Raw genomic sequence first — 65519 nt, 5'->3', positions numbered from 1 at the left:
TTGCAAAATGGGAAGCGGATTTATCAGTTAACTTAGACCTAAACTTCTGGTCTCAGATTTGCTTAAAAACCTTTCATCTAATTAGAAATCCCAGTCTTCAATTAATTCAATACAAAATATTACATAGAGTGCACTATACAGGTCATCGGATGTTCAAGATGGGCTTTACGTCTACCAACAACTGCTCACACTGCCAAACCAATTCACCGGACAATTATATCCACGCTCTTTGGTTCTGTCCACCAGTTCAGAAGTTTTGGCGCGAGATATGTGAAGACTTATCGAAGTGTCTGAAATGTAACATTCCAACTTCCCCCTTAGTGTGTTTGTTGGGCAGCTTAGATAATGTCACTTCAGAAAAGAATATCGCCCATATGGTTTTCACTGCCCTATGCATAGCCAAGAAAACAGTCCTCATGAACTGGAAAAATAAAAATAATCTTAATTCTAACCAATATAGAAATTATCTATTAGATTACATTAGTCTTGATACAGCCTCTGCCACCACATCAGATCAATTGCTCTGGGCTCCTTTGATCAGCTCCATCACCTAGTGGGGGTGGGGGGTCATAGTTTGGTCCCGCCTTCACTGTTGTGATTGGTGTGGGGGTAGGGACAGGCTTAGGGCGTCGGGGGGTTCCCCGGAGGCATCTTCCTTGGGGGCTCAACCCGGGGTAGCGGTCATGTCCGGTTAGGGGCTCTGTTGGCTCTCCGGTGACTGTTTCCTCGCGGCTGCGTGCAGCGGGGCTAGGGGAGGGTCTGTGCTGACGGACGTGGGTTACTGACCTGGTAGCCTGGCTGGCCCTGGGTGGGTCCGGGATGGGCGTGAGGTTCTGGGGGCGCTCCGTCTCTGGGCTGGGACCCGGACCGGGCCTCGGGGGCTTGGGTCCTGGTTGGTGTGTTGCCGGGGTTGTGGGCGGGTGGGTGCATGGGGGCCCAGCCCTGGAGCAGGGTGCCGCCGGTGCATCGAACCACGTGGGGGGCTCTTCAACTGGTGGGGGAGATTGTCACATCTTGCAGGAGCTTTCCTCTCCTCAGGAGCTCCCTCTGCAGGAGGGGGAGATACAGGAGAGGTGGAGGAAGATCTCAGCCTGGGTGTTTATTGTCTTATGTAGTCTGGAAGATGAGTGGATGGTGGGGTGGGTGCAGTTTTCTCTGTGGTGGGGTTGGGTGGACTGTCCCGGGCTCTGTGGGGCCGGGAGGCGCTGCTGCACTGGGCCCCGGTCTGGATGGGCCTGGGCCCCCTTTCCCTGGCGGGTCGCGGAGTATGGGGGTGCCTACTGGGGTCAGCGGGGGAGCTGGCCCCAGGGAGGGGTCACTTGCCCCTCCCTTCCTTCCCTCCCCATCTCCAGCTGCCTCCCTCTTCCCGCTCCACCACAACCACCCACACATGCAGGGCCTTGGAGTAGGGGTATGTCACCAGGGTGCAGAGGAGGCTACCCCCCCTCCCCTCCCTCTGTCCCCTTCTGGCTGCCTCTGCCTCAATTTTATCCCACAACTTAGACATTCACATTACTCACACTCTCATTACACATACATATAGGATCTTGGGGGTGGGCACGATACACGGAATCCAAAGTACCATCAGGGTGTACACCCCACCCCTGGCGTCGTTGCCCACCTCTCAATTTTAAATACACGTAGACATTGAGGGCTAGCAGGAGGGACCATGCGCTTACCTGCTGCTCTCTGGCAGGTAGCTCCAAGCCCTCCTGGGTTTTAAATGCACCTTAGAACACACATGCATCAACATTACAATGAGCGGGTGGAGGGAGGTTTGGAGTCTTCTCTCACCCCCATTCTCTGCGACCTGCTGGAGCGGGGGGGCTAGGAGGAGGAGTTGGCCGTCCGACTGCGGTCTGGGGTGTGGGGCCTTCCTGCTGCTGCGGAGTCGGGGCGGTCTGCCTCCCCCCACCACAGGGAAAAGGGTAACACCACCTGGGTCTGGGTGCAGTTTCCCCCTCCAGGGGCAAGGGTACCTAGACCCGGTTTGTAGAGTACGCTTGGGGAGTGTGATCGTGTGTACAGCGTCTCTTTATGTCTGTCTCCACGTTGGTTGAGTGTGGAGTGAGTGCATATGAGAGCATGAGGGTGGGAATGGATGTTTGTATCTGTGTGTGCCTGTATGTCTGTGTCTATATGTCAGGTTGGGTGTCAGGCGCCACCTCTCTGGGGACATCTCAGGCCCTCCAAGGTTTGGAGGCCTATCTCCCCCTACCACCACTTCCCCTGCCAGTGGCGGACTCCCTCAGACATCGGTGCGTTGGTGGTTCTTTGTGTCCGGGGATGGGCGTCCAGGTACACACCGGCTCACTCCTTGGCGGCCGCTTATCGGGGCCTGGAGCCTGGGGCTCGCTCGGGCCACTTCGGAGGTGGGGTGCCTCGGTCACTCAGGCGCAGCTGGCTGCCGGCGGAGCTCACGGGCGCGTCACTGCAACTCCCCCTGACTTCTGCTCCGCGGCTGCTGAGTGAGCCCTCATCTGGGACTCTCCTCAGCTCTTTCTGGGACAGTGGCGCGGCTGCCCCTCTGTTGGTCTTCCTTGGTCTCTTGTGTTCTGGGGGCCTCTGGATGTCTGGAGTTTTGATCTCCTCCATACCTGCTTCATGCCCTGGAGGACGGGGCTGTGGCCCCCCCACACCCTCTAGCAGATTATTACATGAAGGAACCTTTTAAAAAAAAAAAAAAAAAACAAGCGCGTCCATGTTCACAGGTGTACACACGGGTGATCACACCCACAAACTACACCCTTTTTGGCTCCTACCTCAAAGCACACTGTGTTCTGTTGATCTTATGTGCTGCACAATAATGCTTAATATTTAGTATTTACTGTCATATTCCCATATATCATTGTGATGTTGTTTATTCTATTACTCTTGTTCTCTTCTGCTTGTTTTCTTTTTTCTTTCTCAGCAGGTGATCCAGGTGATCGATATATGCATTTTTTATTTCTTTTTTTTTTTCTGCCCGTTCTGTTGGTTTTTGTCTTTTGCCCTTCTTCCCCGTCCCTCTTCTCAGCTGTTTCTCTTTCCCTCTTTCTTTCTCCCCTTCTTTTCCCCAGTCAAGTCTGTCCCGTATTCAGTAAGTGAAAATAAAATAAACAATAACAGGTGAATCAAATGGACCATTACGGCAAGGCTGGGATGGTCAATTTGGTAAAGTAAATCCGTTGGGCATCTTTGTTTGCCTTTAGACAACAATTCTGATGGCAAAAGAGCCAAACGGGACAGGCCAAAAAAAAAAAAAAAAAAAAGACATCATCTGGATGTGTTGCTCTAAAACCTGTATATATGTTTCAGCACTGATGGTGACTTTCCAGATGTGCAAGCTGCTAGTTCAATAGGTAATTCTGCCCCCCATACCATCAGTAAGCATTTTGAGTCCTGATAACAAGATGCAGATGACAAGTATCTCTTCAGTTCCACTTTGCTTCAGCCCAGGTGAGGACCTGGTGTCTCTGGATCACATGACTCCTTTGCATGCTAGAGACCTGCATTAGTGGATGGCATGGTGAATTGATTCAGGCTTCAGGAATCACGTCTTTAATGCACTGCCACCTGAGGGCCCAAAGATCATGGAAACTTTGTCCCAAATCCCTAAAATCTTTTGCCAGGTTATGGGCTATGGTTATGTACAGTAGATAAAAAGATATTCAAAGTCTTTATTCTGAAATTTATTCACATTTTATAGACAGTTTTTTGCAGATTGGGGAACCTCTGCCTATCTTTATAAGCGTGAGAAACCCTGCCTCTCTGAGATGCTCTTTTTAAACCCGATCATGTTACTGAATTCAAATTCAAATTTTATTTGTCACGTACACAGTCATACACAGTACGATATGTAGTGAAATGCTTTGACAACTGCTCGTGACCAAACAAAAAAGGAAAAGGCTATGAATAAGATAGGAAATAAATATGAAAAATTAAAAAGGGTAAATTTAACTAGGAAGGAATAAAATATAAATTAAGGTTAAAAATGAAATAACTGTACAACACAAATTAGAATGAAGGGTAAATTTAACTGGGAAAGAATAAGATAAAATATATAAATTAAAGTTGAAAATAAAATAACTGTACAACAAAATACACAATTTAGAACTATATAAGAATGTATGAAGAAATATAAATAAATATGTACACAATAACAGCAGCTGTACAAGTATTAACTGGAAATGAAGAATATAATGTCCAGTGTCCAGTAAAACGTGGCCAGTACCGCTCATTCTCTTCTTGCACCTGTCCCAACTTTTTCGAGACAAGTCTAAATACATCTGATACATTTTCTATGCTCTGTTGTGAATAAAATATGCATTTATGAACCATTGCATTCTGTATCATCGTTGCTATTTATTTATTGACATTTTAAATTGGCTCTGATTGAACTGGGGTCTGCGTAAACCAGTGATATACCAGTTGCATTTGGTAAAGTAATTCAAAAAACTAGTAGATCAGGCTAGTAAAAGTACTAGTCTTCCTAAAAGGTCGACAGCAAGTAATGTGTGCATTTAAGCAGCTCCTGCACATTTGCTAAGAGAAAAGAAGCAATTAAAGAATAAGTAAGATTTTGATCTGAAGGTTGGAAGTACATCGGAATGGAGCGAGAGCCTCATTCACTCTTTTATTCAAGTAGAAAGACACTAGTATTTATTTAAACTTTGCTAGTCTTAATGAAAACTGCTTTAAGCTATTATCCACAATAACATTCTAATACAGCATTTTTTTATTCTATGTATTTTAAGCACTTGTCTCACAGTAATGCACACATTATTATTGTGAAACCACTCTTTAGTATAGGACTTGGAAAAAAAACATTATGTAAATATCAAAGCTAAGACAGTGAAATGGAAAATAACAGCTAGTAGCTGAAAAAAATCCTGTCTTTAGACAAGTGCCTTAGAACATGTGACAGTAATATACCATAAAACATTAACTACCATTAGTTAACTGATTTGTCACTTATTACTGGGCAGAACTGAATTCCTGGCTGATTGTTCTGATAATATGTGGAAACAGACTCCAGTGTGAGCAAAGCTGTCATCCACAGCGCACACAGAACACTTAAAGTACAACTTATTTCAGAACATTTGACATTGGTCATATTTTATTTTGAAACAGTTATGAGATACAACACAACAGTGTGTAAATGTGTGTGTGAATGGGTGGATGACTGGATATGTAAAGCGCTTTGGGGTCCTTAGGGACTAGTAAAGCGCTATATAAATACAGGCCATTTACCATTTTTTACCATTTAACTCTAGTGGAATTTATTACATAACATTATGTGACACAGTCAAAATTTGATTTCCTGGCTTTGACCTTGCTGTTCCACTTCAAGGACATCATACTTAGTTGAGGTGGGAGCTAAAAGGCACATGTATGAATTCATTTCATTGTATCAGGCATGGCATAGCAAGCTTCGTTAGCCAGGCAGAAGTAAGAAAAGCAAAGCTACATTTTTCTGTAGCACATCTATCGCACAATGTGAATTTACAAAAAAACAACTCTTTGCTGAAAATTAGTTTTATTGGACCAAATAATAGCTTTATTTTGTCCAAATGCAAGAAATTCAGTGCATGCTATAAACAAGAATATAAAAATGCTGATCCATTATTTTGTTGGTTGATTTTTGTTTTGCAAGTAACTCAAGTAGTTCCTTTCAAAAATTCACCGACGTCTCAGTTATTCTATGGAGGTAAAGAAAAAAAAGTATGATTAGATTTAGGGGGAAGAGCAGATTCTCTTTTGTTCTCTTAGATGATTATTAATCACCAAATTATGTATCAGAGAACATCATTTCACACAACATGAAAAACAGTCAAACATTCAATGTCATGTACAAAGTGAACAGAAGAGCACGCACAAATAAAGCACTGCTATGACTTTCTAGCTAAACTTACAAATATAAATGTATATTTGATGTGGCAGAGAAAATACAGGATAAACATTTGACACCACTGATTAATCAACAGATAATTTCACAGGACTTTATTCTCTATTCTCCTCCCATTGCATACGTACCTGTATGTTTTCGTATATCCAGTCAATAAAGAATGGTACATTGGCATAGACTCCTGGCTTGTTCTTCAAAGCACATCCATAACCATAGCTCGTAGCTCCTGCCAGCCACCATCGATCTCCTTCTTTCACGACCAGGGGACCTCCACTGTCACCCTGCAGCACACAGAACCACAGACATATCTCAGGTTGTACACGTATTGCTACATCTCAGAGTGTGTGACAGGAGGATCAGACTGACCTGACAGGAGTCAACTCCTCCCTCCAGGCTACCTGCACAGAACATGGCCTTGGTGACTTCACCATTTAATACTTCAGGTGCATTACAAGTGGCCCTGCTGTAAATGGTCACCTTGGCTTGATTCATTATTTTGGGGGTTGGCCCTGGAAAAAGGATTATTCACACTGTTAACTCAGACAAACATGAAAGGCAGTGCTTGCTAAGTCCCATCTGAAATAATCGACAATGAAAAATGAAAAGGAGCGTTACAGGTTTCTCACTCAACGTAGTTTATATTAGACAGTGCTGTGAAAAAAGTATTCAACCCCTAAATTTGTCTTGTGTTCTTGTGTTTGTGTCAACGTGGACACAAACTACATTGACAGCTGCTGGAATAGACCCACTCAGGTCTGAATACTTTTTTTTCATTCTGAGAAGCCTGAAGCTGGCTCAAAGGTCCTGTCACTAGCAAGGTAATCCCAAATCCAAGGTCATAAACACACTGTATATTGTTAATAACAAGTAACAAAAATCCAAAACAGCGTTAGTAGTTTTTACTCTTCTGCTCTGGGTCACACACTGAACTTTGTATTTCTTTTCATTCTCAGTTGGAAAGAGTCTGTTCTGCTCACTGGCTTTATTTAATATCCATTTATGTTCCTATTAACTGAGGATATCACAGTCACTAGTTTAAGAGTCATTAAAAAGTGTTGTTTAACATGGACAGGACATGCATAACTGTTTTACTTTTTCATGGAAAAAGTGTAGTGGTAGCTATTAGTGAAGATACAATAATGAACTGGTGGTGGTTGCATTTATTGTAAAGAAGAAAAAAAAGGTGACAGTAAACATTAGATCAGTTTTGATGTCCTAATACTGACTCCATATTTCTGGTATTGCTAAAAACAGCTTGAATAAATTTAACTGAAGTTAATGAAACAGATGTTAATCAATCAATGAAATTCATTCACATATTGTAATAGTCTAAACAGTGTCTGCCTTTTTTGAAAATGCTGGTCAGTGTTACATGATTAAGAACTTACAATTAGAGATGCATTGAACAATTGGCCAGGACTGGAATCAACTAATTTCCGGTGACTTGGGTCATTTGAGCCAGCCTATTGGAATTAATGGTGTTTTGTGGTTTCTTTGTGTGTAGTATTTTGGTTTTCCTTTTCGGCTGCTATGTTTAGTTTCCATGTTGCTTTGTCGAGATGTCTCGTCTCCACTTCCTGTGTGTCATTCCATGTCTCCCCAGCCGTCATGTCTCTCTTACTTGTGCTCTCTCGTCCCCTCTCTCGTGTTCCCTCGCTCCCTCTCTCATCTGCCTTGCCTCCTGTCATGTTGATGCATGCTCACGTGTCAGTCTATGTCTCAGTGTTTCCTGTTTTACTTTGCTAGTCTCATGGTCCATGTTTTGTGTGTTTAGTTTTGCTTCCCCTGTGACGTCACTTTGTATCAGCTGTGTTCCCCGTGTGTTTCCACTTTCCTCATTGCCGTTCCGTGTATTTAAGTCCTCTGCTTGGTCTGGTCATAGCAGATGACCCCGCCCCTCCCTGAGCATGAGTCTGCTGGAGGTTTCTTCCTGTTAAAAGGGAGTCTTTCCCTCCCACTGTCACCAAAGTGCTTGCTTATGTGATTGTTCCATTGTTGCATTATTGTAGAGTATTTTCCTTACAATTTTAAACATTTGGTGCTATATAAATGGTGTAAATAAATAAATATAAATAAATAAATGGTATAAATAAATACCATTGAATTACATTTTGGGTGTTATGGTAAAGGCTGTTGCCAAAGGCTGAAGGTTTGACATATTCAGTTATGGTTTTGCCTCACCTGTTGACTGCAGTGCTCCCCATCCTGTGATCCATGCTTGACGATTAGCAGAAAGGTTCAGGTCAACATTGGGGAGACACACCGGGCGAACTTTATCTGAGGCATAAGCATGTATCACCTTAGAGTGCTGGATTTGCAATCACGTAATCACAGTATCATTGAAATTAACATGTGAAATTAACTTCCAAGTACTTACTGTTAAAAGTCAGAGGTGTATCAAGCTTTAGGAGAGCAATGTCATAATTATTCGTTCTTGTGTCAAAATCTTTATGTTTGATGATTTTCTGAACTCTGCTGTTAAACATGTTTTCCAAGTTCACGTCCCCATAGTATACCCTCCACAATGAAGGAGAAGAGGAACTGCCAAGGAAAAGACAAGGTGAAATGGGCATGGTGGATTTATTAAATATTAGCCAAAACACTGTAGATAAAAGATGAACACGAGGTCACTATTGATCCATTATGAATCCTCCACTTGAGTGGAGGACTCGACAACTGATAGTTGGAGACTCGACATAAAAAGTAAAGGTGGCTCTCACTGAGAAATTGATGACACTGTATGATACCGATTTGGCAGTTCCAGTCTTACACAGTTTTATCATCTAATTGAATGTATGGTGGTCAAAGCTGCATGGCCAAACCTTAGGCCTGCTTCAACTAAGATAGTTAATGTTAATGTCTTCTGTGGGATAAACACAGTAAGTGAACCTGTTGTCGAAAAAGAGACAAACCTACTGAACTTGCAAACACGTCGCGTGCTTCACTGCTATCAGTGACACAGTTACCTTTCTACCAACATGTGAATAAATATATTGCAATAAAGTAATATTCCCATATATCCTGTGTACTTTGTCTTTGAAGGCACACCTAAGTCATTAAGCTGTAAATATGACACACACACAGGTAGTTCTTTGAATCAGGATTACTTCCGTCAGAGGGATTATGTTTTTGCTATTGTTCAACAGCACAATGACATGTTCGGGTGAAAGAAAGCAGAGAATAGAAGCTCTCACTATTTAAAGCAGTGTGCAGCAGACAGGATCCAGTATCGGCTGATAACGGAGCCTCCGCAGCTGTGTCGACCTGAAACCTGGAGGCTGACCTGCCATGGCCAGGCTCCATTTACAGCCTCTGTGCCACCAACAATACGACTGCTCGGAGCTGCTGAACTCTTGCCACATTCTGAGGACCGAGGAGCTCAATGTTACTTTCGCTGACTTTCAAGCTTTTAAACCAATTCAGACACTGTAGCACCAGACAAATGGAAAGACTAAATGATTACATTGATGTATGATCAATCATCCAAGTAAGGAAATCCCCAAAACTTGATTCTGTCCATCACTCATCCAAGTGAGGAAACGCTTCTTCACTGAAACACGACGTCCAGATAAATAGAATCAAGTTTTGGGGATTTACATTATTATTTCACGTATGTCACAGAGAACACAGTAGCTTACCAATACACTGAAGTGTGACAGCTTTGGAGAAGCACAGTAAGCTGAAAGTGAAAGGATGAAAAAAACGGCACATTTTATAAATGCTGTGGTGTGTATGAAGTGAGCACTCAGTGATATGTGGTTGTGTATACCTGTGAGTGAGCTGTGACTGTATTAGTGAGCCACTATTACTTCCAGACTCCAGCCTCATATATCCATTGGAGGCCAAAGAACCTGCACTGGTTTGGCTGTAGGCAAAATAATCATCTCTGTGGGACAAAGAGGCACGTGTGACAGGGAGATGAGACCAGCAGACTGTACTCACACATACATGCATGTCACGCAAGGACATTCCCTCTGAGTTAGAACTTTGAAAAATATGTACTAATCAATACTGCACATTTGTCATTTCAGAAGAATATTAGTTGTTGTCTCAGTGGGTGGAAAAACTAAGTACATCCATTGTTTCCACAGGTAAGCAGTAGGTCTGTGCAGCTAAAAAAACAAACACTTTATCACCCACGTATCATACAGGCCACCAGGTGTAAAATTACAAGATGATTCTTATCATTTTTGTCAAAGGGCTGAGGAGTTACAGTAATGTGACGCACACATTATTATATCAAACGAATATCTATTATATCTAATCCAAGAAAATATTTTTGTATGTAATTTTAAAAAAATGCTTTAGTTTGGAAATTATTCAAGGTCCAGTAGCAATGCAAATCATGAGTCGTGTAATATGAGTGAGCTTTTTACACCACACATTGCAAAAGTGTGTCAGTGGGAAAGGACAATGAGCACCTGCTGTAACCAATCTGTCTGCACACAGTTCGTCCATAGTTATCATCCCAGTTGTCAGCACACACGGGCATCCAGGTCTGGCTGCTTGATGAATAACTCTCCAGCATGGAGTTGGCCCCTTGGAGGCGAACTGTGAAACATCAAGTCTATTAAAAAATAGATTCGTACACTAAATAACTGTGTGGAAGACTGAGACACTGATTTGAATGCCTTACAGCACTGAGATTCATCCTCTCCATCTGGACAGTCAATGGTTCCATCACACCACCAGGTATGGCTCAGACACATCCCACCTTTTCCACACGACTTCCCCAGTAGACACTGGTAGTATACTGTGAGCACATGCATTTACTACTGTGAATCTCATATATATACAAGAGCATGCAGAATCATGCCATATTACAATACTTAAATTATAAAAATAATTTTATGCAGCTGCACAGTCTCCAGATCAACTCACGGAAGTACCACAGCAAGAGTCCGAGCACTGCCAGGATAACAGTCACACACAGAAATGCACTCAGGATGTACTTCCAGTGACATTTCTTTCTTCCTGAAGGCCAAGATTTAAAAAAAAAAAAAAAAGACAATCCTGTATCAATTTGTAAAAATTCATGGAAAAACTGTTGATTTGGGAGACAGACACTATTTCTACTTTTAAGATTAGGCTTCAAACTTTCCTTTTTGCTAAAGCATATAGTTAGTGCTGGACCAGGTGACCCTGAATCCTCCCTTAGTTATGCTGCAATAGGCGTAGGGTGCTGGGGGATTCCCATGATGCATTGAATATTTCTTCTTCCGTCACCTTTCTCACTCACTATGTGTTAACAGACCTCTCTGCACTGAATAATACTTGATATTAATCTCTGTCGTTCTTCCACAGCATGTCTTTTATCCTGTCTTCCTTCTCTCTCCCCAACCGGTCGCAGCAGATGGCCCCGCCCCTCCCTGAGCCTGGTTCTGCTGGAGGTTTCTTCCTGTTAAAAGGGAGTTTTTCCTTCCCACTGTCGCCAAAGTGCTTGCTCATAGGAGGTCATATAATTGTTGGTTTTTCTCTGTATGTGTTATTGTAGGGTCGACCTTACAATATAAAGCACCTTGAGGTGACTGTTGTTGTGATTTGGAGCTGTATAAATGTATAACTATCCCAATCATTAATGCGCAGTCACAAACAAGACACAACTGCACTGAGTTTGCCCATGTTTTAGAAATCTAAACAGCCACTGTGACAACAGATGAATATTGTGATATTGTAGTAATGTAAACCATAAAACAGTTAACAAGAAGCAATAAACTCTACCAAAGAAGAGTCATAAACACAGCTAACTTACTTTGAGGCTCATATAAACATTGTAAACCAAAATTCTTGAAGTAAATAAACACATCATTTACTTTTTCTTTTCTTTTGCTTTTAACATCTTCTAACTTTAATATTTAGAGTTTCTTTTTATTGAGCTTATGAAACTAAAACATTTCAATTAATATGAAGAGTTTCTGCATTGCACTATATAAATAAACTTTATGCAAAAGTATAACTCCACTCTGTGTTTTATTGTTTTGTTTTGTATATCTTTCATAGTTTGCAACTCTCTATGAATGCAGTCATGTTCAGAAAGGTGTGTCTGGATAGTTCAGTGTCTACATTCTGAATTTGTGAGTATCTAGTGGTTAAGAGGAAGTTACAGTTACCTATTTTATGCTGCATATTAAAATTTGCACAGTATTTAACTTGTGGAAACACCGTAAAACTCTTCAAGTTTATCGACTTTAAAAATCAGTTAATCAATAAATTCATCAGTTGGTGTAACAGTCACCACGGCTTTCTGCCTGCCAACTTTTAGACAACAACAGTTTAAAACTATTTTAGCCACGTTGTCTTGTGTCTCTAGAAAAGACTCGATTGAAACTGTATTCATTTAATCAAGGAAACAATTTTAATTATTTAGGTTAAATTAGTATGTGTGGATTTAAAATGTGGAACAAAAATAAGTTAATGATTCTGTGAATGTGCAATACATATTTCCAGATGGATATTTGCCAAGTGACAACCTTGGTCAAATCAAATATTCCAGTACCTTTTGTTTGCCTTGGATTAGCTGGTATTCCGGGTGTTGAAGTATAATACTGGTTGATGGAGGAATGGCTGGGGATCTGCTGTGTTACAGAATATGGAGGACTATATTCTTCATGTTTAAACACTTGGTTGTCATACATGGGACCGCTCACCTGGAGATATACAGACAAAAAAAAGATGAATTTATTTGCTCTACCTGTCACTGAGGTAATCATTTCATCAGCATCGGTTTGTTAGATTCAGTTATAAAGTTGAGATATCAGATCGAGCCTGTTTGTATATGTATGTTTAGTCAAATAACAACCTGAGAATAACACTTGAGGTGACCATACCTGATTATTATTCATAGTGAAACTGATTTTACTGCCTGAAGAAGAAGAACTCTGTGAAACCTGAAAAGTGATGTGTAAAATTTAAACACATTTAAATACTAGTTGTTAGGTGCAACACAGGTATAAAAACATTCACACATCTTTGCAGATTTGTATTTTTTCATTAAACTGAACAGCTTGGCCCCACAATAAGAAGCTAAAAAATAACACACACATATTAAAATGAAACAGAAATACTCGTTTACACTTTTCTGTTATTCACAAATAAGATTTAAACTGAAGAGAGAACATTTTTGAATAAATATTTGCTCATCTTACTTTGGTATGAAGGTATCATGTGATCCAGGACAGCTAAATTACTTAGAATTATTTACTAGTTGTCACCTCGAAAGTTTCCTTCGGTTCTCTGACTCTGTTACCGCACTCGTTTGTTTCTCTCTCTCCCTGTCTCATTTTCTTTCTCGCCTCGAATGTAATCAACAGCCAGAGTCACGCCCTTTCCCACTGTGTGCGCACCCAGCATGTGGTGCTCAAGTGGATTTACACACAACTGGATAAAAAAATGACAGGTGCAAAGAATATGGGCATATCTCAGTATCTTAATTCACATGTACATATTCCAGTTCGTGTACGTGTAATCAGATTTGTGTGTGCGTAGAGAAATCAGTATGTCTGTGTGTTCATGTCTGTTCTGTGAGTATGAATGGTTCAAAAGTATTAAAGCGCAAATCTCTATAAAAAACAACAACAACACACAACATCACAAGTTACAATCATGCAGTTTTACTTTTTCTCTTTTTTTTTTAACATGTAACTTTTGCTACGCACACACAAATCTCCACACAGACTGAAATACACACGTTCGGATTGAGACAAATACAAACAATGCTTTTGATACAATACCAGCCCCATTACAAAGCACCATACTTCAGTACAGATGAAAGACAGTGTTCTATATATATTTCCGAGAGGTTTGCAGATTGGTGTAACAATCCTGTGCATCTCATACAAGCTTAGGTTCTTTTGCATAAGGCACGTGTTTTGGTAATCAAAGCTCCATCTCTTACCAGTCTTCACAGCTTTACTCTGGGGCCTAATAAGATTCTACTATATTCTGCTAACCATAACATGAAGATTAAAAATAGGGTGAAAAGGTGTAATATATGCACTTACATTAAGTGTAAATCTCGGTCCTGTCAAAGCAAAGAGTTCCCTGAGTTTAATTTGTGACGTCTAAATAAGTGGACTTTAAAAAAGAATGGACAAAGGACTTTCAGACCCTGTTAAAATTTAACTCTGTATGAATGTGCCAACTGTCAGGAAATGCAAAATAGAGAAAGAAAGATGACGGTCATGAAGGACAGGGTGGAGGTACATAATGTCTAAATGACACACTCACAACCTTAAACTGACTTTGAAAGGGTGTGAGGATAATGAGGGATCATCGAGTTCAAGCTAATTAGAGGAAACAAAACATCCTGCATAAAGCTAACCACTCATTGCACCCTCCTTCCCCCGGTTTTGATGAAACTTACCTTTACTGAGCAGCATATCCTGACTAGGTGTTCACCCACAGGGGAAAAACATGATACATTTCCAGCAACACTACACTTAAACCGCACCCCACAAACATGAGTCCACTAAACTCTATGGGCGAATTCTGTCTATTTAAAGACATGGATTACCTTGTGAATATTTACAAATGCTTTAGCCATCAAAAATGGTATCTGTCTAGCATCTTTTTTGTTTTACATTCTTGTCTTAATATAAATAATATAGTTTAGTTCATGTTTTATCATTACAGACAAATGTTTGTTTCCCTTCAGGCAGAGAATATTTAAGAGAGGGGAAAAGTGCAGTTCTTATAATCAGAGGCAAACTGATCCTTTAATCCCCAATTTCAAAAGGTTAAAAAGACATTGCTGTTGCAGATAATGCAGCCAAACAGAGCACAGTCAATGTTATCGCTTATCTCTGGCACGTTATGTATCCAGTGTAAGAACAACTTAACTTAAGAAAGGTAGTTGCGGAATCTAGTGGCCAGTTTGAAAAACAACACAAACTGGTAATTGTAGTAATACCCAGTAAATACACACGCTCACAACAGACCAATAACAAGACAGTGCTTTCAAAAAACTATTTATTTAACCAGAGTTAAACATTATTCTATTTTTTGCACAAGACGTGTTCTCAAACAAGAGGAGTGTTTTGTACACTGGAGTCACGACATCACAGGAGTGCTGTTTGCTAAGGCCGCTGACATTAACGTAACAGATTCTTTCTTCACAATTAACAGGAGCTTATAGATGTGAGAGTCCTTTGGAACCAGCAGACAGTCACTGCACAGTTCAACACTCTTAAAGGAACAGAAGCTTCTTGCCAGGTCTTCTTACAGCTTCTGGATCAGAATGGAAGAAGCTCCGCCGCCTCCATTGCAGATGCCCGCCAGCCCGTACTGACCAGACGTCAGGTTGTGCACCATGTGACCCACAATTCTTGCACCAGACATCCTGACAGAGGAAAGAGAAATAGAGGGTAATAGTTTCTTTTCTACTCTAGGTTTAAAAAGCCATGGCGTACTACAGAAGTGCACAGAAATCAAACATGGGACTGTATTTAAGGTAGGCACACGTAATTAGTGTCAGATGTTGTTTGGTCGGAAAAAGCAAACAGTTTGTGACCGCTATGCTGTTGTGATTTATGATAAATGAGGTTGGATAAAGAGAACTGTTGAACAATAAATACAACTGATGGAATGCAATAAAGATGTTAAACGGACAAGATAAGTACGGCTGGAGTTATTGGACTGTGGCAAATTTCATTCATAACAGTGACATCACGTCAGCCCCGCCATCGAACACCTCGGCGGCTTCAAACGTAGGCTGAGCCTGCCATGAATAGTCATTTTGGGAATGATTAATTTGGACTGTTCTTTTTCCAGAGTGGAATGATTTTTCTGAGATTTTTCTTCAATGACTTTCAATAAATTGGGTAAACAGGTTTGAATTTATTTTGGATTTTCTCTCATCTATGCATGTTTAATACTATATATACAGGCTCAAATATATACATACGCACCTATTTATATTGCTTAAATGTCTCTTAGCAAGTTAATCTCGGCCATGGCACCTTTGTTAGCCATTGACAAGCTTCTAGAATAAGTCAGGCTGGACATTTGAGCACACTGTTTCGCAGAATTTGTAGAGTTAATTTAAATTATGTGGTTTGTTGGCACAGAGCTGGCTTTTTAAGCATAGTCAACAAAGTCTCAATTGCTAAGGTCAGTGCTTAGAGAAGATCCACATACCTGTGGTTAAGCATTGCTCCAGTTAAATAATTAACTCTGACAAAGCCAAAAAGGTTAGCAGGGCTGTCACGTGTCAGGTTTCTTGTTTGCGAAGAGAAACAGTTATGATGTATTGTTTGCAATATTATGGGCCACATCTGAATATTTCAGACAAATGTAAACACATTTACTAGAAAAAAATACTTTTGAGAAGAACCAGGTGAGTTAAAGCCAAGTTGTAACATTTTGTTGTGTCACCTACCCAATGGGGTGTCCCAGTGACACAGCTCCCCCGTTAACGTTGACTTTTGCTGGGTCGATGTTCAGCATCTTGATGTTAGCCAGCACAACCACGCTAAAGGCCTCATTGATCTCCCACATGGCAATATCATCCTTCTTCAGCCCTGCTGCATCCAGCACCTGGCAGACACACACACACACGGGTCTAGTCATACACATATATGGGTCTAAATAATTATTATATTATGCTTTTGTATATACTTTTAATTTAACCTAAAAATATAAATATGAACAATCTTTAGTAATCACAAAACAAATATAACCCAGGCAAATACGACATGCAGTTTCTAAATGATGATGTCATTGTGTTGTTGTGTCACCCTTTGCAGCAAGAAGCAGGATCGCGCATTTGTGATAACTGACGATGAGCCTTTCAGGTTGGACTTGGTTGAATTCTTTGTTCACCTTTTGTCTCCCATGTCCACAGAATATTTCCCAAAGGTTTTGGGTTATTTACCAAAATCATCAAGATATTTTTTGAAAAATGGAGTTTGTGTTTATTTTGGTCAGCAGTGGTTTTGTCGTTGGAACTCTCCTATTTGTGGTCAGGCTTATTCTTATATTATGTAATCTTGACTGGAAGAAGTGAGGCCTTCAGTTCTTTAGATGCTATTCTGGGTTCTTTAGTGACCTCCTACACGAGTTGTTGATGTGCTCTGGCAGTGCTCATCTTATTCCTCCTTGCACACAGGGGCAGACACCAGTCCTGATGATGGGTTAAGGACCTTCTATGGCCCAGTCCAGCTATCCTAAAGTAACTGCCTGTCTGTTCGAATCTCTCCCATGCTCTTGAAATTGTGCTGGGAGACACAGAAAGCCTTCTGTCAATGGCAGATGTTGATGTGTCACCCTGTCAGAGTTGGTCTACCTGTGTAACCTCTGTAGGGTCCCAAGTATTGCCTCAGACTACTAAAAGCATAAGGTGATACAGAGACTGGCCTAATAGAGGACTAGTCTCATCAAACTAGTGAAAAAACTGAAAAGATGAGGAGGGAAAAACTGTTGGTGGCCTCCATCTGTAAAACCATGTTTTTGGGGGTTGTGTCATTGTTGCAAAATAATTAGAAAATGTAAGTGCCAGACTACATGCTCATAACCCACCTTTGGTACAGCAAATGCAGGAGCAATGGGGAAATCAATGGGTGCAACTGCAGCATCGGCAAAAGCTGTGTAAAACAAATCAGAGAATGTACAGATATATATGAACTGTTTGGCAACCAAAAGTCATCCAAAGATACTCTCAGGAGGAAACAAGAAACACTTTCATTTCAAAAGGAGTTCATTTTACCACCGTGACTTGATATAAACAAATGCTGAAGAACTGGTGTCAGACTCAAATGGATGCATTGAAAAACAACAACTAAACAAAGCCAGCTAACGGTTTAACAACAGAAGATTTTTTATGACAGATTTTTGTTACTTTAATGAAGATAGTTGAACAGATACCACTGGAACAAATGATGGTCAAATGTATCAAGTCAGCTTCTACCCAGTTCATTATACAGGTCCAACTATTTGGAGCCAGTCGGCCTTTGGGTTTGCAATAACCCTCTTTTAAAGATGCCTCTAACGAATATCAATGCTTAAACTTATTTGCTGTTTTCTTGTGATTTTAAATGCTCTGAAAAAAGCATAAAAAATGTGGTCAATGTGGTTCTGCCAGAGGTTTCTTCCTGTTAAATGTTTTTCTTTCCCACTGTCACCAAGTACTTGATCATATGGTGTCAGGTAATTATTGGGGTTAGGTTTTACACTGTCTTTTTGTTTTTTCCAGCAATATCGACCAGCACTGCCTCCTTCCTCACCTTGTGAGTGCGAACCAAGAGCAAACCAACAGTAAAGCTCTCCATGAAGCAAGCGTCCACGAAAAACTTACAAACAACCCTGGCCAGTGGAGTCACATTGAGTCTTTTTGCTGCATCTGCTGTCATTAAAACAAGAGCTGCAGCTCCGTCGTTCAGTGTGCTGGCATTGGCTGCTGTCACCGTGCCTGAAAACAGCAAAATAAAAAAATAACAAGAGACCCATCAAAATAAATTACACCTTTAATAACGCACAGATGAGCAACCACATTACTGTTATTAACATTTCCTGTAGCAGCAGAACTACTTGTACAATTTTTTTTAAGTTATTTTAATAAAAACAGTACACACTGTATTTGTCTGATGTTACACGTCTTAGTTAAAAATATTAAAGAAAATCTCATTTTTAATCTTTTTATTTTATTTTAATTAGTGTTAAAGTGCAAGAAGAATGTGGATGCTTCACACAGCTTCATGTTGCTCTATAACTCATCGTTACCGTTCTCTTTCTGGAACACAGCTCTCAGTTTGGGGACTTTGCTGAAGTCGACCCGTCTCCACTCCTCATCCTCAGACACCACCACATCAGGTTTGCCTGCAAAACCCCATCAACAATATTAGCTGTGCAATAACACTAATTAAAGTCACTGGGCCGAGACAAACATGGTATATCTTCCTGTACCTTTCTGGGTAATAGTAACAGGTATTATCTCCTTTGCCAGCACACCAGCCTCGTGCGCTGCTCTGCTGCAGCTATAAGAGTTGATGGCGTACACATCCTGCTCCTCTCTGCTGATTTTGCAGTTCTTGGCTGTGTTTTCTGCACAGTTACCCTGTAAGAGAGCAACAATATTATAATGCTCTAAATGCACATAGGCCTTATAATTTTCCAATAATAAGTAGAACATGAGGATCACCATGTGGAATTTGTTGTAGACATCAGTGAGTCCGTCCTTCACAATGAGGTCTTCCATCCTCACTCCTCCGTAGGATGGGGTCTCTCTTGCCATCACATAAGGTACATTGGACATGCTCTCCATGCCTCCTGCCACCATCACATCCTAAGTCACACATATAGAACTATAGTCAGAGTAATTTGCAGTACAAAGCCAGAATAACCCATTATAAACAAAAGTTTCTTTCAGTCCTGATAAACACGTGCATTTATGCATTTATCAGGATCACATCTGTGATCGAGTACTAGCATGACAGCAAAAGATGCAGTATTTCAGAAGAATCTGCACTCGTGTTTTGTTACACCTTGCATATTTAATGCTGATAATACCTGGTGTCCACACATTAGACTCTGAGCTGCCATCATGATGGACTTCATTCCAGATGCACAGACTTTGTTGATGGTTGTTGCTGGTGTGCTGAGGGTCAGTCCTGTAGAGGCAATCAGAGACATCATTCTTACTATAACAGAAATTAGATGAAGACAACTTCTCACCAGCTCTGGATTCTGCTTGGATGCACATTTGAACTCCAATGTCAAGAGATAATATTCAAAAAACAGTGTTTAGCTCAAGAAATTGGGAATAATTCATATTGCAGACTCAAAAATATCCCTCAAGGCACCACAGATGTATCAATATTGTGGGTTAAATATAGCCGAGAGGTCATACCTGCTCCGAGCAAGGCCTGTCGTGTGGGGGCCTGTCCTTCGCCAGCCTGAAGCACATTGCCCATGTAGACTTCCTTCACTTCTTCCGGAGCAATTCCTAAACACAAAGGCAACATACTGAACATGCACAGCTGCCTCAGTTTTAATGCAGCCCTGTTTCCACTCATGAGAGACAGATACTCAACCTATTGTTTGGACACAGCACCAGCCGATGTTTATCAAGCAACAGAGGAAAGTGGATCCGTCCGAGCAGTGAAAGTGAAGTGGCCAAACATACCTGCTTTGTCAATGGCCCCCTTGATGGCAATAGAGCCCAGTTTGGTGGCTGGAACTGAAGCTAGGCTGCCTTTGAAGGAGCCCATCGGAGTGCGGACTGCGCTGACAATGACGACTTCCTATGACCATACAATTTAGTGTATATATGTTATTGTGCTCTACAGATGATTAACTATCAGTGCAGGCTCTCAGTGATAGTACTTACATTGAGGGAAGGATGAGATGTGTAGGTTCTTGACAGATACTTGTGAGCCTACAGTGACAAGATCATAAATGTTATAAATAATAAGTGAACATAAGTATTCAGCTGATATAATGCTTATGACAGGTGTCTGACCTTTGTTTTGTGGATCTGATGGACCCAACACATTTAGGGTTTTTATTAACCAATACAACAATAACAACGTATCTAAAAGTACTTAACAGATGTTTATTTTACCCCAAGTCCAAGAAATATAGATAGACCATATATATGGTTAATATTTGGTCATTTACTTCTATTGAAGCCCATTTATGAAATATGCTGTTTGATTTTTGGTCATAAAATGTAATAGAAATAGAAAATTGAATCAAATATAAAGGCAGCAAACTGTCATCACTACTGACATTTATATCTTTCAACAGATTGATATATCATCTACAAGCAGCCTTTTTGTGCTACCCTATACAACAGTGTGTGTTACATATGTACTACTTGCCGTCCACCTCTAAAACACACATTGCAGCTTGTCTTTCTGTTGCTAAGGATCAAATCAGGGAACATCTACTGACACTGGTATATTTGTAGATGGGATCTAGGATGAAGAGTAAAAATCAGCTTTGATGCCCTCCACAAGATGGACCACCATTTGTCTTGGCCCTGGTTGCACGATGCTACCAGTCAAGCTCAATGGCTCATTCTTTGGGCGAGGAGACTATTCAGTGTCACCATTTTTGATATCCAAGGGTTTGCTTTGGGGCAGGTGTTCAGTGTCAAATCCTGTCTTCGTGCTCACTTTCAGACTCTGAACTGATGGTGCTGCTTTGGCTCACCTGGCTGAGGAAGTGACCAACGTATGGAATTTAGAGCCCCAGATCATTTATTGTGTGTTATACCCCTTCACTCTCGCCCTGCGCTGATGTCTACTTTCTGCACTGTTCTATCCAATAAAGGCAAAATGACTCACGTTCTGAAAACTCTTCCCATCTGTTATCTTCCAAATGTTCTCTCTTATCTAAAAGTCCTAAAACTCCTCAGAGAATCCTTTCAACGATATGGAGAATTACAAGAATGCGAGAACAGGCAGATGAATGTGACTGAAATGTTTGAACCTCGTTTGGAAAAAGCACGAGCAGAAACACAAAACACACATTGGCGATCGTGGCTCAAGAGTTGGGTGTTCGCCTTGTAATCGGAAGGTTGCCGGTTCGAGCCCCGGCTCGGACAGTCTCGGTCGTTGTGTCCTTGGGCAAGACACTTCACCTACCGCCTACTGGTGTTGGTGATGGTGCGATATGGCAGCCTCGCTTCTGTCAGTCTGCCCCAGGACAGTTGTGGCTACAACTGTAGCTGCCTCCACCAGTGTGTGAATGTGTGTGTAAAGCGCTTTGGAGTCCTTAAGGGGGACTAGTAAAAGCGCTATACAAATACAGGCCATTTACCATATGTACACCACATAGTAGAAACAGGTTTTGTGAAACGTTTAAACGTCCTGAGGCTTTGAAACTTTCTGACACCCGTCTCCACCAGAACATCTGCTGGCCACTTTTAACTATTGACACAGTCTCATAACCCTATTCTGTGAAACAATAACACAGGCAGCTGCTTCACAAGTCTAAATAAGGGTACTTGTTATATCAGGCTATTGATAATTATGAAAACAGCATGTGTTATCGCAGCTAAATCCCACACAAACAGGGAAAGAAAAACATTGAGACTGTTAAAGACAACAAGCTGTGACTGTAAAGAGCAGAGTACTTACTTAAAACAATTTATAGAATTAAACATACTGACAAACGAGGGCTATATTGAATGTGACAGCCACACAGGTTTTCAGCTTTCAGACTGAGTTGGCCTGGTTTTTTCCCTCCAAGTCACCTCCTCAGCTTTGTAAAAAAAAAAAAAAAAAAAAAAGAGTTTGGATGCGTTTAGTTGATGTTTTAGTCGTCTGACACTTTCCATCATCAGGTTGTTCCACACTGCCAAACAAAGCTAGAAGCAGCTCTGATGTTTTAGATACCTTTTTGAATCTAAGCAAACACAACACAGTTAAGAGGTTGCTCCTGAACTTTTGCAACGTGTCAGTCTGCGTCTGCGTTTTTAATCACACTGAAATTGCATCTGCATGCAGCTCTCCTGTTTTTTATGACACAATTACACCGAGAGTATTAGTGGGAATAAAAAAAGAAAGAGAAGTTTCTCTTTTTGTTTTTTGAGGTCAAGGACTCATTTGTAATGACAATTATTTAAAAAAAAAATAGTAACAAATTATATTTTATAGTAATAGCACAACAATTCTTTAATTTTCATTGGTTTCATTACTACAGTCAAAATAATAAGTTTCTGAATGTGCAGGATGTTAGACTGTGTGTGAAGCCACTTGATGCAGCAAATATCATTTTCTGTTAAAAGTAAAAAACTTGCATGAGCAAGTAATAATTCCAATAAAATCATATTTATTCAATTACACTTTCTGGTGTTTTAGTGAATGAATACTCTATATTAGTCTTCACAATCCACAGCATAAATAACAATGAGAGATCTAGTATTAATTTTCTTACATGTGCACGTGGCCGTTTGTCTTAATTAAAAAACATTCACTTAATAATTACAAACACCAGCGCACATGACTCCGTCCCGGGGAAAAACAAACAAACAAACAAACACAACAACAACAAACCCAAATCCTGCCGCTTCACCTGTCCAGAAGCAGCAGCTAAGCCATCTGTCATAACTGGGGCGAAACGTGTCAAACACGATTACAGTGCGAGATCATTAAAATGGGTTATTTTATGTTCTTCACAGAAAATTAGCCGTTGTTGAAATAATGATAAATCTGAAAAACTTGACGTTTACTAAACAATGAAAAGGTGTCCCACAGACCCGAACATCACACGTTAGAATCAAGCTCCAGAATAAAACTGTCACCGTGAAAAATATGACAATAAAGGCAGGTATTCAGGCAATATCAGCTGCCTAATGAAGTGACAGGAGCTAGAGTTTCAATGGTAGTCTTTGTGGGCGCTAAGCTAGCTGCAGCTGATGCTATAGCTAGCCTGTTTTGGTGTCAACTAGTCCTTTCTGATACACTGTCGACTGTATTGAAGCCAGTAAAGCATACTACTACTGCTTCTTTAAAGTACTCTGACCAACCAGCTACAAGTACAGTATGTTTTCAGGTGTTTGCATTACTTTAACCTGCCAAGGACGCTACTCACACACACACACAGAGCAAGGTTAGCACAGCTACTTGAAGTTAACCAGGGCCCTGTGCTGCCAGCCTAGCCTTCCTGTTTCTTACAACAACATGACCACGAACCTAAGATGACAGTTTCACAGCCCATCACTTACCAGACGTTTACAGATTTGAGCGTGCATGGTTAAAAGTCCACTGGATGACATTTCGGACTGAGACACAGAACTGACTAACGCTTCACCTTCAGCAGCGCACGAATAAACACATCAGCCAATCACAGGAGGAGATGTGCTTCCTACGTCATCTTTGGCTAAGCATTGTAGTTATTGTAGTTTCATCCACAACATCCAATGTGTATTGCTTAAATAAAATATATTGGGTTATATATATATATTTTAAGATCAACACACAGTAATCACATTTACCTTGAAATAAAAAATATAAATAAATATTTTATTTTACAGTATTTCACAGGTTCCAGTTCCACTGTTTATTGTTTATTCATTTAAGTGCCAGTAGGAAACGTTTCTGCTTAATGAATAAATGGCTGTAGAATATAAATTGATTCTCTCATGGTCCAGGGACTTTGAGTCAGTATTTTGGGTTTCGTGTGAGGTTTGGGCTCTTGTATTTAAGTCTGGGGTGTGTGTATTACAAGTGCATTGCTATTTTCTCTCGTCATATATTTTGTCCTCTGTAGTCTATTTATCTTCTGTTCCCCAGTCATTACCCCATGTCTGACTGGTCCCTCTGTATCCTGTCTCTGTCTTCCTTTTTGTCTGTGTCAAGCTGGTATGTCTCAGTGTTGGTTTTCTGTTTTATTTTGATAGTCCCTCATCGTTCAGTTTCACTTCCCATATACGTCCCCTATGATTAGTGTCAGCTGTTTTCCCACCTGTTCCTTCTTCCATCCTTATCTGCTATCTGTATATATTGCCTGCATCTTTCTCCCTCTGTTCTTTGTTGTGTTTTCACTCATCCCCTCACTCCTTATGTTTTGTTTCCTTGCTTCCAGTATGCATTTTTTGTCTGGCAGGAAAGTACGAAGAAGAAATCAAAGAAGCAGGAGGCCCAATTTATGCCATTGTATCTTTGGTTAGGTTAATGTTTCCCTTAAAATAATAACAATTTAAAATGTATAGTTTAATTGCTGGTATTAACTATTTCAGACTAGGTTAGAGAGTGCAATGAGTCAGTTAATACGTTGTCAGCATATTTGGAAATATGCAAAAGTATTTTCATGCAAAATGACACATAATTCCCTGCACGGCAAGCTGATCATTATCTGATCAGCTAAAGAATTATAATCCAAGTATTCGCTATAATATGGAGCACAAGCTTACCTTCAGCAAAGGTCAGATTATTAACATGATTAGCAGCTATGTTTCAATGCTGTGGAAAAGACTTTAAAGCTTATAATGAGCTAGTTGCATATTTTTTATGGAAATATTCAGTGCCAGTGTTGTGAATAAGACCAGCATTACAATGTTAATGTGTGTGTGTGTCTATAGGGGGAGATATATTCCTTAGATCTGCATGTAAAGGAATTTACGTCATGTTCATGCATGTTCACTTCATCAACAAGAACATGTTGATTTCAGTCTGAAAAGCCTTGAAGCAGGACATCAGGGTATTTCATCAGCACCGTGTGTGTGTGTGTGTGTGTGTGTGGTGGGGGGGGGTCTATGTACAGATTTCTGTGTCAGGCTGTGTGGTAAGCAGAGGTTGTTTTTTCCCCTTTTTCCAAAAAAAACTAAACTAATAAATATGAGTCACTCTAGAAACATCATAATGATTAGTCAAGAAGTCCATGAACACAAAGCACTGAATCAATGACCCATGACCATGACATTCTGCTCCGTACAGATGTGTTGTTATGCCAAGAAGCCATGTTATGTATTTATTATATTGTGTGAGAATGTATTATTTATATTGGATATAATAACCAAAAAGTATCAGATGTTTTTAAACAGTTCAGCTTTTATATAAATAAGACATGTAGCCATCAGTTATTTAAAATTCATACAGTCATTTTTCATATCATAGTTAAGAAACAACAGTCTAAAGACAATGAAGTCATTTCGTGTATTTATTAGTGAATGCTCCTTTTAAAATGAAGTCATCTGAGCAATTACAACAAAACACATTTAGAAAATAAATTTGAAGCTGCATTTAGAAGGTCATTAAAATATTCTCAAAATTAATTACTTAATGCAGTGCTCATCAATCTCATACCTTCTGCAGCTATAGCACAATGCAGTATTAAATCCCCCTTTAACATAATACTACTTGGTCAGTGGTTCAATTTCTCTTTAATATTCTCAAAATCTTTAGAGGGTGTTCAGTCATATCAGGATACCAATATCAGTTTTTAATTTAGTTGTTTCCAGTATAAACTAGTTTTGTTTTGTTTCAGCAAAACTTGCAGCACTAAACAATCTTATTTGAGCTGTAACTGTTGTTAAAGTACAATGAATTACTCAGGCAAGGGCAAAGATTTTGTGTCCACCTGGGATCAAAATAATTTAGCAGAGGCAAGGATGTGTAGATCATATATTTATAGATCATAGTACTGACTCCTTAAGCCCCACTTTTATTATATGTTTAAAAAGAAATTGAGAAAAGTGCAGTTTAAACGTTTTCAGTGAAGTACTTGAATAATACTGTAGGCTTTGTTTACAGATTTTTGTCTTAGTTTGCACAATTACTACATACTGTAAAAACAAAGACCCATTCGTCTAGGGGTTCGTGCAGCGCAGGAAGTAACTGTTCCTCAACACACGGTGCCGTGTCCCAGTCCCCAGGTCGTACTCATACATGTAGGGTCCACTGTAAATGTAAGTGTAACCTGCAGAACAATGGCTTAGTGTTAGTCTAAATACTAGTTAAAGAAATGGTTCACAAAAATAATACATTGTCTTAATTCAATGATATACATGAGGCCACTGCTTTCATGTGTTGGTTACACTAAACTAAAAGACGGTTAGCTTAGCTTAAAGCATAAATACAGCCAGCAGACTTTGCCAAAAAAATCCACCTACTACTGTCTCTAAGCTCAGTACTTAATACTTAACTGTTGTTCGGGGAGGTTATGTTTTTAGACTCATTATAAAGTAGGTGCTACTTTTCGGTTTTACACTGGAGCATATAGTTTAAGAGTTAAAGAGTTTTCAAGAGGTTTTAGAGCTGCTTCTGGTTCTGCTGTTATGTTAAAAGTGTGGAAATTACAATGACAGTAGCATGACTTTTAGTCTGGCAAGACATTTTTTAAAATCTCTAATTTCAGGTTAGCAGTGAGGACCACTCACCTTTGTGCTGGAAAGCTGCCGTAACTCTTCTGGTCAGGCCTGCAAAGGCCTGATTCACCAGTCTGGGATATCCCTGCTCCATAGTCTTTCTGGACTCATCATAACTGGAGAAAAACAGAAAATAGATTGATCCAGTTGACGTTAATAGTATAGAGTAGCTCACAGTGAAAATTGGAACTGGTAAACTTTCAACTCACCTGAAGTAATTATTGCCTACAAAGAAGAGAGTTTTGCCAGAGTTTACATCATGAAGGGCAGCGTCGATTTTCCTCACTCCTTTTGGCAGACCAAAAGCAGTTAGTGTTTTAGGGTAGCCCCGCACGGGCTGGTTGCCAGTGAAGGCCCACACTTTGCGACCTGTAGAAAACGATTGAAAACGCTTAAGTTAGATTCCAAAATATGGAATGTGTTTCTTACATAGATAAGGAGAAACCAGTACCTTTGAACAGAAACACTGTGTCTAACTGTCGGCTCTCATACGCAGCATCGATGTCCACAGGGGCACTGGGCCACAAGCTTCTGATGAGGCTTTGCTGTGGAGTCTGGCTCTGGGGGAAGCTACGCCACAAGAAGCTGATAATAAATAGAGGCAAACATGAGCCATCAAACAATCATTACTAAACTGTGGATTTAGATGTTTTAGCACTCTGCTGCGGCGCATATCTGAAACCTGTCTTTGAAGAAGATAATCTCTCCTCTGTGGGTTGTGACAGCATCCAATACCATGGTAGAATCACAGGCATCAGGAGTAGTGGGAGGCTTGGGATCATCCACAGAGGGATCCTTCCTAGAGTTTGAACCTAGAATTCAAAAGATACGTTTTGGGAAGCCCTGCTTCACAATCCACCAAAGGTCAAAACGAGCAGCAATACCAAAGCAATATTCAGACCCTCAGTACTCACCATAGAGGTACTGAATGCCCCTAACATCATCCTGAGGCAGAACAAAGGTGTCAGGGTTTCTGTAGGAGTACGTTGGGTACATTAGGGCACCAGGGACATTGGAATGACCTAAGCCCAGAGAGTGACCAAACTCATGGGCGGCGACAATGAAGAGGACGTAGCCTGAAGTAGAAAACACAGAATGACAATTGGTTACAGCTAAGGATAACTCAGGTCGCACACTACAGAGTAATAATTTGGACACCACAGTTCATAAAAGTAAACAAACTTACCCGTGTTTGAGCGGAACGTGAACGTTTCATCTTCATCAAAATGGGCATCCCCTCCAATGCCATCACCGGGAGCAAATGCGTGGGCGAGAGTGCCATCAGGGCCATCAAAGGGGTAACCATCACCATGTGCTGTTAGAAGATAGTAGTTTCAGGGTTGGCCAAACAAAACACAGACACTAAAAAAGCTTAGTGTTCCTGACTGATAGGTGGGATGATCCTGTCTTGTGCAATAATACAATAAAAACGTTCAGTGATTATATTACTTAGTGTGTTTTTAGACTCACCCCAGCGACCAAAGGAGATCATAATATCAGCAATGCCGCTGTAGATCCTTGTGAACCTCAGTGGAGTGACTTTGGCCCACACCTGCAGAGCTTTGTCTATGGAGTCATCCACCTCTGCCACAGACATGTCAGGTGTGTAGTTCTCTATCCTGCAGAGCACAACAATATCCAAGAAAATCATTAGTGTGGTCACATTTTCTCACGTTGTGTGTTATGTTGTGTCTTTAGATCATTCACCTGTATGTGAGGCTGTTTTTCTTCCATTTGAGGTTGTTTTCAAAAGTGGAGAAACGAGCGACCTGTTCATCGGGAACCCCACAGCGGGGCTTCTTCATCATGGCCAAAGTGTCAGCATCCAGAGACCCGGTGATCTGGAGACCAAAGAATCTCTGCATCTCAGCCAGCTTCTTGTTCAGCGGGCTGATGCCCCTTCTGACAGCTGGACCCTCCTCCTCTGTGAGGTTGAAGAATTTCTTCAGGTAGTTCTGTCAAAAAACATGAGATCTGAACAATATTCTTAATACCCCATAATCCTAGGACTTGTGTTACAATTATAGGACAAGCAAAGGAAACATATACATACCTTTGCAAAACTTTCATCTTCCACAGAAACTTCAGAAAGCGGCACAGAGAGAACTGCAGTCGCCAGACTGAACAGAATACACCCGGTGAGAGACCTCATACTTCTTCACTGTTTTGACTTGTGTGCATACATTGAAGTCTGGTGTTATATAGGCTGTGGAGGGGAAGTATCGTAGAGCTGATGACTCAGTAATAGTTATATTTAGGATGACATGACTGAGGAGAAGATCAGCACAGATAGAAAATTCCCAAATCAACTCTGTGATTATGAGATGACACATTACAAAACATTACATACCAAAACTACAGATTTTTAAACCAAATATTATGTTAATAGTGAAACAGTAAGGGATAATAAAACCAGTGAGTTTTGACTGCTGTACATATCATTGTAGGATCATGCTAGTGTATTTCTTCATCAGTGTTTTGCTGATACTCATTCAGACAATATTGTCTCTATGTATTTAAACAGGAGGGAGATGAAACATTTATTGTATATTTGCCATTTTACTTTGAATATGTTTCCTAATTTTGCATGTTGTTCGAAGTTATATTACAACAGACACTGTAAATTTTGCTTAAGGCGGTTTAGCACAAGTCAGAAGATATTTATCGAATCCATCACAAAAGGGAGTACCTAGATTATTTTTTCTACTGATAAGTGAGCAATGTGTCCTGAGGCTAAACCCAAACAAGATATATCGTGCTGTCAACAAACCCTCTGTTTACTCTCAATTTTGCATGTGGTGCACAACAGTGCTGCCATTCTTTTCAGTATTGGACACTGATGGTAGTATCGTTTGGATTGTGTCTTAGATATACTGAACAATGCTAAAAAAAACCCAGCTAGTACATGTGTAAACTATGACCAGTTAGTACCTGTTATGAAAAAGTATCTATTAAGTGTCTATTAGGTCCTTCTTCTTTTCTTCTTTTATTTTTTAAGAAAACATAAAATGAAACACTTTGAAAAAAGTTTTTTCTATGGTTTAAATATGCACCACATGATGATCATTTCTTTTGTGTCTCCATGATTGCATATATGAGTACCTATTTTGGGGGCAATTATATGGGTCAATATTACAACACTCCATTACACAATGAGCTGATGTTAACAGATTTTAACACAGACTGCATCAGTCATCCGCAATCGTCTCGTATAAGGATTACAAGAAGTCTTGTATAAGGTCCACCGGTAGTGGGGCACGATGACTGTCTTGGAAAACAAGAGAGCTTGTAATGCATCAACAGAACCAAAAAAAAGAAAGTATGCATTTTCATCATTTTGTATATATATGAGTGCTGTTGTGACATGAATCAGAGACTCGTCAGGATTTTGACTGCATGACAGCAAGAAAAAAGAGGTTTTTTTAACCTTATTTGGGGCAAATTCATTGAACGTCATAGATATTTTGTGAATCATACTTCAGTGGTATAGTGTTCATGCTTTTACAATTAGAAACTGAAATTGTCACTTTTTAAAATTTCTCATATTTAGAAACAGGCTTCAAAATACACTACTCTACTGTAGTAACAGTACCTATTTCCAGCATTCTTACAATGTTTATGCTTCTGTTCCAGAAGTCAGAAAACCTCATTAAAAAGCCAGTTTGTCCACTGTGATTGCAGCGGAACCTGATGGGAACTGATAACTCAACCTATGACTTGTTACTGCAGCTTGATGATCTGATGCATGAATCACAGAGATTGAATCACAGAGGTTGTTGTAGGCAGAAGATCTTTTACTACTGAATGTTGAGTTGTCATGACTGAAATTACCCAAACACTTCAGGGACTCTTCCTCCTTCTCAAGAATAGTACTCTCTATCTGCTGCCTTTTAAGGTAATGAGGTAATGAAGTATTCAAAAAAAAAGAAAAAATTCCAGACCATGCTGAGACGACTGAATGGATATCAAAGGCTGATGCTCATTGTTATACATCCTTTTGGCTTTTGTTTTGGTAACTTTGCAGTACAGTGTGTAAAAACCATGCTGATAACCCCATCGTTATATGAGTAGTCATCATAGTTTCCCTCCAAACAGAGATTATGATTCAAACATCAGGTCTATCTCCACAGTCAGGTGTATGTGGGCAGTCTATGATGAAACAGAGATCCACACCCATAAACATAACAGTGTGCGTGTGAGACAGTGAGACAAGAAATCCAGACATTTCCATTTTGGCAGCTTATCAACAATTTTCTCAGATGTTAGTTCCTGGAATGATAGATGTCAAAATGGCTAAAAAATAGCTCAGACATAACAAAGATGTGGCATGGATTTGGCAATAAATAAAAACCAAAGTGTGAAAATTATCTTTCAAATGTCACCATCACCATTCAACATTTCACCATTCATCATATCAGAAAAACATACTCCTCCAGGAGTGAGAGTTCTAGTCACCGTCTGGGTTCTCCTTGGAATCCAAACCATTTCAATTCCAAATGTTTACTTACAGACACCAAGCAAATCTGAGCACAGGAAAAGCAGGTAAGATACTCTTTTGCAGGCAAGGCAAAGAAACTTTCAAAATTGTGAGGAGCCAATGGACTGATCCAGACTGCGAGACATGAAAAATATGGTGACTTTTCCTGTTCTGTGGTCATTTCAACCGGACAGAGACAGGAGTAATGATAGAGTCAACTCAAAGGGACAAGTATAATTCGATCCCAGTTTCTCAGTTCGTAAACGAATGTTTTTGTACACAACCAACCCTTCTGAGCCAATGTGTGAAAAAAGGCGTGGGTCAATATCACCACAGGTTTCAGGTGAAACCATTGTGAGACCTTGCATTACCCTATTAGGCGACCTATTGAGGTTACTTCACACTGTCAAGTAACCTCAATGGGAGTTGAGGTGCCTGGAAAGGAATCTCAAAACTGCACTGTAGAAAGTTGGTGTTTTACAGGGTCAGATTTGAGTTGTCCTTTAACCACAATGAAAACAAGGAATGAAACAGAGTATGTGTGAAACTCACATTTCTCACCGCTAACACAGAGCCAGTTCTTAAGATGGTGCTAGAGGACCAAACAGCCATGGCTTTAATGATGATGGAGGGTCTTAGAGGAAATGGGAATATCATCAAACTAAACAAAGACAAAGTGATAAATGAAGTATTGAAACACATTATTTCCAAGGGAATGGGAAACTGCCAGAGCACTGGTCAAACAAAATGCTATAACAAGGTATTCAAAGTGCGCAAGATGTGTTTGAATGCTGTTTTAAATTTGTCTCCCTCTTTAATCCTTACCAAGTAATAGGCATTACAAAGGTCCAGTTTAGTGAAAATGGTGTTGCCTTGTAGGAGTTCCAATTCAGTTTACAGGAGGGGTGAGGGGTACTTGTTTGTCACCTTGATTTTTTCTTTGTCATGAAAAAGAACCCAGCACCAAGCTTTGTCGAACACTTCTGCAAGATCGTGCTACACTTGAGGCATGGAGGGACGGGGTTCAGGTGTTTTGGCTCTAATGGAGGAATTGACCAAAGGGGTGGTGGATCTGAGGAAAAGTAGATGGCAATTTATACTCCACCTAGGGCAGCCCGCTCTCACTCCCGATGCGTAATATACAGATGATTTGTCACGTCCCGAGGCATTCCAGGGAATGCGAAAGGTTACCTTTCTGCGTTCCTATGTAATGTGCCGGATTGTGGATGAAATCTAATTGAATGACGCTCCCGCAGTAACACACATTCCAGCTGTGTATTCCGGGCCTAACCCTAACCTTATCCCTAATTTTAACCTCCACCTTAATCGTGTTAGACAGTGTTTTCCAAAGCGATTTAAGTCAAATAAATGTACATGTGTAGATTTATTCCAAACAGTTCTTATGTTTCCTCATTTTAATATAGGGATGTGTTAGGTGGCCAAAGGCGTAATATACTGACGATTTGTCACCTAGCATAAAATGTTACGCTTTGGGAGTGAAAACGTGTTGCCTGGAGATGCAATCTTTAGAACAATAGATATTGGGATTATGAGTACTAAGTCTGTGAGGACCGAAAACCAGGAGTGTTTAAGGTGCTTCGAATAGGAAAAGGCTAATTTGCTCTACATGGTTGCCTGAGAAAGTTAATGAAAAAAGTTGTAAATAATCTATGAACCATTGCGTCAAGAACCATTATTAAACATACTCAGAAACTTATTAACAAACTCTTCAGAAGACAGACTTGGGTACAATTTAAAAACTGTTTGTCCCTATCTAATCTATCTATCTATCTATCTATCTATCTATCTATCTATCTATCTATCTATCTATCTATCTATCTATCTATCTATCTATCTATCTATCTATCTATCTATCTATCTATCTATCTACCTTGATGCTCTTCCCACTTCAGGCATTGGTAGAGGCCACTCTGGAGGCTTGAGAGGCAGCAACAGCCTTGAAACGATAGCCTGTGCAGGCCCCTGAGAGACAGGTGGGCTAAGCAGTTTCTGCTGAAACACTGGAAAACACTGGGTGAACCACCCAGGAACCTTGACAGTTTCATGGCCAGGTGAGCCATGTTTCCTCAATTTTTCAAGTTCATTCCCAGTGTTTTTGTTTGATATATTTGTGGGATGTTATGAGATGTGGATGTAAATGAAGGGCAAAACAGAACATTTAAGAGCTGCCAAATCAGACACATGCGGAGGTGGTAGTGTAAAGAGGCAAAACTACAAATAAACAAAAAACCTACAGACCTAACTGCATCATGGTCATGTGTCCTGGTAATATATTTTTGTGTTACCCCCCTTTTAAACTTTTATTGATATTCTTTCCACTCTTCAAAATTTCCCAGGCTTCCCTGCGATTCCTTGTCTTTGCTAGTTGCCTTTTCTTTCTTGTTCTGTAATGCTTAACCTGCCATTAACCTGATGATTGTATACTGCTTGTTCTTTGTTCATTTTTGTTTTTGGCTGTTCTCTCTCCAACATTCATTCATTTATTCATAATCCATCAGTATGAATGGACGGTAATTGAAAATATGGCGCATGCATTCATCAATAGGATGACCTGTAACAAGGTTTTGAAATTAAAGTGGGCTGTGATGTGAATGAACTGGGAGGTTGTTGTATGGTGTTAGTTCAGCAGGCATTACACACACATGCAGGTAGGAACAGATGATCACCGGAGATAACTCCTTTCTTTATTTTTATTTTTCTTCTTTCAAATACCACAACCAGAACAACATACTCACTAGCGCCCTCTAGCGCTTCTGGTAAATGCATCTACAGAACAAATGCAATAGTATGTGGACACAACAGAGGTTACTTCAAATGCAACTTTTCAGCAGCTCAACAAATATGACCAAATAGGGCTGGGTATCGTCACTGATTTCTAGAATCGATTCAATTCCAAATCACAACGTCCCAATTTGATTTGATCAACGATTCGATTGAATTCGATTCAATTTTGAGTCAGACAGTCAGAAATATTACAATTCTGATCATTTATCAGTACCGACACTTCATCAGAGGTGTAAGCATCACAGCACATGGCTTTGTATCACAGTAACTGAGGATAAAACCAAAAAAATATCATGAAGGAGATTTTCCCAGGGATCCCAGGGGCTATGTTGTCTGGGGGCTTTTGCCCCCTGGTAGGGTCTCCCATGGCAAATTGGCCCTGGGTGAGGGACCAGACAAAGAGCGATTCATAAGACCCTTATGAAAAGGACACCGAGGGAACAGTTTACCCTGCCCGGGATAGGGTTACCGGGGCCCCGCCCTGGAGCCAGGCCCGGGGAGGGTGCCCGAGGGCGAGCGTCTGGTGGCCGGGCCTTAGTCCATGGGGCCCGGCCGGGCACAGCCCGAAGAGGAGACATGGGCCTATCCACCCGCAGGCCCACCACCCGCAGGAGGCGCCATAGGGGTCGGGTGCATTGTGTGCCGGGTGGCGGCCAGGAGCGGAGGCCCTGGCGGACTGACCCCCGGCTGCCAAGACTGGCAATAGGGACATTGTCACCTCTCTGGTGGGGAAGGAGCCTGAGTTAGTGCGTGAGGTTGAGAGGTATCGGCTAGATATAGTCGGGCTCACCTCTACACATGGCTTGGGCTCTGGAACCAGTCTCCTGGAGAGGGGCTGGACTCTGTCTCAGTCTGGAATTGCCCCTGGTGAGAGGCGGCGGGCTGGGGTGGGTATTCTAATATCCCCTCGGCTTGCTGCCGGTACGTTGGGGTTTTTCCCGGTGGACGAGAGGGTTTGTTCCCTGCGCCTTAGGGTCGGGGAACGGGTCCTGACAGTCATCTGCGCTTATGCACTGAGTGGCAGTTCAGAGTACCCAGCCTTCTTAGAGTCCCTGGGGGGGGGGGGGGGGGGGGGGGGTGCTGGAGGGTGCTCCACCTGGAGACTCTGTTGTCCTGCTGGGAGACTTCAATGCTCACGTGGGTAACGACAGCGAGACCTGGAGGGGCGTGATTGGGAGGAACGGCCTCCCTGATCTGAACCCGAGCGGTGCTTTGTTATTGGACTTCTGTGCTAATCACAGTTTGGCCATAACAAACACCCTGTTCGAACATAAGAGTGTCCATAAGTGCACGTGGCACCAGGACGCTCTAGGCCGTAGGTCGATGATCGATTTTGTAATCGTATCAGCAGACCTGCGACCATATGTTCTGGACACTCGGGTAAAGAGAGGGGCTGAGCTGTCAACTGATCACCACCTGGTGGTGAGTTGGATCAGGTGGCGGGGGAGGACACTGGACAGACCTGGTGCACCTAAACGCGTAGTGAGGGTGTGCTGGGAACGTCTAGCAGAGGCCCCAGTCCGCGAGATCTTCAACGCACACCTCCGGCAGAGCTTCAACAGCATTCCGAGGGAGACTGGGGACATTGAGTCCGAATGGACCATGTTCAGCGTCTCCATTGCCGAAGCTGCTGCATTGAGCTGCGGCCGCAAGGTGGTTGGTGCCTGCCGTGGTGGTAATCCCCGAACCAAATGGTGGACACCAGAGGTGAAGGGAGCCACCAGGCTGAAGAAGGAGTCCTATCAGGCTTGGTTAGCCTGTGGGACTCCGGAGGCAGCCGACAGGTATCGACAGGCCAAGCGGAATGCGGCTCGGGCAGTGGCTGAAGCAAAAACTCGGGTGTGGGAGGAGTTCGGAGAGGCCATGGAAAAAGACTTTCGGACTGCCTCGAAGAGATTCTGGCAAACCGTCAGACGTCTCAGGAGGGGAAAGCGGTGCTCTACCTGCACTGTGTATAGTGCTGGCGGAGCGCTGCTGACGTCGACTGAGAAAATTGTCGGGCGGTGGAAGGAATACTTCGAGGACCTCCTTAATCCCACTGACACGTCTCCCGAGGAGGAAGCAGAGTCTGGGGATGAGGGGAATGACCCGCCAATTTCCGGGGGCGAGGTCACTGAGGCAGTTAAACAACTCCTTGGTGGCAGAGCCCCTGGTGTTGATGAGGTCCGCCCCGAGTTCCTGAAGGCTCTGGACGTTGTAGGGCTGTCCTGGTTGACACGCCTCTGCAATGTTGCGTGGAGATCAGGGGCAGTACCTGTGGACTGGCAGACCGGGGTGGTGGTCCCCATCTTTAAGAAGGGGGACCGGAGGGTGTGTTCCAACTACAGGGGGATCACACTCCTCAGCCTCCCTGGGAAAGTCTATGCCAGGGTGCTGGAAAGGAGAGTTCGTCCGTTAGTCGAACCTCGGATACAGGAGGAACAATGCGGTTTTCGTCCTGGTCGCGGAACACTGGACCAGCTCTTTATCCTCTCCAGGATACTTGAGGGTGCATGGGAGTTTGCCCAACCAGTCTACATGTGTTTTGTGGACTTGGAGAAGGCATTCGACCGTGTCCCTCGGGGTGTCCTGTGGGAGGTGTTGCGGGAATATGGGGTGTCTGGCCCATTGCTACGGGCCATTCGATCCCTATACAACCGTTGCAAGAGCTTGGTTCGCATTGCCGGCAATAAGTCGGACTCGTTCCCAGTGGGTGATGGGCTCCGCCAGGGCTGCCCTTTGTCTCCAGTTCTGTTCATAATTTTTATGGACAGAATTTCTAGGCGCAGCCAAGTGGCGGAGGGCTTTCGCTTTGGTGGCCTCAGAATCTCATCTCTGATTTTTGCAGATGATGTGGTTCTGTTGGCTTCATCGGGTGAGGGCCTCCAGCTCGCACTGGAACGGTTCGCAGCCGAGTGTGAAGCAGCGGGAATGAGGATCAGCACCTCCAAATCTGAGGCCATGGTTCTCAGCCGGAAAAGGGTGGAGTGCCCACTCCGGGTCGGGGATGAGTTCCTGCCCCAAGTGGAGGAGTTCAAGTATCTCGGGGTCTTGTTCTCGAGTGATGGGAGAAGGGAGCCGGAGATCGACAGACGGATTGGGGCTGCAGCTGCAGTAATGCGGACGCTGCACCGGTCCGTCGTGGTGAAGAGGGAGCTGAGTGTAAAAGCGAAGCTCTCAATTTACCGGTCGATCTACGTCCCTACCCTCACCTATGGCCACGAGCTGTGGGTAGTGACCGAAAGAACGAGATCGCGGATACAAGCGGCAGAAATGAGCTTCCTCCGAAGAGTGGCTGGCCTCTCCCTTAGAGATAGGGTGAGAAGTTCGGCCATCCGGGAGGGGCTCAGAGTAGAGCAGCTGCTGCTCCACATCGAAAGGAGCCAGCTGAGGTGGTTCGGGCATCTGACAAGGATGCCCCCTGGGCGCCTCCTGGGTGAGGTGTTCCAGGCATGTCCCACCGGGAGGAGGCCCCGGGGCAGACCCAGGACACGCTGGAGAGATTATATCTCTCGGCTGGCCTGGGAACGCCTTGGTATTCCCCCGGATAAGCTGGAGGAGGTGGCTGGGGAGAGGGAGGTCTGGGCCTCTTTGCTTAGGCTGCTGCCCCCGCGACCCGGCCCCGGATAAAGCGGATGAAGATGGATGGATGGATGGATGGATGGATGGAGATTTTCCTGACCTGACTTTTTATAGCAGATAACCTTAAAAATATTCTGCAGTAGAGCAAAATTTGGCATAATTTTAAAAAAGTTTAAATTTCTTCGGTATTGAACAGCAGAAATGAGCCTTTCTAGTCGGCAGTCATTGGAAAAAAAAAAAAAAACAGCGGTCAATGTGACAGATTGAAGAACTACTGCATATAAAACTGTTCAGTTAATACTAATTCATATCTGTTGATATAAGGATGCAAATAATGTAAATATGGTAAGAAAGTGGTTAAGAGTTTATTATTTTTCATGTTATATTAATGGCTTTCATGTTATTTAAGAGAACTGCAATCTATACATCAGTGATCGGCTAGTAAGCCTTTTCTGGGATCGATTAGTAATGTCTCTATCCTCCACTAGGGGGCTTTCGCGCGTTCTCCTCACTGCAATAAACTACTGCATGAGAGACGCAAGTCATAATCACTCTCGTGATTCTTTTCCCCCTGTTTTCAGGTAAAAGTGTTTAAAAGTTGATATATTTTCAATGTGTACACTGTTAAGATATTTAAGAGGTAATCCTTCATTGTTTTGTAAGCGTTAGAAGCATTATATTACAGTTTTGTGCACATGTGCGTGGTGGTTTTGAGCTGTGTTTTGTACTGTGTAATGGCCATTACGATAACTGCAGGAGCTAAAAATGCCGCGATTGTCAGCCATTTTGTCAGGAAACCTGCTCAAGTATATGTATAGTAAGCACTTTAGTATTTCGGTTTATTAATTAGTGTTTTTCTTCCACCATGTGACATTTAGCAGTACAGAATGTGAAACGTTTCTGCTCATTTTCACTGCAATAAACTACTGCATGAGAGACGCAAGTCATAATCACTCTCGTGATTCTTTTCCCCCTGTTTTCAGGGGTGTAACAGTGCTGTAAACAACAGTAGACTGGTGGGTAATAAGCAAGCGACAGCAGAGACACTCAGAGGCTGTGGCAAGAAATACAAACCATCACAGACTACAAGCCCACTCCACAGACTGCTGTCAGTTCCACCCCTTTATCAGATGAGCTAAACAAATTCTTTATTTGCTTTGAGGCACAGAACTTCTCCCCTGCAGAGAAGATTCAACCCCCCGCTCCCCGAACAATCAGGTGGTGACACTATCCCCAGACAGTTTGTGGAGATCCCTTGCCAGGATCAACACACGCAAGGCCCCAGGTCCTGACAACATCCCTGGACGAGCACTGAGGGACTGTGCTGCAAAACTCACAGATGTCTTCACAGACATCTTTAATACATCACTGACCCAGGCTTGCACATGCCTCAAAGCCTCCACCATCATTCCTGTACCAAAGAAGTCATCTCCCTCCTGCTTTAACGACTGCCATCCGGTCGCACTCCCCCCATCATTATGAAGTGCTTTGAACAGTTAGTCATGCATCAAATCAAGACATCTCTTCCCCCCCAACCTGGATCCATTTCAGTTCGCATACTGGTCAAACCGCTCGACCATTAGAATGCTGTTCATAGGCTTCAGTTCAGCATTCCCCAGCAACTAATTCACAAACTGGATCTGCTGGGGATCAGCACCTCGCTTTGGCTGCTGGATTTCCTGACAGTAAGACAGCACGGGGTCAGCAGCAACACCTCCAGCACAAGAACACTGAATACAGGGGTTCCCCAAGGATTTGTGTTGAGCCCCCTACTCTTCACTCTGCTGACCCACAACTGCACACCATCTCACAGTTTCAAGCTTCTGTAATAAAACTGTTAGGGGCGCACCACCATTTGGAGATCCACGGCAATGTGTCATGCAGGACGCATCACCCTTCTAGAAGTATTGTGTAAGAGAATAAAGTGTGAAATGGTCTACTGAACAGTGTTTTGTCTTCCATCAGATGCCTCTGAGGGATCAGAAGAACTCAATGAAGTGTTGATATTTAACACTACTCAGTTATTAGTTCTCACATCCTGATATATGTTATAGGGGTGCAACGATACTCGTATCGATATTGAACCGTTCGATACAGTGCTTTCGGTTCGGTACTCATATGTATTGAACAATACAAATTTTTAATTTATTTGATCAACTTTCCTTCTGACGATGCTGTCTGTGTTGAGCGCTCAGTGGATCTGCGCTCGACAGTGCAGCCTAGGCGGAGTAGTCGAACGCAGATTCACTGAGCGCAGGGCAAGCTAGCGAGACAGAAGTTTAGCTCTCCTTGCAACATGGCAAATTGAACCTCCCCCACCCTCATTCAGATCTGGCGTTTGGAACTATTTTGGTTTTCATGTGAAATATGACCCTGAAGGTAAGCGCGTCATGGACTAAAGTAAAACAGTATGTCGGATGTGCAATGCTCAATTACATTGGTGGGAACTACTGCGTTAGCGCAGTTAGCTCGTTAACGTGTTGGCTGTCCAGCCCCAGGCACGGGGCGATCCGCGGTAGCTCGTAAACTTGCCGCGTTGTGGCGTTAACGTCATTTCAACGAGATTAACGCTGACAGCACTAGTGGGAACACAACGAATATGACTGCACATTTACTCCGACATCATCCTCGTGCAAAGACAAGTGGAAGCAGACAAAAACAACAAGCACGCATGCTACAAACTTTACCCGAGTCATTTAGACAGCCGTTAGCACATGATTCTCCTCATGGGGAACTGATATGTTTAATATGCTGCTGAGAATATAGCCCAGAAGAAGCGTATAGCTTTTATTTTGGTAAGAGCCATTTCTCTGTAATAAACTCTCTTTTCCAAAGATGAGTGATTCCTCAATCAGATATATATATATATATATATTTTTTATTACTTTGTTGTTTCAGCAACATTAAATTTAAAAACTGTACTTTTGAGTTAAAATATATAGTTATAATTTTAATAAATGACAAATTAAAAAGGCATGAACATTTTTTTTGTATCGAAAAAAATATCGAACCGTGACACCAAAGTATCGAACCGAACCGAACCGTGAATTTTGTGTATCGTTGCACCCCTAATATTTTAGTAGTCATTTATCTCTATATCACTTTTATTCTACCGACTCTACATTCGTAAGAACTTTCTATTGTATATTTTTATTATAATATGACTGAGTTTAAGTTAGCTAAAAATAACTCCAAAGAGATACTTTTTCTTTTATACTTGGATTATATATGAGAGGTAAGGAAGCACTTCTTCAACTTTTGCATCAGTATTTTGTAAATAAAAGATCTGTACTTATTCTTACATTACCAGTGTGTGTACTTTATCCACCTTTGGTTGTAACATTGTAACACAACAGTAACATACTTAAAATGTGCTTATTGATGATGTCAATTTAATTTTACTGCACTCCATTTGATCTTTTGTATACATAAAGTCACAGTAATTAAAGTTGAAAACACAACAAAAACAATTAGCGAGTGAAAGAATTACATAATGACTGTGCCATAAATAAAACAAAATAAAAAGGTGAACCTCAATGAAGCAATGATTAACATAACAAAAACAAAATTAAGTACATAAGCTGCTGGTAATTGTTCAACAATAATATTAGATATCCAAAATTATATTGATACAGTTTCTCTTTATTTTTTTTACTGTGCCTTATTTAACATTCAAAATCTTCTGTAAACAAGTTAGAAAACTGGCTTATAGTAGCAGGGCAAGAAGTAGCTGTTCGACAGCACACGGTACAGCCTCCCGCTCCACATGGCATACTCAAACATTTGTGGTCCACTGTAGAGGTAGGTGTACCCTGCAGAACAGAGATGCTACATGTTAGTGCTGCATAACAGACCAGAGGGATTTTTAAACATGTTAAAATAGCAATCATTCATTACATGTAAACTCAAAAGATAAAAACAGAAATATAAAAAACAGATATCATTGTCTCGTTTCAGTGGTCTTCAAGCCTGAATTGCTGCTCACCTCCTTGCTGCAGAGCTGCAGTCACTTTGGAGGTCATTCCCAAGAAGGTCTCATCCACCTGTTTGGGGAATCCCTTATCCATCGTCTTTGTGGCCTCATTATAACTGGGAAAAGAAAAATGTATTTAGATTCATCTAACATTTGTAATACAACTTGTAAGCTGCTGTATGAAAATCAGTTGCCTAATTTTCTCAGGTCTTAGTGGAACACACCTGTAGTATTCACTGCCTACAAAGAACAGAGTCTTCCCACTTTGTTCGTCATAGAGGGCCGCATCAACTTTCTTCACTGTTTTGGGCAGACCAAAGCTGGATATTGGTTTAGGATAGCCACTTACAAGATCATAGCCGCTGAAAGCCCACACCTGCTGATCTGTGAACAAATAAGAAGTAGACTTTATAGTAAAGCTATGTAAAGGCACAAAAATGCTGACTTCAAAGGAGTGCTGCATTAGGTGGACACTGAGAAAGCATACCTTTAAAAAGTAAGACACGGTCTAATTTTTGGCTCTCATAAGCAGCATCAATATTAACAGGGGCATCGGGCCAGTTAGCTGAGATGAGAGTTTGTATAGGTGTGCTGATCTGAGGGTGTTTGCGCCAGACTAATCTGTGAACACATGCACAAAATGTAAATTAATGTAAATGACCAATCAGCCAATGTCAGAAGCCAGCTCTGCTATGAGAGATTTCTCACTCAGGTATTCAAGCATTTATTTTGTGATACCTGTCCTTGAAGAAGAGCATCTCTCCTCGCATTGTGGCAACAGCATCCAAAACCATCGTTGAATCACAGGCATCAGGAGTAGTGGGGGCTGTAGGTCCAGGCTTAACGGGATCTGGATTTGGACCTGGAAGTAATTTAATAAATATCACACTGTTGTAAGTTGTAAAATTATTTATGCACAGGCTCTTCTAAGATTTTGGTCAACTCAAATATTTTTAATTGAATAAAACCAAAAAAAGAATTTAGCACTCACCATAGAGGGACTGGATGCCATTAACGTCATCCCGGGGAAGAACATAGGTGTCAGGGTTACTGTATGAGTACACTGAGTACATGAGAGCACCGGGGTCATTGGAGTGAGACAAGCCCAGAGAGTGACCAAATTCATGGGCAGCAACCATAAAGAGGACGTAGCCTGAAGTAGAAAACACAGAATGACAATTGGTTACAGCTAAGGATAACTCAGGTCGCACACTACAGAGTAATAATTTGGACACCACAGTTCATAAAAGTAAACAAACTTACCCGTGTTTGAGCGGAACGTGAACGTTTCATCTTCATCAAAATGGGCATCCCCTCCAATGCCATCACCGGGAGCAAATGCGTGGGCGAGAGTGCCATCAGGGCCATCAAAGGGGTAACCATCACCATGTGCTGTTAGAAGATAGTGGTATTAGACTTGGCCAAACAAAACAAAAAAAACACTAAAAAATATAGGTGAGATGGTGAGATAGGTGGGATGGTCATGTCTTGTGCAATAATACAATAAAAACGTTCAGTGATTATATTACTTAGTGTGTTTTTAGACTCACCCCAGCGACCAAAGGAGATCATAATATCAGCAATGCCGCTGTAGATCCTTGTGAACCTCAGTGGAGTGACTTTGGCCCACACCTGCAGAGCTTTGTCTATGGAGTCATCCACCTCTGCCACAGACATGTCAGGTGTGTAGTTCTCTATCCTGCAGAGCACAACAATATCCAAGAAAATCATTAGTGTGGTCACATTTTCTCACGTTGTGTGTTATGTTGTGTCTTTAGATCATTCACCTGTATGTGAGGCTGTTTTTCTTCCATTTGAGGTTGTTTTCAAAAGTGGAGAAACGAGCGACCTGTTCATCGGGAACCCCACAGCGGGGCTTCTTCATCATGGCCAAAGTGTCAGCATCCAGAGACCCGGTGATCTGGAGACCAAAGAATCTCTGCATCTCAGCCAGCTTCTTGTTCAGCGGGCTGATGCCCCTTCTGACAGCTGGACCCTCCTCCTCTGTGAGGTTGAAGAATTTCTTCAGGTAGTTCTGGAAGAGAGAAATATTCAGAGCTTTACACTCAAATATCTGTCAGCATGTTTAAGCTCAAGAAACAAGACAAATAACAACATGGGATGGACAATTAAAATAATCACAACGTTTGTCCACTCTAGCCTATGCCAAAAAATAAAAAACAGCCAAGTACACATACCTTTGCAAAACTTTCATCTTGCCCAGTAATCTGAGATACTGGCATGCAGTAAACTGCCACTGCCAGGCCAAGCAGAATGCTCAGAGTCAAAGTCTTCATGCTTCCTCGTTGTGTGCAACTTGTGTCTCAGTGCTGTGAGAAGCTGTTATATAGGCTGGAGTTTGGATGTGTTGAGTAACTACCTGCCGTCAGTGACTAACGAAATGCTCCTTTTATGGTGAAGATGGGAACTCTGGCTTTGATTGCTCATGACAGTGTTACATGTACAAAAAACCCCAAAACACTGATGTTGAATCATTGTTGCAGTTTGCAGAGGAAATTGTTCATGAGATAATTAGAACAGCCCCAACATCTGTAATTATCAGATTTTAATAATAATAATAATAATAATAATAATAATAATAATAATAATAATAATAATAATAATAATAATAATGGATTGGATTTATATAGCTCAGTGAACTCAGGTTAAAGTTGTTTTCCCTCTTTATGAAAGTTCTAGAAATAAAATGTAAAACTATTCCTATTTTCAAGCTCTCAAACAAAGAAAACAAGCGTCCATTTTTCCTTTTCCAGAATTGACCTCATAGCTGATTTAAAGCAGATTTAATCACATATTTGAAGATTTTCTTTGTGTGTTTTTTCCACAATTATTATTATTGTTGTTGTTGTTGATTCACTTCATTTTAATATAGGGTTCAAAGCTGGTTTCCTTCTTTTAGCTTAGCTGTTATTATTTAAAACTTAGTTTCTAGTTTTCTTTCATATTTTCTCAGTGGTATTTGGTATCTGGACTTAATAATCTCAGAACAGTTCTTGTCTCATTAAACACTTTCACCTGTGTTTTCTTGTAATGGATGTGTTAACATAAATTTAATATTCTGTCAAACACTGCATTGAGGAATTGGAAGGTTTTTTTTCACTATGAACACTTTGGTTTTTGCACGATCCAACATGATTCCAAATGAAAAGAAGTATTTTGCCAGGAATTGGTCATGGAGGGTTTCAAGTGCTGCACATCACATACAGGAAAGGAAGATTAATGTTGACATTGCCACCATTTCTGTTACAATTGTGCAACCACATCTTCTACAATGAGCCACCTTTTGAGGTGCGTGGAACAAACCCGTGGACCAAGCTGAAGTCTATTAGCTGAAGTTCTTGAAAACCCTGTCCTTAATGCACAACATGTACTTTAAACGTGTGCCTCACACAGAGCCAAGACAAGATCAGATTCACTTTACTACCTGAAGTCTTGAAATTGCTACAGTGAAGTGTTAATGTTATCAGTGGGGTGGCTCAGATGGCAGAGCAGATCAGTTACTGATCAGAAGGTTGGTGGTTTGATTCTTGGCTTCCTCAGTCTGCGTGCCAAGCATCCTTGAGATACTAACCCCAAATTGTCCTCTGATGCATTCATCGGAGTGTGAATGTGTGTGAATGCAGATTAGTTTGCACTTGTGTTTAGAAGTGCTTGTATGAGTGGGTGTGAATGAGGCATGTTGTATAGAGCACTTTGAGTACTCCAGGAGAGTAGAAAAGCGCTATATAAGAATCAGTCCATTTACCAGAAACATTAAAGTCAGTTTATTCTACACATTCAATCGTGCCCAACCGCATAACGTGTTGGAAACTGGAAAGTTTTTTTTTTTCTGTGAGTCAACTGCAGGTGGGTGTTTTCCACCTTACCTGTAATTATCCCAAAACACTTTGTGTCAGTGTTACACAATACTGGACACAGGGATGAAGAGTTTTGACTTCATAAAGTAACGTTCAGCCTCAGGTAAATTAGGCAACAGCAGTAAAAAGACACACACACACACACCCACACACACTGAATATGTTTCAACATAAAAGCAAAGATTTTTTTTTTTATCAGGAAACTATCAAATTTTCTTTGCTAAGTAAAAAATAAATCCCTCTGATGGAACGACACGAGCTTAAAATAAATGTTACGTTTGGCTGAATAGCTCTATATCACATGTTGATGTTTGTATAGAGAGATTTAAAAATTAAAATTAGCAGCAAAAATAGATTAAAACACACATTTCAAATCATGAAAACTGTACAAATTCCAATGTTACATCACTGTATTACACACTGAGGTAAGACTAACCACACACTAACCACTTCTCTATTTTCTGTACATTGTGGTTATTACTGGACGTAAAAGTTTGTGTATGCATGCACAGCACCGTCAAGCTCCAGGGAAAGCATTACTTCACTTATCTCCTCTCTGTCACTGTTTCATTGCCTTCCTTCACTTCACATTCCAGCAGCTCATTAACACGACTGATGGAGTGCACACGTTTGAAGTTGGAGTCGTATTTGTAGTCCAAGTTTCCTTTGAAGAAGTGCACAGATCCTGTGGGGAAATCAATATTCATTTAGAATTTGAAACTTAAAATGTATTGTGGCAAACTGTGTTTGCTGTATGGGGCAAGGACTGTCTGTGTACAGTGCATTCAAAAGTATTCATAATGAAAAGGTTTAAGTACCTTGGATAGTACTGCCTTGGTTATAAACCTTTATACCTTACATCTTTTTTTTTTTCTCTATGTCTATATGCAAGTATTTTTCCAATCACAGTTAGTGAAGATATTCTATTAATCTGAGAGTCAAACAGCAAAGGAGCAGAAAACTATGAAGTGTTAGTGTAAATGTACTGTAAATTTTGTTGGATTGAATTTCTTTTTATGAGAAATTGACATTTTAAAGGGCTCTAAAAGAAAAGTGATGTAAGTACCATCATAGAAGACAGCAGCATCTATAGGCGTTGGGATCTCTGGCCACTGCTCCTCAACAGACATTGGTGATCCCTCCATCAACCTTTGTTCCTCGTTGTATCTACATTATCACATATAATAATAAAATATAATAGTGATTTTAGAAAAGCAGAGATTAATGTCAGTATTTTCTTGTTTATGGATGACAACATTTCCATGGGAAGTGTGATAAACTACATGACTACTTTACTTTTGATGACAAATAGTCAAGTTGGTGACAACAGTTGATTCTGCAACCACTTGTACTAGAGATGTGTAATTTTGTATTACATCAAAGCGTAAGCAGGAAGCCTGTCTGGTTTAGACTGGTTCTCACGCAATGATTTTCTGTTTCTATGTGTGAAATAATAACAGCACTCACACATAGCCATACAAAATTCTTTAAAGAAAATTTTAAAACTGCGGAATGATGGCTGCTGTCAGTGCACCGCTACATAGATGAAATGTATTTGAATTAATCCATACCTGCTAGTGTTTTTTCATTTCCATCACAATGTTCTTAATCTGAAGGTTTAAAATAGATAAATGGGTCACAATCCTGTTTAGAGAGCTCTCTGTTTGACCCATTTACTAATGCAACCACGTCTTCACTGACCACCTTACCAACTTATCACCAACCTTGTTGTATTCTACAACGTGAAAATAATGACCAAAGTCCAAACGGGGAACTAAACTTCTAATTCAAGTTCCTATTTAGAACTGACGAACTGTGCTTCAAACCCAAGTAGGCCGCTTTACATAAACCTTGTGTAAAACATCTTTGGACACAATCTTTAAAAAGTAAATATATTCTCCCAAACCCATATGAAGGTGTAAGCAGTCTTTTCCACTTTATGTTGGCTGCAGCTTGTTGTTGTTTTATTATTACTCTTTAACATATTTTTGCTGGTTTTAACAGAAGAGGACAGTCTGGATCTCTTATATCTGATTGCTCTTTCATCTACCTACTATCAGGAACACCCATCTATGTAAGATCTCAGCAGTGTGCAACTGCTTATACTAGATTGGGGAGCAGTGGCCAGGGATCCCAACGCCTATAGATGCATCTGTCTTCTGTGATGGTAGTTACATCACTTTTCCTGTCATCTCATTGCATAAAGGTGATGCCAGTACATAAACATGTCTCACACCTCTCCAGGTACATCAGTAAAATTTAAATGAAAAGGTTCAAGACGTGACAAATTAAAAATTAAAGGGTGGTTAATCAGCTTTCAACTCTACAAAAACAGAGCATGCACTTACAAAAATACATACATGGAATAGGCCTGCAAACAGTCAGACTAACCATCCATTACAAAACTACAGTACACTGGCACAGTGATGTACTGAAACATGTTTACTGTGGTAAAGTATGTAGTACAGTCATTGTACATATGTAATTGTTGTCAACATTTACATACTATGATGTCGAAAAAGGTAACTACCTGTGCTCTTCGGATCATGGTAGACACAGTGAATCTACTGTTTGGTTGTACCCTTAGTCTGGCCTCCTTCATTGTCATACTATGGACAAGAACATGGACAATCACAGTAGCTCTGATTTCATCTGATATTACTGTTCTTTGTCCTCGCTGACCACCTTGACCTCCTCTCATACGAACTCCTCTTCTTGGATTTCTAACCATTGTAGTGCCTCACAAACCAGTGATCTGGCTTATATGTATCCTTACATCATTAGCCACAAGTGTGATAAATTTTGAGTTGTGTTCAACCGGTGACACCTGAGCGTTAATTGTGTTTGACTTTTGCCACCAGTGCTCACCATTATGCAACACAGGTGCATCACAATGATAATATGTTGACAAGATGTGTCTAAACAGGTGAAAAGTGCTTATGGTTTTGCCAAAAGAGTGACTGATTCAATAAGTGGGTTCAGGCAACTGAGACTTTGGTTCAAACAATAGAGTTTTCGAGAAAAACTGTAACAAAGTGGAAACACTAGGAGTCAAAATGTATCACACACCAATCAGAAACTTTGATGGATAGACAAAAGTCAGCTCATTCAGGTTTGAAACAATGGATCCAAAGACATGCAGAGCAAGAGTTTGAGGAGGACGAGGAGGTCTAGGACACCAGGGAATGAGGAGGAGGTGGAGGTAAAGGAACATAATTGCCCATTGGCTTATTGTAAATGTCCCTGGTCAGCAAGGAGGGAATGTCACTCTGTGCGCAGCCATCAGCCAACGAGGGTTACTCCACTGCCATGCCATTCTAGGACCCTATAACGCTATGCTTCTCATTGCTTTTCTTGATAGTCTGAGATAACATATGTTCCAGCGGGACTGCAGGGAACCAGCACAAACCAGAGCAGTCCCACTGCGTTGTTGTTTGGGATTACATTAGCTTTCATCGCATTGCTATGGTTGATGACTGGTGTTCTAACATCTTTCTGTGTCAGGGTTCCTGGGTCGTTGACCCAGTGATTTCAGTTTGTTCATGTTCAGTTTGGTTCGCCACATTAATGTTCTCACTTCCTGTTTTTTCCCGTGTCAGCTTGTCTCCCGTGTCATTAGTCAGATTATGTTCAGCCCTGTACTCACCTGTTTCCAATCATTGTCATCATCCACCTGTGTATTTAAGTTCCTCGGTTTCACCAGTTCTCTGTCGTGTCATTGATGTTGATGTTCATGTGATGTTCTGTTGTCGTTTCCGCCTGCGTTCAGCCAGCCAGCCATTCAGCCTTCCAGTCAGTTGTCCAGCCAGCCAGCCACTTTCTCCCTTTGTTCTGTTCATCCACTCCTCATAATAAATCTGCACCTACCTGCGAGTCCTGCGTTTGGGTTCCTTCTTCCTCGCCTCCACACGACGCCTGACAGAATGACACGACCCGTGCCACGAAGACACGATTGGAACCCAGCAGACTCGGACCTCTACGAGCGGCAGGAGGCAGCGCTTTCCCGTTGGGCAAAGGAGCTCAGGGGAAAACAGCGGCTCTTCGCGGAGCGAGAGCACGTCTTCGAGGGCACTCGCTTGGCTCTGGGCGGGCCTCGGAGACGCCGCGTTCCCCCACCTGCTGCCTCACCTGTACCGGAGCATTTGCCGTGGAGAGTGGACGTTCCACGCCGCGCTTCGGCCACTCCCTCTCTCGCCACTCCGCTCCTCGCTCCCACACCCGCCGCCTCATCCGCCGGACCTCCACCATCGCCGCGGCACAACGGCTACGCCTCCCACCTCGGCTCGACGGAGGCTACCGCGCCAGAGGCTCAGCTGTTTATCCCGGCCGCTTCCTCTTCCCGGAGAAAGCGGCGCACACGCCGCCATAAAATGGACTATTTTCAGCAATTCCCGGTGGTGAGTTCCAGCGACTGTTTTCCACCCTCGTTTGACTCTCCACTTCAACCCAATAATAAACCCGTCTTTGATTCATGGGACGTTTCCCTCCTAGAGGAGGAAGTGGACTGGGAAGAGTTTTTCTGCTCTGCTCCTCCAAAGACTGTAGATAGTGGTGGCAGGAAAACCCGAACATTCTCCCATACACCTGCCAGTAACACACACACCGTCACTATTTCCACACCCATTATTGAGCCATTGCCCACCAGCATGGGGGCCCAGTCTACGCCCACACCAGTGCCAGCTCCCAGGAGGAGGGCAGCTGCGACCCGGTCTAACTCCACACCCGCTTCTGTTTCTCAGGTGGGGGTGACTGGTGTCCAGCCGCCTTCCGTGCCCGTCCCAGCGCCCAGGCTGAGGGCAGCCAGAACCCAGCCTGACCCCCCTAGAGACTTGGAAGAGCTAACCGGTTCACCTGCTACGTCACCACTTCATCCACCTCCTGACCCAGCCTTTCACGCCCTCGCACTATCCCTAGTTAGATTAGCTGAACTGTCCCCTGCCCAGGCACCAGCCTTACGAGCCCAAGCCGTAATTTTATCTCCGTCACTAGCTCACTCTTTAGCTCAGCCATTAGCCTCACCGGCCTCTGTTTATCCGTCAGTCTCCTTAGTCCAATCAGTTCCCTCACCTGCTGTCCAGTCTCCTGCTGCCCTCCAGTCAGTTCAGCCACCCGTAGCTCAGTCTCCACCTGTCCTCCAGTCACCTGTAGCTCAGTCTCCACCTGTTTCCCAGTCACCTGTCCACCATCCCGTCCAGTTCCCGGACCTGCAGCCACAGCACCCAGAGCCAGCTGTGAGCCTTCCTGCTTCTCAGCCAGGGGTTTCCGCACCCGCTGGCCCGGCCGCTCCTCAGCCAGGGGTTTCCGCACCCGCTGGCCCGGCCGCTCCTCAGCCAGGGGTTTCCGCACCCGCTGGCCCGGCCTGTCTCCGGCCAGAGGCCTCCGCGCCTGCATCGCCTGGTCAGGCCTCTGCCTCAGCTGCACCCACGCCCGGCCCGGCCTCTGCCTCAGCTGCACCCACGCCCGGCCCGGCCTCTGCCTCAGCTGCACCCACGCCCGGCCCGGCCTCTGCCTCCGCTGCACCCACGCCCGGCCCGGCCTCTGCCTCAGAGCCGTCGTCTGCTGCAGCCTCAGAGCCGTCGTCTGCTGCAGCCTCAGAGCCTTCGTCTGCTGCAGCCTCAGAGCCTTCGTCTGCTGCAGCCTCAGAGCCTTCGGCCTCAGAGCCTTCGGCCTCAGAGCCTTCAGCCTCAGAGCCTTCGGCCTCGCCTGGCCCAGCCTCCGTGCCTTCGGCCTCGCCTGGCCCAGCCTCCGTGCCTTCGGCCTCGCCTGGCCCAGCCTCGTTTGGGTCTGGAGCTAAACGGCCATTTTCTAGACCGCTGGCTGGGCCACTGGCCGGGCGCCATCGCCGTCGTGGGCGGCCCACAGACCCTCTTCGCCTGAGTGGCCGCCGTCGCCTTCCGCACGGCCGGCCCCCGGACCGCCTTCGCCTGAGTGGCCGCCGTCGCCTTCCGCACGGCCGGCCCCCGGACCGCCTTCGCCTGAGTGGCCGCCGTCGCCTTCCGCACGGCCGGCCCCCCGAACTGTGTCCACGTCGCCGCCGTTGCCTTCCGCGCGGCCGGCCCCCCGAACTGTGTCCACGTCGCCGCCGTTGCCTTCCACGCGGTCGGCCCCCGGACCAGTGCTGTCGCCGTTGCCGTCCGCACGGTCGGCCCCCTGAACTGTCTCGTCTCGGCCACGGGCCGCGTGGACGCCCACCTGAACTGTCTCGTCTCGGCCACGGGCCACGGGGGCGCCCACCTGAACTGTCTTGGTGTGGACTCCGTCCCTCCGTCCTGGGCCCCCTCCGCCCACCCTGTTCTGGTTTTTTTTCTTTCTCTTTTGGCCGTCGGGTGCCGGCCTTTGGAGGGGGGGGTACTGTCAGGGTTCCTGGGTCGTTGACCCAGTGATTTCAGTTTGTTCATGTTCAGTTTGGTTCGCCACATTAATGTTCTCACTTCCTGTTTTTTCCCGTGTCAGCTTGTCTCCCGTGTCATTAGTCAGATTATGTTCAGCCCTGTACTCACCTGTTTCCAATCATTGTCATCATCCACCTGTGTATTTAAGTTCCTCGGTTTCACCAGTTCTCTGTCGTGTCATTGATGTTGATGTTCATGTGATGTTCTGTTGTCGTTTCCGCCTGCGTTCAGCCAGCCAGCAATTCAGCCTTCCAGTCAGTTGTCCAGCCAGCCAGCCACTTTCTCCCTTTGTTCTGTTCATCCACTCCTCATAATAAATCTGCACCTACCTGCGAGTCCTGCGTTTGGGTTCCTTCTTCCTCGCCTCCACACGACGCCTGACATTCTGCCTTCATACTCTCCGTTTCTAAACCTGATAGAGGAGTATTTTGGGCATGGCGGTGGAAAGTGTACGACAAAGAACCATATGTCCATGTGCACCTCCTCCAGGCCATGGAAGATGCCTACCTTGACATATCAGTATATGCATGCCAGTGTGGATCAGGCATGCATGAGGATTTTAACCCCGCTGCCTGGCTAGGGCCAATATAGCCTGTGATGTGGATGAGATTCTCTAGCCTGACCCAGACCACAGACAGGATGCTGAGGTGGACTAATGTTTTTGGTGTGTGTTATACTGTATGGTACATGAATAAAAATGTGCCACTGTATCTACATTGGTTTCATCTTTTTTGTTCATGATTTGAAAAGGTTTTTGAGGGGAAGAACCACAAGGAACATAACTTGGCAGTTTGGGGAATATTGTTTTACATTTATTGCACCAATGTGTAAGATTATGTTGTCATGTGTGTGTTTGGGGCCTTGTGAATGCTGTCTGTGGCAAAGTTTGGTTTTTCAGCAAGAGTGATTGGTTTTGAGTATAGAGCTTCATTTTGACCTAACAATACGGTGTTTGGGAAATTGGGTGAGACGTTATGGATTTGTGTTTACTGTTTTGGGAATACGAGGCATAGTTTCAAGAAATGTGTTTAAGCAATCAAGAAAAACTGTAATCAGCTACCATCTCTCCTATGGATTCTTTAATGTCTACAGTCTCAGATCAACACAGCCCTGCCCTTCAGCACTATCAGCAGCAGGAGCAGCAGCAACCCCTCAACAGCAACATTGTACCTAGGGCTGCCACAAACGATTATTTTGATAGTCGACTAGTCACTGATTATTTTTGATTAGTTGACTAATCAGATCATGCATCAAATGGACGTAAAACGTACAGCTTATTGCACCAGCAGCATCTGCTCTTATATAACTATCATTAGCTTACATCTTTAAGTGTTTAAGGTCTGTGCTAACTAAAAATAAAGACAAGATGATATTTCACTAAATTTTAATGAAATCTGCAGATAGTTTCGGTGAAGTTTATGAAAATATGTTAAACGTTTATTTTGTGACCCAGAAAGAATAATAAGAGTAATATTAAAACTAACTAGCTGCTGCCATTGTTGGAAACTGAGCTGGGCTGCGCTATGAATTGTGGGACACAGCTTCTTCTTCTTCGGGGTTTAACGGCAGCTGGCATCCTTGTACATGCAGTGCTGCCATCTTCTGTTTCAGTCCGTTATTACACTCTTAAATCCTGCTACTTATTCCTGCGTCTCTTGGGATCTTACAAAGCTTCAAACGACGCGTCGACTATTAAATTAGTCGTCGACGATTTTGATAGTCGACTAATCGTGGCAGCCCTGATGACAGTGATATAGTGTGATGAGATTCCATATTAGATTCTTGATGAATGTGTGTTGTTGTTCTTCACCCTGGTTCTATGTGCCCCTTTTTAACTTTGAGCACCCACCCCTTTCAACATCTCTGCACGGCCCTGGTGTTCAAAATTTTGCAAGCGAAGTCTCTGTACTAAGAATTGAGGGTTTTGTTATTCATAATTTCATTTAATTCTAGTTTTGTTTTGTGTATTTTGTTCAGCATTTCCTGTTCCCGATGGGACACGTAGGCTTCTTCTAAAGATTTTGGGGGTTTTTTCTAATTCCTGAATATTCTTTTTTTTTTTTCTTTTTATGTGATGAGAAAGAAATTATTTTACATCTCATCACAGCTTTCCCTGCTTCCCAGAGAACAGATGTTGATGTTCCAACGTCATTATAGTCTAAATATAAAGTCCACTCCTTTTATAAAATGTTGAATAAATTCTTCATCTTTGAGCAATGATGTATTAATCTCCAGTTTTTACTTGGTGGAATGTTCTTCTGATGTATTAGTGTTAACGACAGAGGAGCATGATCGCTGACAGCTATAGGGTGTATCTCAGTGTCTGAAATGTCACTCAACAGTGAGCTGCTGACTACAAAATAATCGTGATGAGAGTAGGAGTGATGGACATATGAGAAGAAAGTATATTCCTTATAGTTGGGGTGAAGGGAGCGCCATGCGTCGCCAAGACCAAAGTCGCTCATCTACTGTCTGATTATTATATTTGTGGACCGCAAATTGTGCTGAGTTCCTGCTGTATTGAGCCTATCCATTTCTTCATGTAGTCCAAAGTTGAGGTTGCCCCAAGAAGTGCGCAATCTGGGTGTTCAGAGAGTGCACTAAAAAAAAGTGGAAGAAGCTATGTACTTACATAGCTTTTTGTTAAGTATAGATAATTTAATGATTAGGAATCTACCCTCTGGATCTATAAATGTGAGTACTGAGAAATTAATATCTTTATGTATTAAAATTGCTTCTCCCCTTTGTCTAAAGCTGTAGGAGGCGAAGAACACAGTGGGAAACTCAGGTACTTTAAGTTCATTTATAGCTGTGACAGGTCTGTTTGTCTCTTGTAATAAAACAACGTCTGCCTGTAGTTTTTATATTTATATTAATTTTTCCTGCAGTGTATAAAAATTGGTGTATTTCAAAAATAAACCTATTAAGACACTCAAAATAAATTTCCTGTGGTGGGAAACTATTTTGTGCAACTTTTTTGTATTTACAGTTTTGAGAGATAAGCCTCTTAAATTTCTCTAACTAGAAATATATGTTAAAAAAAACAAAAACGATTTTCAATCTTTTTGTAGTTTATTGCACTTTTTTGTAATTTATGTAATGTTAAGGTTCAAAATATTGGGGATGGAGACAAGAGAAAAAACCACAATAACAACACTGGTCCGGCCGGGTTGAGTCAAACGATGATTTAATGATCACACACGTGGGAGATGGACACTGATGCAGACAGCCTCAAAATCTCAAAATGGTGGAGCATTGCTCAAACTTTTATAACCTCTGGTGCCTCCACCTTATCATAAAAAGCCTAAACATTCACATGCTCTCTCTCACACAGCGCCTGAGCTACGACCTTGGCTCCCTGTTTATCTGCTCCTGCTGAAATGGGGCAGAAAACTCCAGCACACTCTGTTCTCTTCTACTCAGACAAATTAGACAATAACCTTCTGCGAACAGTATTTCTTATAACTCAGCAATATAATGCATCATAAAACAATATCATTCATTCACAACAAGTCAGCAATTTAATGTAATGCAAATCAGTTTAACTAATGCAATAGTTATCAGCTTCTTCTAATTCAGGAGAATAATGCAAACTAAAACTACATAATAATTCACAATCTTTAATTCGGGGTATAACATGGCATAAAATAATATCATAATTTTACAATTCCCCCTGATGAGGTCATTAGAATAATGACCTCACAAACACCCTGTAGCCCAGTGTGGCCGGGTTCATCTCTTCTCACTCCTGAGGTCCTTTGTCCCCCTGAGGGGCGAACCATATGTGAGATGACCTCTGTGTTTGCGCAATTCAAATGCAAGAAAAACTAGGATTCCAACAGTAGCAGGTCCAGATGACACTCTCCTTGTCTCCCACTGCTTTCAGCCTTTATTCTATTGCTGCAGCTACCAGTGTCGTCCAGTTGGGTGATCCTCTGCTCTTAATTCTTCAACCTTAGGGGTTAGACAACCCTTCAGTCGTAACACAGATCAGGGGATTATTCTGCCCTGATTTCAAACAACGATCTGTGTATTCTCCAGAAAAGGAACAGGAAGGTGTCCCCTTTTTGCCCAAAAGCCTCTCGAACTTCGTTGGTCTGGTGTTCCCGGATTTCCGCCAACCCCTTCATGGTTATTGCTGTGTTTATGGGATCCATCCTTTTGTGGTGACTAGCTGGAGCCCAAACGCCATGACCCTTGGACCCAGTTGATGTCTCGGCAGTCACTGTGTCTGACTCTGCTACGGAGGGTCCTCGCATCTCTGTGACCTCGTCTGGTGTCTGTTCCTTTCTCTGTAAGAGACAGAAAACCAAAACACCTCTCTTCCTAACCCTAATAATCTAATGTTGTTATCTACTGACCTTCTAGTGATTCAGAATTGGTCTAAACATTCAGAATGTCCCAGGGACTTATTCTAATCATATCTTATGTGTGTGTAAGCATGTTTGCATTTAGCCCTCTGCACTCAAGGCATTTCCTACACTTTATCAGTCCGGACAGTCACGCCGAACGAAGCTTCTGACCTTCAAAAGGCCGAGTGCCAACTCGTTATAAGCACATTTGCAAGGTGTGTCTGAAAATTATTGAAACCCCTCTTTTTAACAAAAGACAAAAAATTAACAAATCTTCTAAACGCTATTCAGTTCATTTCAATGAGTAATGATTAAACATGAAAGTGATAGTTTATGCTTTTTCACTGATTCTCTAAAAGGTCCGTCTTCTCGGACCGCTATTAGCTTAAGCTTTACCATTCCTAAATTATTAAAGACACAAATGAAGTTATAAAATGTTCAAATAATCCTGGTTTGATGTTAAAGCTCAACCTTCCCCCCCTTTTTTGACACATTCCAATGTGTCAAATCAACGGAGCTAGAACATTCAAAAAAAAAAAAAAAAGTTAGGCAGCTACACAGTTTCCCAGACTCTTAAGGTGATCCGCGTGTAACGTTCTGACTCAGGTATTTAATATTTTAATAAATCTCGTTTAATTAACTGCCACTATTTAAACTAACCTTAAAGACATAATTGAAGAAAAGATCACAAAGAATAACATGATATCAATGTTTTGTAAGCGCGTGCGGCCCTCCATGCTCGAAGCCTTTCCCCTCAATAGATCAGTCAGACATTCACGCTGACTGTAGCTTTTAACCCTTATTAACTTGAGCACAACTCTACAATGAGCAACAAGTTGCAATATGTATAAAAATGATCATGGTTACACCTGCAATGAAAAATTATATCATTATCCTAACACCTGTAAATGGAAGATTCATCAGAAGTTATAACAATCACAGGAACACAGATGTTAGTATAAGGTCAAAAGCTTCAATAAATGATCATCGATGCAATGCTTGTTGCATGATTCTCATACAATAATAATGCTGACATTGAAAATAACAGTATAACACCCCCTTTTGTCCCGTTTCACTTGACACCTAAACGTTTATAAATGCCTCTTTAATTCTTGATTTTATTTCCCCCTTTTCTCCCCTTACTGACCACAGCAGGGGGATCTTAGTTTTGAATCAGCCATGAATCCAGCTCATCTGATTCATCAGTGAGCTCCACCATCACTGGCGTCTGACAGGGTGGTGCTGCATACTCTTCCTTTAATGTCACTATTTTCAATCTGTTAATTAGAGTGTTTAAACCTGAAGTCGACTACGTCCACAACAAGTCAATACAGCTGTAAATGTGGCCAATTATCAATCTATTACCAATCAATAACAACAGATAACTTCTATTTTATGCATGCTTTTAATCAACCACTCACCCAGAGGATCTCCAATCCCAGCAAGTTCCTTCTCCTCCTTTAATGAGTCTGTCCTCCTTCCATGCCCTGGTAACTGGTCCATCCAGAGCCATATGATCTCAAATATACATACAACAAGCCAAACCACACCTTGGTCACACCAACCCCTTCCCACCCCCAAGATGTCCAATGCCATCCTAGTATGGACTGTCAAATGTGGCTTTAACGCTGACTGTCCTGACAATCCATTTTATAACGTTTCCTGGTCAGATTTGCCAATCTCTGCACCAGGGTTTTAAACGTTTCGCCATTTTCATTAGGTTTTATTTTTTATTTAGTTTCGACTCCAGATTTTCAATTTTTTGCCAGTTGTAATTAGTTTTTACCAATTCTTTGCTAGTTTAGTCTAGTTTTTATTTTCTGAAAATCCTTAGTTTCAATTTAGTTTTATTTGTGTTTTGCAAAAATTAAGTGTAACAAAATCCCAGTTCCATCATATCAATCATGCTCTTCTGATTATCCTTGGGTGTTGAGACTAATAACTATTAACTCTTGCCGCACCGAGTGGTCCTAATTTTGGTTCAAGTTAATTGATAACCTTTTGAAGGCGATTGTTTCACACCTTTATTTAGATGTCCCAGTCCTGTTATCTCGGGATACATCACGCTGCCTTATCTGGGGTTAGCTGTTTTCTTGGGATGCGAGTTAAGTGGGTGAGCTCTAAAAAGAGGGGGAGTATGCTCCCCCTGATGAGGTCTTCTAGGTAAGCTAGGTTAACCTTCTTGTGTGAGCTTTTCAAGTGCACTTTTAAGGTTTGTGGGATTTTTTTTGTTTTATAAATGTCCCTCAAGACCCCCTGATGACCCAGTAATTCATTTTTGCGCACTGTAGTACACATTTAGTTTTTTGCTTGTAGCTCTCATACTCTACTTGCCACTCCTCTAAGTCCTGATGTTTCTTAGAGAGGACAACAGAACCTTTAAAATTATGTCACATGTGTGGGGGTGTGGCCTTGCCAATTGTTTTTCCCACCTTTTCAAAATGGCTGGCGTGCCCACAAGCACATTTTATGGAAGAAAGAAAGGTAAGCTTGATATTTACAATTAAAATGTTTTGTTAAACTCAGATTTTTATTTTATTCAAAAAATAAACATCTAGTAAATAATTTCAGGGGTCTTTAAGAATTAGGCTCATTTACTTTCACAGGGAACATGACTAATTTATTAATGTGTGCTCTACACATTGGGACTTTATATTTATATTTATTTCACTTTTTCCTAATACCCAACTTTTGACAAAGGCGGAGAGAATTCTTAACACAATTATTAAGGGAGATTCAAACATAGATTTTTCAAAATATGAGAGGGTCAGGACCCACTAGAAGCCACACAAAGATTATCGAGATGCAGTGGCAGATGTAATAGAGAAAGACACAGGGCCACCTGAAATCTGTCATCCTATCTGGTGCAAAACCAACATGTAGGAGAATCTGGAATTTTGATTTTGAGTTAAAAATAAAATATGGGTAAAATGCAGAAATCTTTTCCAGTAAAGTAAAAAATAAGAGTCGCAATTATAGTTGAATCCATAACACCTAATTGTTTCTACAAGATCACGTCGTTGCTGAAAGTTATCAGTGATCTCAATGTGTGAAAGGAACTCACAGTATCTGGAGTTTAAGCTCCTCTTGGCTGAGAAACCTGGGACAAACATGTGAACAAGACCTGAATAATACCAGTAATGAAGACTTCTCTCCAAAGATCAATAAAAGGAAGCCCCAATCTGATGAGAGTCTAGCAAAATATGGTTCACTCCACTTGCCTGAAATGGTTAGCAGTCCAAGGCATTTCAGTTGTAGAATGATTGGGTACAACAATGAAACAGATGTGAGATGAGGGAAGTGCCAAATGTTCCTTTGTGTCTCCAAATAAAATCAGTACTTCCTCAGATATCCTAAATAAATTGACTTTTGTGAAATAGAAAGTTCAGTGCCATCACTTATTCCTAAACCAATAGTTTACAGCTAGTGAAGTGTCAGTGACTTCTGGGTTGGTCCCTGATCTTCATCTTATGAGATTGTTATTTTAATAACACTTGATTCATTTAAAAGAAAAAAGAAAAAAAAGAAAAAAGAAAAAACGAAAATATTTTCTCCCTGTTTTTTCTTATTCTCTGGGTCTCAGGAGGACATTACGTCCCTCTCCACTACAAGACTCTTGTTATGTCTACAAAACAGTCATATTAAAATCATCCTCAATTCTCACTCCCTAGCAGATCATTACATGAAGAAACCTTTGGAATGCAAGCATGCTGATCCACACAGGTATGCACACATGGGTATTCACAGACGCGGACTAAAGCTTTCTTAGCTGCTGCCTCAAAGCACACTGTGCGCTGTCTATCTTGCGTGCTGCACAATATCGTTTATTACTTAGTAAATACTGATATCTATGACTAGCTAGTTTATTGTGATGGTGCTTTGTTTTCTCTATTATTATGTTGCTCTTTGTTGTTTGCTGTCTCCTCTGTTTGTTTTTGTTTGTTTGTTTGTTTGTTTTTTTTCTCCATACAGGTGACCCAGGAGTTTTGTTTTTTTTTGTCTCTCTTCCCCCCCCTTCTCACCGTCTCTTCTCCCCTTTGGTTTTCTTTCTTTCTCTCCCCCTCTCTCTCTCATTCATTCCCCCTGTCCTATTTATTAAAAAAAAAAAAAAAAAAAAAGACAAAGGATGAACTGAAGCTCTGCCATCACGTAATGTCGCATACTGCTGTTTCTGATGTCATTTAAAAAAAAAAAAAAAAAAAAATCATCCTCAATTCTATTCTGGCGCTGTCTCCCGACTTTTCCTGACCTGATTCTGCGCGTGAACGGAGCAGCAACACAGACGACTCGACTAACGTACTACCTTAATTTCACTACAGCAGGGCACGCACACATCAATGCAACCAAACACATTTTGCTATAAATCTAGTTAATTTTAGTTAGTTTTGTGAACATTCAGTACAGTTTTAGTTAGTATTTCTTTTTTTTTTATTTTATTACCGTTAACGCAAATTTTTCCACTTCTACTTTTCGTTATTTCCTTTGTTGTCTTTAATAATAATAATCTCCTCTGCACCCTTGAATAAACACCATTAACATGATCAACCTTTTGCTGCTTGTTTTTTCACCATCTTATTGAATCAAATACTTCATCCTTATGTGGTTTACGACATTATATTTATCTAAATCTCCACTTTGTGTCTAAATGTTTGAAGAATTTTTGAGGGTCAAATTTTGAGAATTTGACCATAGTGAAAGTTATGGCGTTATCACCCCCTTTGGGGATTACCTTTTTCCAGTTTTGATGATATTCCTCCCCGTTCTTTATTTTTGCAAGTACCCCTCTTCGGTGGCGAGAAACTGTTGGTGTGATCAAGCGGGTGCTGTAAAAACAAAAGCTCAGGACAGAACAGTCACCAGTCATGTACTTCATTCAAAATTAACAAATATCAAGCTTCATATTGATCCTCTGAGTGTAATGGTACATTTTAATTTGCACTTCTAAAAACAATATTTTCTTTATTTTACTCTTGTTCTTGTGCAGCACCACCCCTCAGCACATGCCCCTGTTATTTTATCTTACTTTTAAATTGTTGACTACTTCAAGAGAGCGCCCAAAAGACGGGGACCAGTGTTTATCATTACATATCTCCATTTCGAGTGTGGCTGTCTATCATTCCCCTCTTATTCATAGACCTTGGTGGAGGGTTTTTTGTTTGTTTGTTTTTTTCTAAAATTAATTGACTCTCTATAGTGACCCACTATGGTTAATAATAACATGCTCAGTCATGAGTGGGATCAAACCTTTTCTTCACTTTAGCATTTAATATTCCCAACAATATAATGTGATACCTTAATTAAAACACAGCTACTAAAACACAATTTCCTTAATGCAAACATCAGTAGCTCAAAATTAGCAACCAAAGGGTTCAGTCTGCAGTTCACACTGCTGTGAAGCTACAGCTCTTTAGTCTCTGTCATTCTTCTGTTCTTGCAGACAAAACAAAGCAAAACAAAACATCCACCCTTCTTTTATAGGCTGGGTGAATTGTCTGTGGACATTCAATAATCCTAAAGTCAGCACCGTTTTTGTCTCAGTATCAAGTCAGTTAAACTTTTAGTCGTCAGTCATATGCATACATCCACACACATTCATACCAAAAGTTGCTGATAATGGAGTCTCACGCGCAGCCTATTCGAGGCTCCATCACCAGCAAGATGACGTCATCATTTTAAAGGAAACAACTCCTTGTTTGTTTTTCCTTCTTTGGACTGGATTGACTCGCTGCAATCCTTTTAGGCTTCAGGATCAGTGTCCCATATAAGTGAATTTTCTCCCAAGCTCATTATAATCATGGAGAAAAAATACTTTGCGACTGTTTTCAATAAGAATATTTAATAGCGCTTTAAAGTTCAATCTCTCAGGCCTGGATTAAAGAGCTGATTTGTTAAATCAGGAACTCACAAAATACCAAAATATCACCACCGGTGGATCACACCTCTCAGATGTTCTTATCTCAGTGCACTGTAACAAAAGCAAAAACAAACGTAAACAATAAAGCACTCATATAATAACAGATACTGGGGCCCATTGCAAACATGTCCAAAGTTCAAACCATCTTTCTCTCTCTTAGAGAAAGAGAACAATCCAAACCTCACTGATAGAATCAACCTAGTGTCAAACAAAACCCAAAGATCAACCAAAACTCCTTTTTGCACCAACAAAACATGTTGGATTTACTTGACTCAATAGTGGACACTAGTTACACACCAACTCTTTACCTTGGCAAAAACGTAAACAACTAAGTTGAATCAACACAACCTTTTCATAATCTCTTCGAAATAAAACTCACACCATTCATTCATCATTTTCGCTCTGTACCACTGCTCCTTGTTAGACTGTGTGAAGCACAGTAAACAATTCAGTGGAGGCTTTGAGCCATAAACAGACATCACGCACAGACATTGTTTTCATTATCAAAGTGCTTCAGACCATGTCCTCTAAATCTACACAAATGCCCTCTGCGTGGCATGAAATACATTTAAGCAATAAATAATCAATCAGTTCTTGCTGTTGTAACCAACTCCGTATTTGGATGTTTGTGTGCAGCATTTGTTAGTAAAGCATTCTTCATTGCATCAGCGTGTGTGTGTGTGGATCACTTCTCAGTTCATTGAATCAACATTTTAATTTGTGTGTGTGTGTGTGTCATTTCTCCCTCAATCAACGAGTGCATATGTTCATATGTATGTTTCTTTTCACTCTGAGTCGGTGCATGTAGATGTGTGTGTTTGTGTGGGTGTTTGTGTTCATCACTTTCCTGTTGTAGTGTTCTGGATAAACCACGGCCTGAAGCGTGCCCTGGGTCCTGCCCTCCTCCTTTTCAGTCTGTTTGCATCCATTGGTGCTGCTGCTCAGAGTTCTGTCCATACTGGTTCTGGCCCCAATTGAGGCAGTCCTTTTCTCCAGTGTCCAGCATCTTCTCCTTATTTCGCTCCTCCTTAACTTGACCCTTTTGCTTCGGTCTTCCTTCAGGGTTTTGATACGCAGCTCAATTGTCTGGATGTCCGTTTGTTGCTTGCAGAAGTGCGACTGCTGTCCGTTTGTTTGCAGGTGGAACGGCTGACATCCAGAAGGTGTATAGGAGAGTCTGCAGCTTCCACCTCCCCAGTGGAAGACCTCAATCTTTGTTCTGTTAGTTTAACACAGGCCTCAAGGCTCTCTGGGATCCCTGCTTGCACTCTCAAGCCCACGGCTCAGGTCGTAGTCGTGGTCCCATTCCAGGGGAATGGAGTCCATGGTTGTTTGGGTGTCTCGGCCCGAGCGTTCAGTCCAGAGCTGGGCAGCCCAGGACGCTGAGCGATCGGAGGACGGCAGAGGTGACAGGAAGCCATCCCCCTAACGTTCGCTCCATAGCAGACCGGACAAATCACACTGCTCATCTAGCTCCAGGATGCTCCGGCCTGATTTCAAGTCCGGTGTCTTGGACTCCAAGCCTGATGGGTTCGATTTTCAGCTAGCTCCTCCTGGGCCATGCTCAGTTTCTGCTCTGATGCCTCGAGGTCTTATTGAGGGCAGAAACCTCAGAGTCTTTTCCGTAGAAATCAGATTTAAGTCCATTGATGTTTTCCTTGCTTTGCTCCACGGCCTTTTGCGGCTCTGCTGTTCGGCTCTTCTCAGAGGTCAGCTCCTGGCCGAGCCCCGACACCTGTGCCTTCAGCTTATTTTCTCCTGGTGTTTTGTCCATTCTGAGGTGCCTCCTGACCTCAGTTACTCCTCCTGTCTCTGGCACGCCCTTTTTGCTGCCCGATGGTCATTGTTGGTCCGTCACTGTCCTGCACAGTTTTAATGCAGAGTGGTTAAGGTCAGCATGGTTTTGCTCGGCCTCACTTTTCATCTGGGCTTAATGGGCGTCTCGTCACAGCTCTGTCAGCTGAAGCTGTCTTTTTCCATATGGCAAGAATGTAAAGAGTGTGTGAGAGGGGTGTGTCCAATCAGGCACAATGCTGGTGGCTTTGCGAGTGCCTCGTTTTCCAAATCCAGATGTTTATTTGTCACGTACACAGCAACAGAGAGAACAGTCTGTTGTTGGGATGGCTGAGGTCCTTCACGATCTTCCTGGTCTTGGTCCAGCACCGCCTGCTGTAGATTGAGTGCAGGTCAGGGTGCTCGGAGCGGATGGTGCGCTCAGCTGATTGCACAACCCTCTGTAGTGCTTGTCTGTCCGGCATGGTGCTGTTCCCGAACCAGACAGTGATATAGCTGCTCAGGATGCTCTCAATAATTCCTTTATATAAGGTGGTCAGAATCGGTGGTGGGAGCCGGGCCTTTCTCAGTCTTCTCAGAAAGAAAAGACGCTGACAGAAATCTCCCCGTGTAGTGAAACGGGCCTTGGATTACCGCTCTCCGTCTCTGCTGCATGAGATCATTTTCCTGCAGCACTGTTGACATTTTCAAGTTGTTGTTGCGGGTTCAGCTGCTTTAGCATTTGGTCAGGGTCACATCAAAGATGGTAGAGGAGAGAGCAAAGATGGTAGAGGGGAGAGCAGGAGTCCAGGGTCAGCCTCGGCTTTTCCGGGCCGACAAAGCAGCCTGTAATCAAGCATAAAGAGAAAAAACAAAACAAAACAAAAACAAAAACAAACGAACAGGAAAATCATGTTGTATTGGCTGTGTTACTCAGAGAGGGGAAAAACAACGGGACCAGGCCCTGTGTCAGCCTTCTCTCCCCCTTTTTTTTGTTTTTTCTCACCATATAATCCTCTCATAACCCACCAAGCTGACAGGACAACACAGGTACATGTTAAAATTCTTAAGATCATGTTTAAAGCACAAAAATGGAATTTTCTTTCATTCAGTAATCACTTGTATTAATCAATCAGAAGAAAACATGTCACAATTTGACTTTTATTAACCACTAAATTTGTCGTGTTATCACTGGTTGTGATTTTTTTTTTTTTTTTTGAAGTTAAGTTGTTGTCCTGCAACCCAGAGGGTTTATTTGTTAGTAGTGGATAAACTTTATTGTGTAACGGCGGGTGTATGTTAAGCTTCACTGCTTTAAACTTGCTGGAAAATCTTCACGTGTTCATGGGTGTAAGCTGTTTCTTCATTGCGTGTATGTGTGTTTGTAGATGGGCTAATTTAACGTTTTTTCTCAAACGAGGCATTTCTCTAACACGTGCCTCTCTCTCACATTTCTCTGCTTGTGTGTGTTTTTGTTTCACCTTCTTGTTGTGATGCTCCAGGCGCCTTCCCAACCTCCACAAGTCTGTTGGCCGCAATTTTATGTGTAAAACTTCTCTTAATTTCTCCTTTAATTCTCTGCTAGCTGCTGTCTTTTCCACAGCTGCTGATTTTTGCTGAGTTTGGTTTCCATTACTATAATTTTGCTTCGGCCGCCGTGCTTGTGGGGGCAGTTGGTCCAGCCCCATAGCCACCTGTATC

General features: G+C 42.1%; 4 protein-coding genes and 1 long non-coding RNA gene across 6 annotated transcripts; 1 reads left to right on the top strand and 4 right to left on the bottom strand.

Moving 5' to 3' along the window:
- Positions 1 to 5124: 5124 nt before the first annotated feature.
- On the bottom strand, positions 5125 to 13943 carry tmprss2 (transmembrane serine protease 2). 2 transcript variants are annotated; one of them, XM_082547758.1, is made up of 15 exons: positions 13888 to 13943; positions 13099 to 13264; positions 12715 to 12774; positions 12384 to 12534; positions 10769 to 10861; positions 10524 to 10640; positions 10309 to 10438; positions 9657 to 9773; positions 9526 to 9566; positions 9082 to 9250; positions 8265 to 8428; positions 8069 to 8164; positions 6254 to 6396; positions 6016 to 6168; positions 5127 to 5681 (listed from the first exon to the last, which is right to left on the bottom strand). In XM_082547758.1, exons 2-15 carry the CDS (start codon positions 13165 to 13167, stop codon positions 5673 to 5675), a joined length of 1512 nt encoding a protein of 503 aa, XP_082403884.1. In that variant the 5' UTR covers positions 13168 to 13264; positions 13888 to 13943; the 3' UTR covers positions 5127 to 5672. The 2 variants fall into 2 exon arrangements, with proteins under 2 accessions (XP_082403885.1, XP_082403884.1); XM_082547759.1 differs by lacking the exon at positions 13888 to 13943 and having other exon boundaries at positions 5125 to 5681; positions 13033 to 13116.
- Positions 13944 to 14837: 894 nt separating this feature from the next.
- On the bottom strand, positions 14838 to 23685 carry acat1 (acetyl-CoA acetyltransferase 1). Its single transcript, XM_082550212.1, has 12 exons — positions 23553 to 23685; positions 20208 to 20255; positions 20004 to 20121; positions 19728 to 19823; positions 19388 to 19488; positions 19020 to 19163; positions 18785 to 18935; positions 18602 to 18697; positions 18177 to 18290; positions 17402 to 17466; positions 16263 to 16420; positions 14838 to 15224 (listed from the first exon to the last, which is right to left on the bottom strand). The coding sequence occupies exons 1-12, from the start codon at positions 23601 to 23603 to the stop codon at positions 15104 to 15106; spliced, it is 1263 nt and encodes a 420-aa protein (XP_082406338.1). The 5' UTR covers positions 23604 to 23685; the 3' UTR covers positions 14838 to 15103.
- A 2450-nt stretch (positions 23686 to 26135) lies between these two features.
- LOC309716223 (collagenase 3-like) lies at positions 26136 to 28845 on the bottom strand (the record flags this gene model as incomplete). Its single annotated transcript, XM_082549901.1, has 10 exons — positions 26136 to 26245; positions 26706 to 26809; positions 26903 to 27062; positions 27145 to 27278; positions 27376 to 27505; positions 27608 to 27769; positions 27880 to 28008; positions 28164 to 28312; positions 28401 to 28648; positions 28747 to 28845. 10 exons carry the CDS (start codon positions 28843 to 28845, stop codon positions 26136 to 26138), a joined length of 1425 nt encoding a protein of 474 aa, XP_082406027.1.
- An 11908-nt stretch (positions 28846 to 40753) lies between these two features.
- LOC309716412 (collagenase 3-like) lies at positions 40754 to 43871 on the bottom strand. The gene is made up of 10 exons (XM_082550210.1): positions 43708 to 43871; positions 43297 to 43544; positions 43060 to 43208; positions 42773 to 42901; positions 42501 to 42662; positions 42248 to 42371; positions 41997 to 42130; positions 41734 to 41893; positions 41522 to 41625; positions 40754 to 41348 (listed from the first exon to the last, which is right to left on the bottom strand). Exons 1-10 carry the CDS (start codon positions 43804 to 43806, stop codon positions 41230 to 41232), a joined length of 1428 nt encoding a protein of 475 aa, XP_082406336.1. The 5' UTR covers positions 43807 to 43871; the 3' UTR covers positions 40754 to 41229.
- A 10994-nt stretch (positions 43872 to 54865) lies between these two features.
- Positions 54866 to 64979, top strand: LOC309716415. Its single transcript, XR_014279425.1, has 2 exons — positions 54866 to 56582; positions 64237 to 64979. It is a non-coding gene; the product is annotated as an uncharacterized lncRNA (long non-coding RNA).
- Positions 64980 to 65519: the final 540 nt, after the last annotated feature.

The sequence above is a fragment of the Aulonocara stuartgranti genome (genome assembly GCF_965226115.1).
Source record: "Aulonocara stuartgranti genome assembly, chromosome: 10".
NCBI lineage: Eukaryota > Metazoa > Chordata > Actinopteri > Cichliformes > Cichlidae > Aulonocara > Aulonocara stuartgranti.
Note: the sequence above shows the minus strand (reverse complement) of the source record. Positions and strands in the feature narration are given on the sequence as shown.

Coding starts and splice junctions, on each gene's coding strand:
- acat1 (XM_082550212.1), bottom strand. CDS start 23,603: ATGTCATCCAGTGGACTTTTAACCATGCACGCTCAAATCTGTAAACGT. Junction 18,291..18,601: donor TGTGTTCCAGAAAGAGAACG/GTAACGATGAGT, acceptor TGCTGTTTTCAG/GCACGGTGACAGCAGCCAAT. Junction 16,421..17,401: donor CTGCATTTGCTGTACCAAAG/GTGGGTTATGAG, acceptor TGTGTCTGCCAG/GTGCTGGATGCAGCAGGGCT.
- LOC309716412 (XM_082550210.1), bottom strand. CDS start 43,806: ATGAAGACTTTGACTCTGAGCATTCTGCTTGGCCTGGCAGTGGCAGTT. Junction 42,131..42,247: donor ATGCTCTTCTTCAAGGACAG/GTATCACAAAAT, acceptor ATGTGTTCACAG/ATTAGTCTGGCGCAAACACC. Junction 41,349..41,521: donor TGCAGCTCTGCAGCAAGGAG/GTGAGCAGCAAT, acceptor TCTGTTCTGCAG/GGTACACCTACCTCTACAGT.
- tmprss2 (XM_082547758.1), bottom strand. CDS start 13,167: ATGAGACAGGGAGAGAGAGAAACAAACGAGTGCGGTAACAGAGTCAGA. Junction 9,774..10,308: donor AGACAGATTGGTTACAGCAG/GTGCTCATTGTC, acceptor TTTGTCCCACAG/AGATGATTATTTTGCCTACA. Junction 6,169..6,253: donor GAGGAGTTGACTCCTGTCAG/GTCAGTCTGATC, acceptor TGTGTGCTGCAG/GGTGACAGTGGAGGTCCCCT.